The sequence below is a fragment of the Saccopteryx bilineata genome, chromosome 1 (genome assembly GCF_036850765.1).
Source record: "Saccopteryx bilineata isolate mSacBil1 chromosome 1, mSacBil1_pri_phased_curated, whole genome shotgun sequence".
In the NCBI taxonomy this organism is placed as follows: domain Eukaryota; kingdom Metazoa; phylum Chordata; class Mammalia; order Chiroptera; family Emballonuridae; genus Saccopteryx; species Saccopteryx bilineata.
The window spans coordinates 88,294,458-88,364,969 of record NC_089490.1 but is presented as its reverse complement, the minus strand read 5'-3'; the positions used below and the strand labels follow the sequence as shown (position 1 = coordinate 88,364,969).

The 70,512-nt window shown below is 47.7% G+C and overlaps 3 protein-coding genes across 3 annotated transcripts in view; all 3 read left to right on the top strand.

Moving 5' to 3' along the window:
- Positions 1 to 13,668: 13,668 nt before the first annotated feature.
- On the top strand, positions 13,669 to 17,448 carry LOC136319257 (DNA dC->dU-editing enzyme APOBEC-3A-like). The gene is made up of 5 exons (XM_066252593.1): positions 13,669 to 13,697; positions 14,835 to 14,976; positions 15,577 to 15,841; positions 16,654 to 16,769; positions 17,048 to 17,448. The coding sequence occupies exons 1-5, from the start codon at positions 13,669 to 13,671 to the stop codon at positions 17,060 to 17,062; spliced, it is 567 nt and encodes a 188-aa protein (XP_066108690.1). The 3' UTR covers positions 17,063 to 17,448.
- Positions 17,449 to 34,434: 16,986 nt separating this feature from the next.
- Positions 34,435 to 37,690, top strand: LOC136319942 (DNA dC->dU-editing enzyme APOBEC-3A-like). Its single transcript, XM_066253080.1, has 5 exons — positions 34,435 to 34,516; positions 35,655 to 35,796; positions 36,399 to 36,675; positions 37,101 to 37,216; positions 37,495 to 37,690. The coding sequence occupies exons 1-5, from the start codon at positions 34,488 to 34,490 to the stop codon at positions 37,507 to 37,509; spliced, it is 579 nt and encodes a 192-aa protein (XP_066109177.1). The 5' UTR covers positions 34,435 to 34,487; the 3' UTR covers positions 37,510 to 37,690.
- Positions 37,691 to 64,334: 26,644 nt separating this feature from the next.
- Positions 64,335 to 70,512, top strand: part of LOC136319256 (DNA dC->dU-editing enzyme APOBEC-3C-like) — an 8,188-nt gene continuing 2,010 nt past the window's right edge. Inside the window, exons 1-3 of the mRNA XM_066252592.1 lie at positions 64,335 to 64,404; positions 65,107 to 65,135; positions 69,846 to 69,959. Coding sequence (XP_066108689.1) covers positions 64,335 to 64,404; positions 65,107 to 65,135; positions 69,846 to 69,959 — 213 coding nt within the window. The remainder of the gene's footprint in view (positions 64,405 to 65,106; positions 65,136 to 69,845; positions 69,960 to 70,512) is intronic.

The window sequence follows — 70,512 nt, the reverse complement described above, 5'->3', positions numbered from 1 at the left end:
ATATTCATTGCTACGATTATATGAGAGAAGAGGCCTGAGTTTTGTGTCCCTGACCTACTCCAGGCCCCAGAATTGTAGGCCACATGTGTGGACACCTAATTCATACCATGGCATGTGCTGATTGGCAGCTGTGTGCACCCTCCCACAGCCAGGAGGCACGGGTGTGGCTGCACCCGGTGCTGCGGGCAGACTGCCGGGCTCCCTGTCTGCTGCGGACGTGCACACAGCTTCCTTGTGTTATTGCCTTTGCCTTGTCTCCTTGTGAAATAAGTGCATTAGGCTATGAAAGTGCAGATAGCAGTGAGAGGAAATCTAGTGGGTGGGAAAATGAAATGCAGTTCAGATGGACCTGGGGTTCACAAAGCAGGAGGAAAGGCACAGCTGTGGGTCCCTGTGTTGGAAGACGTGTTCTCACTGATGAAGAAAACAATGGTTTAAAATAAGTATTAAGTGCTAAAACCCAATAGCCAACAATTGAGTCTAAAAGGAAAGCTAGAATTAGAGATTTTGAGAAATAGTTTAGTTCTCCGGGAATGGAATCCTCCTGATGATGTAGAAGCTTATAGTTCCTTTGGAGTTTCTTCAGTGACCTCTTGAGGACTATTTTATTTTCAAACTCTGATCACTTTTTATATTATTAGAAATTCATTAAATGGGTCGTTTTGATGACAAAGTTATACTACTGTGAATGTTGCTAACATAGGCTGCACTTATAATAGAAATAATCAGTTAGTAGGAATTAAGGGTCAGAAAATGTTCTTTTCACAATTGACGGTGTTCTCACAACCTGTCTAGGTTACCTGTCTTTTTGGTCATCAGATCTGAAATAAGGATATTGTCTCTGCATGTTCTGTGAACTTTTAAATTCATTTTGACGTAGTTTCAGTTGATATTGTGAAAGATTAGCACGCCCAAAGCATTGTCTACTAACTGCTTACAGAATGAGCAGGTGAGCATACTTCTCTAGCAGGAAATACAGAAGGCCCAGGAGTTTTTGCAAAGGTAGGAATAACAGGTTTGGCAACACATGCAGGAAAGAACCGGGTGTGATGCACAAAGCCCAGGTAGGGAGCCTGGAGGGCCCAGGCTGGAGAAGCCTGTCAGGATCAGTGCCTGGGGGGAGGGATGCCAGAGCACCTGAGTGACTAGGGCTGAGCTGGAGAAGACCCAGGGAGAGGGAAGGCAGAGAAGAGGAGCCCTTGGGGGAAGGACCTGACTTCACCAGCACGAAAGCCCCTGGCAGCAGAGGAAAGATGACATTGCTAGGCTGCTGTGGCGTTTGCGGGGCCTGATGAGCCTCGTCACCCTTAGTTTCTGTCTCTGGCCCTGATTCTGGATTCCGTGTCTTTCTGTTTCCATCCCCTCTTCATTTGCATTCTCTGTTTCCAGAGAGCACACTCATTCTCTGAGTTGCCACATATCTGCAGATAGAGTCTGTGCTAACACATGGTGAGCCCACCCATCCCAGACCTGGTTGCATAACCTGCTCGGCCCACAAACACACGTGTGCGTACGCAAACACACACACACACACACACACACACACACACACACACACAGACACACACACGCTGTCCTATAAGGGACCGGCTTGCAAAGCATCCAGGACTCACCTGTTGCCGCGGCTCTGACCGGCCCAAAGTCACAGCCCCAGTGCTCGCTCTGTTGCAGGTCCTGTTTGCCCACCCTTGGCCATTCCCGGAAGCCAGTGGCCTAGCATTTTGCCAGGAGCTTTGAGGAACAGATATGATCAATTTGGGTGGCAGCTACCAAATTCAGGAGGAAAGGGGCAGGTCTGCAGTGGGTGAGCAACCAGGTGCCCTTTCCCTGGTGCTCTGGAGGGCAGGAGAGTTCAGCCTGATCAATGTAACCTGCAGGGTCCTGGAGCAGGGCTTCCCAAAATGAGGGTACACCGAGTGGAATCGCTTCACTGGTCTGGGAATCTGATCTCCGGCTCTCATCCCTGGCTCTAGGAGAGAAGAGAAGGAACAGTGTTTGAGTTCTACCACCGCCAGTCTGTGCACAGCTACTCCATGTAATCATTGAAGTAATCATGAATGGGACGTAGTTTTATTACCACAGAGGAAACAGCAGCACTGAAGGTGAAACAATGATATCCCCATGGTCACCCAGAAGGTGAAAGCCAGAGTGGGTGTGACAGAAAGATCCAGAAAGCTGGACAGCCTATGCTAGGTCATACCACCATGGTGCCCCTTGGATGTACACAGGACTCAAACTCGAACTGCAGGCCCCTTTCTGGTGTTGTCCAGGGCCCTGTGGATACACAGCCAGGCCTGCGCAGGCCCCTCTCCTGGGACCAGTCCACAGTACATGATTCCCTTCCTCATTTCCAACACTCACCAAGACAAGCTTTGCCTTTGCCACATCCCTTTACATAGGCCCCTTTTTCTCTTCTTTGCAACCTCCTGCTCTTTGCCTCTCTTCACACAGGGGACAGGCCACTGCGGTGCCCAGCTTGGACATGCTAATGTGGAAAGGTTCTCTGGAGGCCAGAATGAAATCCGAGTTTTACTGAAGACCCTTGGTTAGGATGACTGATGAACCCTGACTCATCATCTTTTGGGGTTCAGTTTTCATGGGATCGGCTCTTATTACCTGAACTGATTCCTTTCCATGTGCTGTTTCGTTTCTCCATAATCCTAGAATAAAATCGTGAGAGTGAGTTTATTCTATCTCACTGAGTAAAGCAACAAGGGCTCTGACCATGGGCTCTAGAGCAGAATTTCTTTTCCTAGCAATGTAGTCACAGGTGGTGTTTGATGCCCAGGTGGACTTTAGCTCTGGCAGCCTGAACTTGTCTCTCTCTGGCTTTGTCAGCCTAGAAACCTCTTCTTCTGCTGTGACTTTATTAACATTGCATGATTCAAGACCTGTTTACTCAATAAAACAAGTATAATAGTAAGAGATACGTCCTGGGAAAGTTTATAGTTTCAGTCTCACCATCAAGCCTGCCCTACCCTTCCCTAATCTCTCTTCTGCAGAGAAAGAAGCACTTTCTGTTTAAGTTTTCCATCACTTTATTAATGTGTTTATTTTTTGACTAATATTAATTGTCTGCTGTGTGGTTGGTTGCTCTATGACACCGGGGTACAGATCTGACATGAGTGCAGGGGGCTCCACACCTCAAGGGGATTACGTCATGGTGGAGGGAGGCAGAGAGGAAATAAGAAAACATGGGTGTTTGTGAGGTTATTTCACCGCAAGGTAATTACTGGAAGGAAATACAACAGGATGCCCTCATGGAGATGGATGGGCGGAGCTATTTCAAACAGGGTGCTCAGAGCAAGTGGCTTCTGCACTGAGACAAGAAAGATAAGAGAGGGTAAGCCCTGGGAGGACACTGGACAGAGACAGCCCAAGTTCAAAGGCCCTGAGGCGGGAGGGAAGCAGAGAGAAGTATGCCTGGAAAGCATATGGGAGCAGGAAGTTGTAGAGACTTGGTCATGGGGAGGAGCTTAGATTTTAAAGTAAGGGCAAGGCTCTACGTGCACATTGAATGAAGGGAAAAGAGTGGAAGCTGGAAGGTTTTCCCATCATATCAGTGAGAGTGGTGGTGGAGAGTGTGATGATGGAGAGTAGTGGGTGGATGGGGTTGGATTAGAAATAACAGTGATTGGTTATGGATTGAAAAAGAGGAATCAAGATGGGTCTTCGGGTTTGACTCAAGCTCACTGTTCATGGGTAAATAAACATTCTTTACGCAGTTGGGAACATCTGAGAAAAATAAGTTTTGGGAAAAAAATCCCACAAGGCATTCTATTTGAGAAGGTGAAGTTAGCGGTGCTCATCACTCATCCGAGGGCAGATGTCTAGTAGGAAGCTGGTATCCAAGTGTTGAACTCAGGGAGCAGGACAACGAGAGATACAGGGTCCTGTGCCTTGGGTGGAGGGGTGGGCAGGGCAGACGGAGTCTCCAAGGAGATGGTGTGAGACACAAAGGGAGAACCAGATCTAAGAAAGGAGGAGGAGCTAGGGAGTGAGCAGAGCAGAGGAAACCCATGCGACGAGGCTGTCACCAACAATGAGAGAGGAGAACATCCTAATAAGGAGGCTGTGTTCAGTTATGTCACTTGCTGCAGGGTGGAGGGACACGATGAGGACTGAGAAATATCCCTTTCTTTGGCAACATGGGATCATTGGTGACCTTGTCAAGAGTAATTTCCTGGGAGTGATGAGGACAGGAGCCTAATGGTTGTGAGATGAAAGATAATGGGTGACAGGAAACCAGGGACAGAACATGTAGACAGTGATTTGACTTTTTATTTCTATGAAGTGATGTTTTACTTTTCTAGGAAGAGAATGGTCAGAGATGTTACTCAAAGGGGAATTTTTATTTGGGAACGTTGGAGATGCCTGAGCACATGGCTTGCTGATGGAAAGGGTTACTCTATGACCGTGACAATGCAGAAATCTACAGAAGAGTTTCCCGTAGAAGAGAGAGGAGCTGTGTTCGAGAACCCAGACTGAACGTTGCACTTTGTACGAACAGATAGCCTATGGCAGACCAAGGAGTCAGGAATTTTGCCTCTTTTGTTCAATGTATATCCAGCTCCTAGAATAACACCCAGCACATAGGTGCTCAGTGAAATGCATGTTGAATAAATGAATGTGGGCATGAATGGAAACAGGTTTCTAGATGCTGAGGTGACAGTGAAGGGGGTCACTTCTGCTTCTTTTGGCTCCGGGAAGGCTGAGAGAGTCAGAGGGAGTGGTGGTGAAGGAGAGGGTCAGTGTTGCTTCCCCAGGAAAATGTTGACAACGTCTCGTCCAGTTGACAATGTCAACAGAATTGATGCTCACTAGGTTCCCAAATATGCTTGTATGCATTTTCAATCCCTGGCTCGTACCAGTCTCTTCTGAGGACAGCAGCTGGTTACCTTCTCTGGTGTTTGTATGTTGCAAGGACCGCTCCACTTCCTCATTTCCTTTTCATAACTTCACTTTCAACCATGTTTTTTTGGACTGAAATATTTTTTTTTCTCCTTGTAGTAAACAAAAGGCAAAGATGAGATCAATCATGGTGAATTTGATTGTACAAATATTTGATTTGATTTTCATCTGTGAATTCATTTAGGTATTATACTTCATGTCCTTTAGAAAAACTTTTTCCTTATTTAAGATATAAGCTTTGTGATTTTTTTTTAAATTGGTGTATAACTTAGAATTAAGTTCAAGTCTTAGGCTTCCAGGGAGTTTAACCAGTATAACCACTGCCTGGACTGTGGCGGGGCTATTTCTAGAATCCCTAATGGGGAGTCCCTCATGTCCCCTCCCAGCTGGTGCCTCTCTAGAGGGAACCCATGTTAACGCTTTTATTATCATAGATTGATAGATTGATTTTAGATCGGGTTTGAACTTCATATGAATGGAATCAGACACTAGGAATTATTTTATTTTATTCTTTTTAAAATTTTTATTAATTTTAATTTATTGTGTTAACATTGATTCAAGTGTCCCACTCAGTATAACTCTCTTACCCCACCGCCTTTCCCCCATTATCATCTCTTTGTCCCCCTCCCCCTAGCTCCCTCCCCTCTTCCCTTTGGGATTTGCTGTCCTGTTATCTGTATCTATGTGTTATATATATATGTATATAATTTCACTAATCCCTACACCTCTCTGATCCCACCTCCCTCTGACAGCTGTCCCTCCAGATAGCAGGAATTATTTTAGATTTGACCTCTTTCATTCAATATTATATTTTGGAGTTCATCCAGTGCTCCCTGGAGCCTGAAGCTGCAGTGAGAAGTAAAAAACACCTCCAACAACCTGTCCGTCCTCAGCCGTCCACCCATGAGGACAGTTGTCACCAGCTGGCAGCCACCCCTCCTTAGATCTGCACATGGCTGATGGGTCTTCATCAAACCCTTGTTTCAGGTTTAAATTGAGGCTCATCTACACGCTTTTCCAAATGGTGCTGTGAAATTCAAATCGTCTTGGAACTCACAGTCAGTGCTTGTGTACTGTTTATAATGACAGGGGAAATGCCAAGACTTTCTGTTGAATTATATAGATATTATATCTGTTATGACTGTAGGTTTACAAATTATTCTATATATTAGCACTGATAAGGTCAAATATCTGATCATGTACATTTTCTGCAATGACAAAAGAGTCTGTTTAAAATCAGTTTTATTAGCTACACTTAGCGGGAATGAATTTGTGATGCCCACCTCATCCCACTGCCGTGTGACACCAGGTCTCAGGACTCACTCTGGGCACGTGGCCTCCAGTGCTCTCAGTCAAAGGAAAAGAGCATGTCTGTTCCACTGATTAAATGACACCCACTATGTGTTATCTTGTGTGACCAGAGATCTCAAGCGTGGGGGAGATTTGAATGCAGAAATAGGTGTGAATGGAGGAATGAATGCAGGTGCACAGAGTCTGCCCCATACGGGCACGGACTGGCGCTGCGGGTTTCTACCTCCTCTCTGTCCAGTTCCTCAGCCCTCCTCCCGTCCTCCTGCCACACAAACCAGCCTCACTCCCTTGCCCTCGGACAGGAGAGAAAATGGGTAAATGCTTTGCCTTTATGTCCCTCTGGTTGAGGACAGTCAGGCCAGTCATGTCCCCAATGCATTCACTAGGGTCTCCAAATTAATCCCCAATAGAAATAGTGAATTCCTGGGTTTCCCACCAGTCACCCTACACACAGGTAACAGCAAATATGCATTGAAAGGATATGCAGGCTGAGAAGCTCTGGGGTTGGACCTGTCCTCTATCTCATGTTCCCTACCTCAGGATGAGATCTGGAGGTGAGCAGCCACCTGGGAGTCCTGAGGGGACCAGCAGAAGACAAGCATGAGGGCTGAGACTGGGGGAGCATGGGCAGCAGACAGTGCCCTGACACAGGGGTCCTGTTTCCCTGAACAGAAGAGGGAAGCTGGTATCGCCCCCCTCCCCCACAGGCCTGTCTTCTAGAGGCAATTTGACTTTCAGCCCCTCCAGGTGAGGAGGGAGCCTGTCCTGAGAGGCAGCAGACGGCTTCATCTCTGTCTTGGAAGGGAATGGGGGGACAAACATGTGCTGAGTTTTCCTTCGAAGTCCACCATGATCGGTTGAGAAACTGGACACGAGGCATTTTTACCCCCATTACACAGAGAGAAAAGGAAGGCTCTGGAGGGACAGGGCTTTGCCCGGGTCCAGCCCCGGGGGGGATCCAGGGGTCCCACAGGAGGAGACGGCGTCGGCGAAAATCGAGTGAGAGAGCCGGATTCTTTTCTTTCTCTTTATTCTCTGGTTAGCATTTACTGCCAGGCATCTCTGCTAAATGCTAATATAGCTCCCTTTTTATACACACATACTGAGTTACAATTACATGGTGTTAATCATTGCTTCTGTTTCACTATGTTTACAAGTTTCCGGATAACAGTTAATTTATATCTATAAATTACAAACCAGGTAGCAAATCATTCAAAGTACAAAATAACTTGAATAGTGATAACAACATTGGTAAAAGCTTTTAAAGTATTAGTACTAATAGTTAACTAACTTTACTGCTGTTGTGAGTCAAGGGGCAGAGAGAGATTAGCAGACGAAATCATTAAGGACTAACAAATGGACCACCGCTTGCTCAGGTAAATGGCTTTGAGTTTATGCAGTGTCCTACTTTTTCTCACAAGATTCTAAAAGGCTTGCCTATAAAGAAATTGACATAACATTAAGAATAGCTTTCACCCAAAGATATACAGAGTGCACTTGCAAGATAGCCTAGTAGCAACATAAGACATTAACTGTTATTACTTCTATGGATTCCCCTACATTTCTCTCATTATCAAAGAATTTTAGAAAGTATATAAATCTCATGAGAACATCTCATTGAGAAAGCCTAGCAATTGCCTTTAGTCAAAAGACAATTCTCTTAGTAAAACATTCTTTTCTTGCTGACTGCGCTCTCATCCTAGGCCACACAATGGGCCATTCTACTATACCTTATCTAAGATACTATTGTCTAGTCAAATATTACTTATTTATTATATTTAAACACTAGTTAAGTTCTAACTCTATTCTTCTCAGAGTGTACCACTATCTGCAGATCAAATAAGCAAGAAGAAAGGAATGTTTCTCTACTCTATCACATGAAAAGGCTAGGGAGGAAAAATGTTGAATTAAGTGAAGGCCGAGAGGTGCTCTGTGCACAGCCACTGCCTCCTACCCATTCACAAGTCACAATCTATTCTTTCTAACATGATTAAGAAGGAATTCTCCTACAAACTTAACCCTTTACGAGGGATATCATAGCCAGCCTCTTATGTCTATGAGCCCAGTTCAAGGGGCTTACAGGCTTTTCTGTGGAACTCACACCCTATGTCTCATTTCCAAAGAAATTACTACGAATCTACAGGGAAAGCACGGTACTATTATCCCTGTGCCATAAATAATAGCACACACCCAGAAAAGGGGGGATATAAGGCCAGATTAATTCATAAAGTCAAAGGGGGAAGTATCGTTGTGTCTCTCCTTTGGGTGACTTCGTCAACCCGCAGCCATTGGTCTTCTAGGCTGTGACTTTGTCAATCAGCAGTTTTTGATCTTCTTCTGCTGTGACCTTGTCAGCCAGCAGTTGTGGGTCTTCTTCTGCTGTGACCTTGTCAGCCAGCAGTTGTGGGTCGGCTCCCGACAGGGCTTGGCCAGGACGGCACCAGGAACTGAAGGACGCAGGATGTGCACTGTCTCGGGAAGGGGTCCTGCACTCTTTCTCTCCACCTCCAGGTCATGATGGACGTGGAGGACTTTCTTTCCTGGTTCATTTGTGACTCCGAGCTCCAGCTAGCCATGTTTGATCCCGATGGGGCTGCCCCTCGTCCCACTGACTGTCCATCCTGGCTTCTCTTAAACCACCCTGTGCTGACCCAGCACTCCCTCCCAGTAGACTCCGGTAGAGCTGGGACAGTGTCACTGAGTCCCACCCTGGTCCCTGTGCTGAGGGACACTAGCAGAACACACTAAACACCTAGATGGTGTCACCCGGGAACCACCTCAGCCATCAGCCAGGGGAACACTGTCTGATTTATGGGGAGCCAAGGTCGAGAGGACAGAGGAGACAGGCAGGGTCTCAGTGCAGAAAACACCTGTTTGTGTATCTGGAGGGGAGCCCACCTGAAAATAAGGGACATTGTGTTAAGGTTTTGCCTGAAGAATGTGATGAGCCAGCCTTAAGGGCAAGCAGCCCGCTTCTCAGTATAGAGGGTTGTATCTGGAACATTAAGTAAATCTGTAAAAAAAATTTCTCCATCTTGCTGGAGTCTTCCACCAAAGTGCACAATGGTTCGAGAAGAGAGGAAGGAACCAGGTCACCCCATGGGAGAGGGTGGGTGTATAGGGGGCAGGACCCCTGAACAGGCACAGGCTGTGCTGGGATTAGTCCCGTTCCCCCGTCAGGAAACTGGAAACAGAGCAGGATGCCCTGGGGAATCCTAGACTGGGGTCCAAGACCCTGGGCTCACTCTGTTCTCATCCCTCTGGGCCTGGGATGAATGATCTCTATGTGTCCAGAGTCCGGGCTAGGCTGCTGAGTGTCATGTCCCAGGCTTGCCTTCCTGTGGGTGGCCTCCCTGCCCTACAGCTCAGCCCAGGGTCTCAGCCATGTTCCCAGGCTGTGTCACATCCCTTGCCCAGAACCCATGTCATGGGCAAAGCTCTGAGACTGGGGTCCTCGTGAGATGTGGGACCTGATACTGGGACAGAGGGCAACACAGAGTGGGGGAGCTCTTCACCCAAAGTAAGACCACCTGTCCTGTATTCGAGTAGCCCTCTTTACCCAGAGACACTGTAACGTATACATTTTTTTTGTCACTGTCCCAGAGATGGAGATGCGGTTTCTGTCGCAGCCCAGAAATCAAAAGCAAAGGAGCAGATTCGAGGTTGAGGGTCTTCTGGTAAACCACGCTTAGGAAGTGTTGACATCCTCTGTTTTGGTCAGAGGAGAGGCAGGCATCTGGGTGTGTCTGGGGAAACCTGAGGGAGCCTGTGTTCTTTGTGTCTGCACCAAGGGATTGGCTGGGCCTATATGGTGTGTGTGAAGCCTGTTTTTTGTTTCTTTTTATATCTGTTTTTAAAGTCCTGAGGCTATCTAGAAGAGGAGCTTGCTGATGGGATCCACCCCAAAGGGTCACCGCCTGAAGATGGAGGCAAGATATTGAGCCTCACCACAGCCCAGCAGGAAAGGGTGCCAGCTGCACCTTCTCCCTGCTCAGAACCCTCCCGCTTCTGCTCCTGGCTACCAGCCAGCCCCAGGCCTCCCCCGCTGCTGGGTTTGAATCCTGACTCTGCCACATGCCAGTGAGGTAACCCTCAGCACAGAATAAACACTCCACATTGACTCCTATTGTTCATATTATTCACTTTCCCAGTGTACATCGGATCCAGAGAGACGCAGACAGATAGGGAGAGAGAACCTGCAATCCATCCAACATAACCCTTTTGGATTTTCTCCCAAGACAAGACTGAACCACCTTGGGCCTCTCGTGCCCACCTGAGACCCCTGAGGAAAGAGACTGGAGGCCCTCTCTGTCCTTTAGGTTCTGACAACTTGATTTTGTTCCACAAACCCGTGGTTGTCACCTGTCATTGAGTTCTGGGCCAGTGAGGGTGTGGCTCTGCTCTCAGACAGTCCCACCTCCTGGGGGTGAGACAGAGGTCTCAGGTCTGTTAGTTCCTGGATCCATTTCTGATCCATATCAGCTACCTCTGTGGTGTACAGTAGGAGCTCCGTAATGTGTCTCTGTGTGTGTGTGTGTGTGCAAATTCAATGACTTCCAAAGACTGGGAGTGACGGAAGGACTTTGGGGAAGCAGGAGTCCAGCTTCCATCCAGGCTCTCAGGAGAGGATGCAGCTCACTGTGATAGCTAAAGTGTCCCGGGCATTAGCCATTGGGCTGAAGTTTCCTCACATGCTCTTAGTTTTTTTTGTTTGTTTGTTTTTAATCTCTGGGGTCTTCTGCTGCACAGAAAATCCCATTTTATAAAGTTGGAGGTGCTCTCAGGGCTCAGCTCTGGACAATTATCTTCTCTGACTTGTGTCTTCAGTCTCCAAGATGGCTGCTCACCTCTGAGCATTGGGTCTCATCTCAGGGAAAAAGAAGAGGACAGGGCAAAGTCCAGACCTTCTAGTGTGTACGCCCTGTGATGACGGGTGTTGTTGTTGACCGTGAGGGTGACAGAGGACAAACCCATAAAATTTCAGTTTCTATTGGTGGTTTCAGCTGAGCCCTGATGTCCTGCTGCTCTCCATCTGGACACCCCCAGCCCTGTCCCCCATCATCTCCTCTATCCAAGCCCTTCTCTCTGGGTCTGGTTCTGCCCCTTTCCCTCTCAGGTCCCATCCAGACTCCTCATCCCTGTTTCCTGGTGGACCCCCCTTCCCACAGCCCCTCTTTCTGCTCCTCCTGCTTCCCCAGTGTCTGAGCAGGTGCATTCATATTTCCTGTGACAAGTCTCCACAGCGATGCTTTAGTCAGCAGACATGGACTTGACTCTGGGCCCAGCCTCTTCCATTCTGGAGGAACCTGGACCTGACTTCCCCTCCAGGCCTCAGGCCCTTCCTTTAAAACACTGAGGTAACGACAGTGACCGACCATGGGGCTGCAGAGACAATTGAATGACAATGAGAATGTCAAGTGCTTAGGACCTTGTCTGAGATAGTTATTCCCCAAGAAATGATGATTTTTCTTTTAAAAAGAGAATAAATCCCTTGTTTGATAAATCACTCCACACACAAAGAATTGAATTCTGCTCACACCACGCGCAACCAGGCCCCAGGGAGGCCTCAGTGGAGCATTGGTGGCTGAGACCCAGGACAGGGCCAGTTCCTGGGGATGGGTGGGCATCTAGGGATGTATTCGAACATTGGTGCAGAGGGAGAGGAGTCAAGGAGGGGAGGTTAGCCATTGGGGCACAGGCTCAGGAGCACACAGAGCACAGTGCCTGGGCCACGGAGGGGTCAGAGTCATGGCTTTCGCTCTGTGTCTGTCCCTGGGCATCGTCCTGCACTGCACTGGCATGTGGCTATGACTAATCTGTTTGATTGCTTGATTACAGTCGTGATCTCACCTCAAGATGTCCAGTGGGACCTCAGGTGCCACATACAGCACAAGAATCAAGCTTGTCACACAGCTGTGTCTGGGCAATGGGCCAAGTGCTACTCTGACTCACATACACACGCACACATGTGTATATACATAACAAAAAGGAAACTCCTGTGGTTCCCCAGACATACCCAGAAGCCTCTCCCTGCACAACAGAAACTCAGAGGATTACGCCATTTCCCAAGGCTCGTTTGCAAGAAGACCTTTGTCTTCAAATCGGCTTCTTTGTTTTCTATTTCTGCACTCTGTTTAAAACCCCTCCTCTGCTCCTGGAAGGAAATGACCAAGATGCACGCACTCAGGGAACAGCGGACAGCCCGGGTAGAAGTCACATGGTCATACATTAGGAGAAGGGTCCCCACACTCTGATGTCAGAGTGCACATTCCAGGCAGATCTGACCCCTTACAGTCCAAGGCCTACCTCCCCAGGAACCCTGTCACAGAGCTTTGCCCATGACACAAGGGCCCTGAGATCCTGAAGAGAGCATGTGACAGAGCCTGAGAACACTGTGGAGACCCAGGGCTGGGCATGATCAGCCTGCCTCCCATCCTGCCTCTAAGGTGGAAAGGCAACTTGCTGGAACCTCATCTAGAACAGCTACTTCCCAAGTTGGGCACATCCCCTGGGAGGGAGTGCTGGGCCAGCACAGTGTGGTCTAAGGAGAGCCAGAGTGGACAGTCAGTGGGACAGAGGGCCTTGTCAGGAACAGACATGGCCAGCTGGAGCTCGGGGTCATACATGAGCCTGGAATACAAAGTATTCTAAGTCCATCATGCCCTGGAGGTGGAGAAAAAAGCACAGCGCCCCTTCCCGAGAAGGTGCACATCCTGTGTCCTTCAGTTCCCAGTGCTGTCCTGGCTGAGCCCTGTCCTTCCGGATATTTTTTCTCTCCATGTAATGGGGGTAAAAATGCCTCGTGTTCATTTTCTCAACCAATTATGGTGGCTCTGAAGGAGAGCTCAGCACATGTTTGTCCCCCCTTCCCTTCCTAGACGGAGACGAAGCCGTCTGCTGCCTCTCAGGCAGGCTCCCTCCTTGCTCACAGCCCCCAGGTCCCTCTATCCAGCAGGCCCCGGGGAGTCTGGATCAGACGGTGCCCTGCACTGACTGCTGTGGGCCCGGCCTCTACGGGCTCTGTGTTCTGTGCCAGGGCCTTCGTAAGAGTATGAACACCTGTCCTCTCACCTGCCCTCTCACCTCCTGTCTCGCTGTGCCATGCTGCCCAGAGTGACCATAACCTCCAGAGACCTCATTGGCCCAACGTCAATCCTCATCACATCCAGGTAGAGCCGTTGAAAGAACAGACAATTCAAAACCTAACTGGTCCTTGAGGGCATAGGATATGACATTTAGGAAGAGAAGTTCCTTCTTCCATGACTCCTTGTGAGTGGCATGAGTGGCCAGAGTTCAAGAAAAGGGTGGGGACCAGTATTGCCAATTCAGCAGTTTCCGGGTATATAAGCCATCTGGTCCCTGAAAACATCCCAGACGGAGGACACAGGCTGTGAGCAGGCAGAGAAGCAAAGGTCGTAGTGCCAGGGACAGTGACGGAACTGAGACATGGAGGCCGGCCCAGCACCTGAGGACAGGTACCACTCATGCCTTAAAGCACCCTGCTCTGAGCCCCTCCTCCATTCTCCCCGATGGGACTCACTTCTCCCCTGGGGACTCCTCTGCTTCTCCACCTCCATCTTGATAGTCCATCTATGTCCAGCCAGGAGCCTCAGTTGATGCCCTGCTTGCTTGTCCTAACCACTTCCCATAGGCCCTGGGCTTCTCCTGGATGGTCCAAGTTCTTCATCTTCCTCTAATCCCTTGTGAAAATTTTTCTTTCTACTCTGAAGTATACTTAGGAAGTCATGTTTTGATTTATGTTTTTTTTTATAAAGGGCATTATTGCTTTCATAATTAGAAGGAAAATATCACCTGGCCAGGCGATGGCACAGTGGATAGAGCGTTGGACGGGGATGTGAGGACCTAGGTTTGAGACCCCGATGTCGCCAGCGTGAGTGCGGGCTCATCTGGTTTGGGCAAAGCTCATCAGCTTGGGCCCAAGGTTGCTGGCTTGAGCAAGAGGTCACTTGGTCTTCTGTAGCCCCCCAGTCAAGGCACATATGAGAAATAAATCAGTGAACAAATAAGAAACTGCAACAAAGAATTGATATTTCTCCTCTCTTTCCCTCCCTGTCTGTCTGTCCCTATTTGTCCCTCTCTCTGGCTCTCTCTGTCTCTGCCACAAAAAAGAACAATGTCATTGAGTTATATGAGAAAAATAGTTGGGCATTCCCTTTTCTCCTCTGGTTCCACTGAGGAATGTGCTTAGCCAATGCACTGTGTGGCTCAGGTGAAACCGGAGACATGAGGAAATAGCACCATTGGGCCCACATCAAGCAGGGAGGTGTGTCAGCAGGACCAGGGCACGATGGTCATGCCAAGAATGGTGACCCAGCCTACTCTGGGCAGAGCAGGAGGCCCTCTCAGCGTTCTGAGCACCCCACACTGCTTCTGGGGGGAAATCCTGACAAAAAGACTGGGCTTCTGTCCCCAGGATCCCTAGAAAGGGTCAGAGAGATGTTAGGTGGCTCCAGCTCAGTGAGTGGATGTCCATCCTCTGTGGGCCTAGCTGGAATATGGGGTCCAGGGAGGAGCTCAATGGAAAGGGGAAGAGAGCTGGGTGATCCCAGGGGAAGCCCCATGCCTTTGTTTCCTCCCTCCTGTGTCCGCAGTCCCCGGATGAATAGAAACACCTTCAATGAGAACTTCAGAGAGGATATGGAGAAGAAAACATACCTGTGTTACGAGGTGGAGGTCTTTGAGGGCGACAACCCGAGCCCTGTGACAATGTTGAAGAGATACCTGAAAAATGAGGTGACCGACCACAGTGGGCAGGGTCTTCCGTCGGGGATATTCAGGGAGACGGTTTTCAGTGCACATGGTGGTGCCGTCTCCACGGCATCAGGCCTTGACCTTGGAGCTCACCTGCCTCCTCCCTCTGTCCTCAACTGTTCCTCTCCTGCCTGCAGAGCCCGGCTCAGTGAGGCTCCTGAAGACACAGACTGAGTGAAAAGTAGAGGCGCTCCAGAAACTCAGTAATCAAGATAAATCGTTTTTAATGCAACATTTTAAAAATAAAAATTAATGCAAATTTCATGATGAAAAAAATATGAGTAATTTAAATGAAGGCTGCGATTACAGTGCCATGTTATGCCATACTTTGTTGATGTAAAATAACAAGTTATCACTGCTGAGCTGCCCTTTATCAAATGCTGACATCATGGGTATCATGAGTTTTGCCTTATATTTGACCATGTAAATCCTGCATTGAAATATTATTCATCTTGAATCAGAGCTGTGCTCTGCCCTTTAATTCTGTGCTGGGGGCCTGTGCCTTACCAGCCTCACCCTGCTCCTGCTGTACCCCTGTTCACAGTAAGTGACAGAACACTTTACTCTCTCTTCTGTGCTCAGCCAGGTTGCCATGCTGAGATTTGCTTCCTGAATCGGATCTCTTCTTCGGGACTGGACAGGGAGAAGCGCTACGTGGTGACCTTGTACATCTCCTGGAGCCCCTGCTATAATTGTGCCCAGAAACTGGTGGAGTTCTTGGGCAGGAACCAAAATGTGACCCTGCGCATTTTCGCGGTCCGCATCTATGACATCTATGTGGAATATGAAGAAGGACTGCGTAGCCTGGATAGGGCGGGGGCCCAAATATCCATCATGACTTCCGAGGGTCAGCATGGGACTCCCAGGTGTGGAAGGGGGCAGGGACAAGCCTGGGAGAAGTTTCCAGAGAGACGTGTGCGGGGTGAGAATCCCTGGTGGAGAAGCTTATTTGCGGGGCGGTGCTGGACCTGGAGGGACTGGGGGATTTCCAGGAAAAGAGAATTGGGAGGAGAAAGGTGGTCCTGGGGAGGGAAGGGAGGAGGTACATGTGCAATAAGGACCCAGGACTTCCTGGAGGAGGGTGATAGGACACCTCAGATTGTGGTTGGAAGAAAGAATTTTTTTTTTTTTTTTTGTATTTTTCTGAAGCTGGAAACGGGGAGAGACAGTCAGACAGACTCCCGCATGCGCCCGACCGGCATCCACCCGGCACGCCCACCGGGGGCGACGCTCTGCCCACAAGGGGGCGATGCTCTGCCCCTCCGGGGCTTCGTTCTGCCGCAACCAGAGCCACTCTAGCGCCTGGGGCAGAGGCCAAGGAGCCATCCCGAGCACCCGGGCCATCTTTGCTCCAATGGAGCCTTGGCTGCGGGAGGGGGAGAGAGAGACAGAGAGGAAGGAGGGGTGGGGGTGGAGAAGCAAATGGGCGCTTCTCCTATGTGCCCTGGCCGGGAATCGAACTCGGGTCCCCCGCACGCCAGGCCGACGCTCTACCGCTGAGCCAACCGGCCGGGTCTGGAAGAAAGAATTTGAAAGATATGCTGAGCACCTTGGGAGGAAATGATGATGGGAGACTGTGTCCTTTAGAGTCAGAGAGCATGTGACCCTCCCTGCTCTCTAGAGCTGGAGTTCACCTTTACTTCCCCGTGTCCTTACCAGAGCTTAAGCACTGCTGGGAAACCTTTGTGGACCACCAGGGACAACCATTCCAGCCCTGGTTTAACATCGATCAAAACTATCAAATTCTAACCCAGAGGCTGAAGAGCATTCTCAATGTGAGGTTCCTCCCTCCCTGCTGCTCCCCTGCCCTCTTCCCTCCTCACTATCTCTCCCTGCCTTCCTTTCCCTCTGCTCAGGGCCTCCTTGGGTTACCTGCTCCCTCCTGGGGCACCAGCTCCATCCCTGCTTTCCCTGCTCACAAGGTCCCTCTGTTGTCTCACTCCCTGTGGCCCTCCTGACTTCTCCATCTTGGTAACTGCCCCAGACTGGTTCTCTGTTCACATCTCCACCTGCCTCGCTCACTGCTTCCTTCAGCTCTGCCTTCTCCATCTAGACCCAGGGAAACTGAAGGATGGACTTCAATCTCTCAAAAGAAGTCAGAAGTCTTCTGGGGAATGACGAATAAAACACTTTCTTCAAGAGATGAAAACTCACCATTTGCCACCAAGTCCAATCTGATCCAAAGAAACCAGCAAAAGACAATGAGCTTATAGAAATTTGTTTTTTAAAAATTCAATTGATCTACTTTTCATTTAAAATATATGATATGTTTCAAATATACACCAGTAAGCGTCTACTCAATACTCTCAGAATCACTTTTGGTTTTTACAGAAATAAGTATTTTCATTGATTATAAATACAAAGCAATAAAATGAAAGGTTAAGAATCTTTCACATAATGTCTTCACCTCTATAAATGTATCATGAAGTCTAAGCAGTTCAATAAATACTTGCAAATGGGCAAATGACTTTCTTTTCTGTAGGTACCATCATGGGAGGGCAGTAGTCAAACTAATTCCTACTGTCAAATAAAAATCAATGTTGAAAGGAACAGAATCTGCAATTCAAAAACCTAAACTGATTAACAAACTATCACAAGTATAGCAGTGCTGTTTTTGAAACAACAGCCCACACAGTAAGAGATGAGAAAGACTGAGTGTAACTCTAGGGAAAAAACATTCAAATTGGCAGTTATAAGGGGGGCTGGGAATCACTCCAGTCCTCAGGCCATTCCTCATCCACTGCCCTGGACAGGAAGCCAGAGGGAGGGGCTCCCCTGCCAGAGGACCACCTCTGGCCTTTACAGAACCTGGGCCCAAGCAGAACCCATCGCAGACACCAAACTTCCCCACCAGGTCTCTGTGGAGCCTGAATCATGCTGAGTGAGCCCCTGGCAGCTGTGCGTCCTGCACAAGGTGTTCTGGGCAGTGGAGGCCCCCAGGTCTCTCCTCACAGACTTCTGCTCACATGTCGGGGTCAACCTGTGTCACAACCTCACACAATAACTGTGAGATGTTGGTGGCTGAAACATTTAGTTTGAGACATTGGAAGGATAGAGAATAAGTCACAATGACTATGGCCAAAGAAGGAGAACAGGCAGCCAGAGGAAATAACTCATAGACAAAGTGGAGAGATGGAAGAAATGGAGAAGAGAAGGCAGGGGAGGGGCAAGGCAGGGCTGAGGGCCAAGGGGCAACAGGAGCCTGAGGAAAGGACACTGAAATAGAAGGATGTTGTCAGGGGACTGAGGCTCCCAGTGACAGAAAGCTGCCTAGATGGGCTGACAGCTTGCTTCACAGAACAGGACCTGTGGGAAGGTGGAAGGCAGTGGGCCTGGCTCAGTTGCTCAGTGATGCTGCCGGGCACCTGGCCACTGCCCTGTCCTCCAGCTCCACTCTTGGGCTTTGTCTCCTCCTGCTGGTCTCCTCCAAGCCTCCGATGGCTGCCCACATCCAGACGTCATGCCTCTTTCCAAGTGTGAAAAAAGAGACAGGGCCAACCCCAGAGCATTCAAGCCCATATATCCTTTTGATGGACAACAGTGACCTTCCATGAGGGGTGGCTAGTTGGATACCCTGGACATCACAACTCCCAATGGTGTTTGCTTTGGAGACGCTTGTTTGCTTCAAGTCGTTCTTTTTTTTAAATTAATTAATTAATTAAAAAAATTAATTTTAATGGGGTGACACTGTTAAATCAGGGTACCTATGTTCAGAGAAAACACCTCCTGGTTATTTTGACATTTGATTATTCTGCATTCCCATCAACCAAAGTCCGATTGTCTTCTGTCTCCTTCTATCTGGTTTTCTTTGTACCCCTCCCCTCCCCCGAGATTTTAATGTTTTGAAGATTCATCATTGCTTTACAACTTGAAGAGCCTCTTTGGGACCATTGATTCAATTTAGTGAACTGGAGATACAATGCAACATAACAGTAACCACGAAAATTCAAAAATAGCAAACATAAACAACGTGCAAGCTATCTCATTCTAATTCTTGTTCCTTCCCAGGTAATAAATCTCTACTAACTGGTAGCTTTTAAGATTTTATTTTTATTTCTGATGTTCTGATGTCTTACAAATGTACTTTTATTTTGAGTGTGTGAGAGAGAGACAGAGAAAGGGAGATAGAGGAGAGGTAGAAGCAGATGAGTAAGAGCAGGCAAGTCTTTAAAAAATATCTCAGGATTGTGAGACTGTTAATACTTAATTCTCTTTCCCTCAGTTCTCAACTTTCTATGGAAGCCTTTTGTTCTTTCATGGGCCAGTAGGTAGGAAAGGGGTGTAAGGAACCCACCAGGCAAGTTCATAATCTGTGCCTATGCTAACTCACACCTGTGCTGAGCTGGGACACTGATGCCAACATCCTTCAGGTAGTGATCCTCTATCTTCTTAAGTGGAGATAGGATAGAAAACTAAGCGAGAAATAATGGCAAATGTGGCCTCTTTCCATCATACCTCTTTCCTTTCCGTTGGTTTACTTATTGGCTTTGACCTTCAGAAAGCAGCACCGTGATTGGATGATGGGGTGGGCATCAGAGCTGCTTGGGAACATTCTGGTGCTCCTTCCTTGAGCCCATGGTGGAGCTCCACTTTCCAACACCTTTGAGATTAGCTTTGGCCAGTAAAATGTGAGAAAAAGTGACACATCACTTCTAAGGAGAAGCTTTAATAGCCATGTGCCTAAATGTGAGAAAAAGTGACACATCACTTCCAGGGAAAAGCTTTTTAGCCATGGGCCAGGTCCCTGTCAAGTGGCTGAGAGAAGTCTAGGTGGAGAGTTGGGGTCAGCTAGTGTCCCTTAGTGAGGACTAAGGGGTAGCGTCCCCTCCACACCCACCATGGGCAGTTAACACAAGCAAGAAAAAGATGTCATTTATTTAAGCCACTGAGATCTTGGGGACTGTTTGTTACGACTAGAACAGGTAGGTGCACATGTAAATAAAGAACATGGATCCCTTTGTTAATTTCACTCCCTGCAGCTTACACGGATCAGCAGCCAGCAGAATCTCATGATGATGTCCCCCATCTTCTAAGGACCTCTTTAATACTGAAAGACACGTATATTTTCAAGCTTTCATTACCCATTCTTTCATTTTTTTTGTTTGCCAATCACACACCGAAAATCAGAAATATTCTCAGCAGACCCTTTATTGGTACTGGTTTTCAACAAAAAAAAATTTCAACAATATTAGAAAAGGAAGCTAATATTGGCTTTAACATCTCCCATGTAATTGAAATATAAGGATCTATGTAAATTTTAGAGATTTCCAGTGCACGGAACTTGCTGTGCGGTCGGCGGAGTCTCCAGCATCGCCACGTGAGGCGCGATCCTCCATCAACCTCTACCGAGTGGCTGTGGGGGTTTCTCCAGGGAAGGGGAGGGCTGCAAAGAGGAGGGCTGCCGGGTGGGAGACGGGTGCAAGGGGCGGGGACTACCTGGCAAGAGGCGAAGAAGCCCACACAGGTACCCGCGCCCCAGGGAACCCCGGGGTGGCTCTCTGCGCGCCGCCCACTGCTCCACTCGCCACCGCCCCCCTCGGGCGGCGGCCGGAGTAGCAGAGAGAGAAGGACCGGCCACCGCATCTAGGCCAGCCCTGCGGTTGGAGAGAGGATGGAGCCTCAGCAAAAGCCAGGCGGTGCTGGGAGGGCAGGTTTACCAAGAGCCTGGAGTCCAGGAAAAATTAGGGAGTTGGCGCAGATTTGAGCAGAGCCAAGACTACAAATTGTTAACTTTTTAAAAACACGATTCCTATTAAGGGCTGTTGCACTTCGGGAAAATTGTTGCCACCGTTTCGAAAACGAGGTCCTGTACCATAAAAGCATTGCAGGTTGTATATTGATGTTCTCACTGTTACTGACACATTAGAAGGCTAAGGAAGCCTTGAGAACACGAACAAATAATGCAAACTCCACTGTCCCTTCCCTCCAGATCACTGAGGACTGCGCAGGCTTCTTCCTGGCTCACACGGACGATGATAGAGAGTTCACCTGACACCCTGAGCAATCAGCCAAGAGAAGATACTGACTCCTTGTAGGGGCTCTTTGTAGAGGGAAGGAGTGGCTCCCAGAGGGTGGGGGCCCTAGTACACCCTGCCTGCCTCTAGTCGCACCCCCTGGGAGGGTCTGCGGAGATATGATGGCTTCCAGAGACCTTTTCTCCCTACTAGCTTCTGTGATTGTAAAGACAACACCCACTCACTGTATGCAATTAGAAAAGCAAAAATTGTGGGACAGCAAATGATCCTTATTGCCTTCTAGAGATTGTGAACGTTCTCACTTTATCTTTAGTTGTTAAATATTTTATTTTGTTTTCAATTTACAGAAAGTTGTCTATGAAGAGCATCTGTACACCCAGAGGCAGATTTAACAGCAGGGCACTGTGCTAGTGCCCTGGGCCCCGACTTCTGAGGGGCCCCACATAACCCAACTTTACACTTTTTCTAATGACACCAAATATTGTTTCATATGTGCAATTTTAACATTAATAGTACATAATAGTTTTTATTTATTTAAAAATATGGTTAACACGTATTTTTATTTTCCTTCTCTTTTTTCTAAGGGGCCCAATATTTTCTTCTGCACTCGGGGTCTCAATGGATCATAATCCACCTCTGCGTACACCTGTTAGCCAAATTCACCTGTTGTGAACGTTTCCCCATTTGCTCGAACATTTTCGTGCTCGCTGCCTTCTGTCGGCTATCTAGTATCAGGATAGCTAGCTATCTCTGTCTGTCTGCCTCTGGTCATTTATTTCATTTAGATCATAAACTTGACATTTTGCTGCATTCAGGTGGACCCCCTCCTTTGTACAATATTCATTGCTACGATTATATGAGAGAAGAGGCCTGAGTTTTGTGTCCCTGACCTACTCCAGGCCCCAGAATTGTAGGCCAGATGTGTGGACACCTAATTCATACCATGGCATGTGCTGATTGGCAGCTGTGTGCACCCTCCCACAGCCAGGAGGCACGGGTGTGGCTGCACCCGGTGCTGCGGGCAGACTGCCGGGCTCCCTGTCTGCTGCGGACATGCACACAGCTTCCTTGTGTTATTGCCTTTGCCTTGTCTCCTTGTGAAATAAGTGCATTAGGCTATGAAAGTGCAGATAGCAGTGAGAGGAAATCTAGTGGGTGGGAAAATGAAATGCAGTTCAGATGGACCTGGGGTTCACAAAGCAGGAGGAAAGGCACAGCTGTGGGTCCCTGTGTTGGGAAGACGTGTTCTCACTGATGAAGAAAACAATGGTTTAAAATAAGTATTAAGTGCTAAAACCCAATAGCCAACAATTGAGTCTAAAAGGAAAGCTAGAATTAGAGATTTTGAGAAATAGTTTAGTTCTCCGGGAATGGAATCCTCCTGATGATGTAGAAGCTTATAGTTCCTTTGGAGTTTCTTCAGTGACCTCTTGAGGACTATTTTATTTTCAAACTCTGATCACTTTTTATATTATTAGAAATTCATTAAATGGGTCGTTTTGATGACAAAGTTATACTACTGTGAATGTTGCTAACATAGGCTGCACTTATAATAGAAATAATCAGTTAGTAGGAATTAAGGGTCAGAAAATGTTCTTTTCACAATTGACGGTGTTCTCACAACCTGTCTAGGTTACCTGTCTTTTTGGTCATCAGATCTGAAATAAGGATATTGTCTCTGCATGTTTTGTGAACTTTTAAATTCATTTTGACGTAGTTTCAGTTGATATTGTGAAAGATTAGCACGCCCAATGCATTGTCTACTAACTGCTTACAGAATGAGCAGGTGAGCATACTTCTCTAGCAGGAAATACAGAAGGCCCAGGAGTTTTTGCAAAGGTAGGAATAACAGGTTTGGCAACACATGCAGGAAAGAACCGGGTGTGATGCACAAAGCCCAGGTAGGGAGCCTGGAGGGCCCAGGCTGGAGAAGCCTGTCAGGATCAGTGCCTGGGGGGAGGGATGCCAGAGCACCTGAGTGACTAGGGCTGAGCTGGAGAAGACCCAGGGAGAGGGAAGGCAGAGAAGAGGAGCCCTTGGGGGAAGGACCTGACTTCACCAGCACGAAAGCCCCTGGCAGCAGAGGAAAGATGACATTGCTAGGCGGCTGTGGCGTTTGCGGGGCCTGATGAGCCTCGTCACCCTTAGTTTCTGTCTCTGGCCCTGATTCTGGATTCCGTGTCTTTCTGTTTCCATCCCTTCTTCATTTGCATTCTCTGTTTCCAGAGAGCACACTCATTCTCTGAGTTGCCACATATCTGCAGATAGAGTCTGTGCTAACACATGGTGAGCCCACCCATCCCAGACCTGGTTGCATAACCTGCTCGGCCCACAAACACACGTGTGCGTACGCAAACACACACACACACACACACACACACACACACACACACACACACGCTGTCCTATAAGGGACCGGCTTGCAAAGCATCCAGGACTCACCTGTTGCCGCGGCTCTGACCGGCCCAAAGTCACAGCCCCAGTGCTCGCTCTGTTGCAGGTCCTGTTTGCCCACCCTTGGCCATTCCCGGAAGCCAGTGGCCTAGCATTTTGCCAGGAGCTTTGAGGAACAGATATGATCAATTTGGGTGGCAGCTACCAAATTCAGGAGGAAAGGGGCAGGTCTGCAGTGGGTGAGCAACCAGGTGCCCTTTCCCTGGTGCTCTGGAGGGCAGGAGAGTTCAGCCTGATCAATGTAACCTGCAGGGCCCTGGAGCAGGGCTTCCCAAAATGGGGGTACACCGAGTGGAGTCGCTTCACTGGTCTGGGAATCAGACCTCCGGCTCTCATCCCTGGCTCTAGGCAGAGAGGAGAAGGAACAGTGTTTGAGTTCTACCACCGCCAGTCTGTGCACAGTTACTCCATGTAATCATTGAAGTAATCACGAATGGGACGTAGTTTTATTACCACAGAGGAAACAGCAGCACTGAAGGTAAAACAATGATATCCCCATGGTCACCCAGAAGGTGAAAGCCAGAGTGGGTGTGACAGAAAGATCCAGAAAGCTGGACAGCCTATGCTAGGTCATACCACCATGGTGCCCCTTGGATGTACACAGGACTCAAACTCAGACTGCAGGCCCCTTTCTGGTGTTGTCCAGGGCCCTGTGGATACACAGCCAGGCCTGTGCAGGCCCTTCTCCTGGGACCAGTCCACAGTACATGATTCCCTTCATCATTTCCAACACTCACCAAGACAAGCTTTGCCTTTGCCACATCCCTTTACATAGGCCCCTTTTTCTCTTCTTTGCAACCTCCTGCTCTTTGCCTCTCTTCACACAGGGGACAGGCCACTGCGGTGCCCAGCTTGGACATGCTAATGTGGAAAGGTTCTCTGGAGGCCAGAATGAAATCCGAGTTTTACTGAAGACCCTTGGTTAGGATGACTGATGAACCCTGACTCATCATCTTTTGGGGTTCAGTTTTCATGGGATCGGCTCTTATTACCTGGACTGATTCCTTTCCATGTGCTGTTTCGTTTCTCCATAATCCTAGAATAAAATCGTGAGAGTGAGTTTATTCTATCTCACTGAGTGAGCAACATAGGGCTCTGACCATGGGCTCTAGAGCAGAATTTCTTTTCCTAGCAATGTAGTCACAGGTGGTGTTTGATGCCCAGGTGGACTTTAGCTCTGGCAGCCTGAACTTGTCTCTCTCTGGCTTTGTCAGCCTAGAAACCTCTTCTTCTGCTGTGACTTTATTAATATTGCATGATTCAAGACCTGTTTACTCAATAAAACAAGTATAATAGTAAGAGATACCTCCTGGGAAAGTTTATAGTTTCAGTCTCACCACCAAGCCTGCCCAAGTCTCACCACCAAGCCTTCCCTAATCTCTCTTCTGCAGAGAAAGAAGCACTTTCTGTTTAAGTTTTCCATCACTTTATTAATGTGTTTATTTTTTGACTAATATTAATTGAGTGTCTGCTGGGTGGTTGGTTGCTCTATGACACCGGGGTACAGATCTGACATGAGTGCAGGGGGCTCCACACCTCAAGGGGATTACGTCATGGTGGAGGGAGGCAGAGAGGAAATAAGAAAACATGGGCGTTTGTGAGGTTATTTCACCGCAAAGTAATTACTGGAAGGAAATACACGGGATGCCCTCATGGAGACGGATGGGCGGAGCTATTTCAAACAGGGTGTTCAGAGCAGGTGGCTTCTGCACTGAGACAGGAAAGATAAGAGAGGGTAAGCCCTGGGAGGACACTGGACAGAGACAGCCCAAGTCAAAGGCCCTGAGGCAGGAGGGAAGCAGAGAGAAGTATGCCTGGAAAGCATATGGGAGCAGGAAGTTGTGGAGACTTGGTCATGGGGAGGAGCTTAGATTTTAAAGTAAGTGCAAGGCTCTACGTGCACATTGAATGAAGGGAAAAGAGTGGAAGCTGGAAGGTTTTCCCATCATATCAGTGAGAGTGGTGGTGGAGAGTGTGATGATGGAGAGTAGTGGGTGGATGGGGTTGGATTAGAAATAACAGTGATTGGTTATGGATTGAACATTAAGAAAAAGAGGAATCAAGATGGGTCTTCGGGTTTGACTCAAGCTCACTGTTCATGGGTAAATAAACATTCTTTACGCAGTTGGGAACATCTGAGAAAAATAAGTTTTGGGAAAAAAATCCCACAAGGCATTCTATTTGAGAAGGTGAAGTTAGCGGTGCTCATCATACATCTGAGGGCAAATGTCTAGTAGGAAGCTGGTATCCAAGTGTTGAGCTCAGGGAGCAGGACAACGAGAGATACAGGGCCGTGTGCCTTGGGTGGAGGGGTGGGCAGGGCAGATGGAGTCTCCAGGGAGATGGTGTGAGACACAAAGGGAGGACCAGATCTAAGAGAGGAGGAGGAGCTAGGGAGTGAGCAGAGCAGAGGAAACCCATGGGACGAGGCTGTCACCAACAATGAGAGAGGAGGACGTCCTAATAAGGAGGCTGTGTTCAGTTATGTCACTTGCTGCAGGGTGGAGGGACATGATGAGGACTGAGAAATATCTCTTTCTTTGGCAACATGGGATCATTGGTGACCTTGTCAAGAGTAGTTTCCTGGGAGTGATGAGGACAGGAGCCTAATGGTTGTGAGATGAAAGATAATGGGTGACAGGAAACCAGGGACAGAACATGTAGACAGTGATTTGACTTTTTATTTCTATGAAGTGATGTTTTACTTTTCTAGGAAGAGAATGGTCAGAGATGTTACTCAAAGGGGAATTTTTATTTGGGAACGTTGGAGATGCCTGAGCACATGGCTTGCTGATGGAAAGGGTTACTCTATGATCGTGACAGTGCAGAAATCTACAGAAGAGAATCCCACAGAAGAGAGAGGAGCTGCGTTCCAGAGCCCAGACTGAACGTTGCACTTTGTATGAACAGATAGCCTATGGCAGACCACGGAGTCAGGAATTTGCCTCTTTTGTTCAATGTATATCCAGCCCCTAGAATAACACCCAGCACATAGGTGCTCAGTGAAATGCATATTGAATAAATGAATGTGGGCATGAATGGAAACAGGTTTCTAGATGCTGAGGTGACAGTGAAGGGGTCACTTCTGCTTCTTTTGGCTCTGGGAAGGCTGAGAGTCAGAAGGAGTGGTGGTGAAGGAGAGGGTCAGTGTTGCTTCCCCAGAAAGATGTTGACAATGTCTCGTCCAGTTGACAATGTCAACAGAATTGATGCTCACTAGGTTTCCAGATATGCTTGTATGCATTTTCAGTCCCTGGCTCGTACCAGTCTCTTCTGAGGACAGCAGCTGGTTACCTTCTCTGGTGTTTGTATGTTGCAAGGAGTGCTCCACTTCCTCATTTCCTTTTCATAACTTCACTTTCAACCATGTTTTTTTGGACTGAAAAATTTTTTTTCTCCTTGTAGTGAACAAAAGGCAAAGATGAGATCAATCATGGTGAATTTGATTGTATAAATATTTGATTTGATTTTCATCTGTGAATTCATTTAGATATTATACTTCATGTCCTTTAGAAAAACTTTTTCCTTATTGAAGATATAAGCTTTGCGACTTTTTCCTTTTTTTAAATTGGTGTATAACTTAGAATTAAGTTCAAGGTCTTAGGCTTCCAGGGAGTTTAACCAGTATAACCACAGCCTGCACTGTGGTGGGGCTATTTCTAGAATCCCTGATGGGGAGTCCCTCATGGCCCCTCCCAGCTGTTGCCTCTCTAGAGGGAACCCATGTTAACGCTTTTATTATCATAGATTGAGAGATTGATTTTAGATCGGGTTTGAACTTCATATGAATGGAATCAGACACTAGGAATTATTTCATTTTATTCTTTTTAAAATTTTTATTAATTTTAATTTATTGTGTTAACATTGATTCAAGTGTCCCACTCAGTATAACTCTCTCACCCCACCCCCTTTTCCCCATTATCATCTCTTTGTCCCCCTCCCCCTAGCTCCCTCCCCTCTTCCCTTTGGGATTTGCTGTCCTGTTATCTGTATCTATGTGATATATATATATATATATATATATGTATATAATTTCACTAATCCCTACACCTCTCTGATCCCACCTCCTTATACTCCTTCCCTCTGACAGCTGTCCGTCCAGATAGCAGGAATTATTTTAGATTTGACCTCTTTCATTCAATATTATATTTTGGAGTTCATCCAGTGCTCCCTGGAGGCTGATGCTGCAGCAAGAAGTAAAAAACACCTCCAACAACATGTCCGTCCTCAGCCGTCCACCCATGAGGACAGTTGCCACCACCTGGCAGCCGCCCCTCCCTAGATCTGCACATGGCTGATGGGTCCTCATCAAACCCTTGTTTCAGGTTTAAATTGAGGCTCATCTACACGCTTTTCCAAATGGTGCTGTGAAATTCAAATTGTCTTGGAGCTCTACAATCAGTGTTTGTGTAGTGTTTATAATGACAGGGGAAATGCCAAGACTTTTTGTTGAATTATATAGATATTATACCTGTTAAGACTATAGGTTTACAAAATTGTTCTATATATTAGCACTGATAACGTCAAATATCTGATCATGTACATTTTCTGCAATGACAAAAGAGTCTGTTTAAAATTTTATTAGCTACACTTACCAGGAATGAATTTGTGATGCCCACCTCATCCCACTGCCATGTGACACCACGTCTCAGGACTCACTCTGGGCACATGGCCTCCAGTGCTCTCAGTCAAAGGAAAAGAGCATGTCTGTGCCACTGATTAAATGACACCCACTATGTATTATCTTGTGTGATCAGAGATCTCAAGCTAGGGGGAGATTTGAATGCAGGAATAGATGTGAATGGAGGAATGAATGCAGGTGCACAGAGTCTGCCCCATGCGGGCACGGACTGGCGCTGCGGGTTTCTACCTTTTTTCTGCCCAGTTCCTCATCCCTCCTTTCCTACTCTTGCCACACAAACCAGCTTCACTGCCTTGTCCTCGGAGAGGAGAGAAAATGGGTAAATGCTTTGCCTTTATATCCCTCTGGTTGAGGACAACCTGTCCAGTCATGTCCCCAATTCATTCACTAGGGTCTCCAAATTAATCACCAATAGAAATAGTGAATTCCTGGGTTTCCCACCAGTCACCCTACACACAGGTAACAGCAAATATGCATTGAAAGGATGTGCAGGCTCAGAAGCTCTGGGGTTGGACCTGTCTTCTTTCTCATGTTCCCTACCTCAGGATGAGATGTGACATCTGGAGGTGAGCAGCCACCTGGGAGTCCTGAGGGAACCAGCAGAAGACAAGCATGAGGGCTGAGACTGGGGGAGCATGGGCAGCAGACAGTGCCCTGACACAGGGGTCCTGTTTCCCTGAACAGAAGAGGGAAGCTGGTATCGCCCCCCTCCCCCACAGGCTTGTCTTCTAGAGGCAATTTGACTTTCAGCCCCTCCAGGCGAGGAGGGAGCCTGTCCTGAGAGGCAGCAGACGGCTTCATCTCCGTCTAGGAAGGGAAGGGGGGTACAAACATGTGCTGAGTTCTGCTTCCAAGTCCACCATGATCGGTTGAGAAACTGGACACGAGGCATTTTTACCCCCATTACACGGAGAGAAAAAAGGCTCTGGAGGCACAGGGCTCGGCCAGGACGGCACCGGGAACTGAAGGACACAGGATATGCACCTTCTCGGGAAGGGGCCCTGCGCTCTTTCTCTCTACCTCCAGATCATGATGGACAAGGAGGACTTTCTTTCCTGGTTCATTTGTGACTCCGAGCTCCAGCTGGCCATGTTTGATCCCGACGGGGCTGCCCCTCTGTCCCACTGACTGTCCATCCTGGCTCCTCTTAAACCACCCTGTGCTGACCCAGCACTCCCTCCCAGGGGTCGTGTTAAACTCCGGTAGAGCTGGGTCAGTGCCACTGAGTCCCACCCTGGTCCCTGTGCTGAGGGACACTAGCAGAACACGCTAAACACCTAGATGGTGTCACCCGGGAACCACCTCAGCCATCAACCAGGGGAACACTGTCTGATTTATGGGGAGCCAAGGTCAAGAGGACAGAGGAGACAGGCAGGGTCTCAGTGCAGAAAACACCTGTTTGTGTATCTGGAGGGGAGCCCACCTGAAAAAAAAGGGGACACTGTGTTAAGGCTTCTTCCTGAAGAATATGAAGAGCCAGCCTTAAGGGTAAGCAGCCCGCTTCTCAGTATAGAGGGTTGTATCTGGAACATTAAGTAAGTCTTTTAAAAAAAATTTCTCCATCTTGCTGGAGTCTTCCACCAAAGTGCACAATGGTTCGAGAAGAGAGGAAGGATCTAGGTCACCGCATGGGAGAGGGTGGGTGTATAGGGGGGAGGACCCCTGAACAGGCACAGGCTGTGCTGGGATTAGTCCCGTTCCCCTGTCAGGAAACTGGAAACAGAGCAGGGTGCCCTGGGGAATCCCAGACTGGGGTCCAAGACCCTGGGCTCACTCTGTTCTCGTCTTTCTGGGCCTGGGATGAATGATCTCTATGTGTCCAGAGTCCGGGCCAGGCTGCTGGGTGTCAGGTCCCAGGCTTGCTTTCCTGTAGGTCAGTGGTCCTCAACCTTTTTTGGTCCACAGACCAGTTTAATGTCAGAAAATATTTTCATGGACTGGCCTGTAGAGTGGGACAGATAAATGCACAAAATAAAGTTATGCGACCGGCGTAAAAACTGTGGTATTTTTTAATATAATTGTTGAACTTACGAGACAAGCATCAAGAGTGAGTCTTAGACGGATGTAACAGGGGGTATCTGGTCATTTTTTAAAAATAATACATTGTTCAGACTTAAATATAAATAAAACAGAAATAATGTAAGTTATTTATTCTTTCTCTGTGGACCGGTACCAAATGGCCCACGGACTGGTACCGGTTTGCGGTCCGGGGGTTTGGGACCACTGCTGTAAGTGGCCTTCCTGCCCTACAGCTCAGCCCAGGGTCTCAGCCATGTTCCTAGGCTGTTTTACATCCCTTGTCCAGAAACTGTTTCATGGGCGAAGCTCTGAGACTGGGGTCCTCGTGAGATGTGGGACCTGAGTCTGGGACAGAGAGCAACAGAGAGTGGGGGAGCCCTTCACCCAAAGTAAGACCACCTGTCCTGTATTCAGGTAGCCCTCTTTACCCAGAGACACTGTAATGTATACATTTCTTTTGTCACTGTCCCAGAGATGGAGATGCGGTTTCTGTCACAGCCCAGAATGAAAACCAAAAGAGCAGATTCAAGGTTGAGGCTCTTCTCGTAAACCACACTTCGGAAGTGGCGACATCCTCTGTTTTGGTCAGAGGGGAGGCAGGCATCTGGGTGTGTCTGGGGAACCCTGAGTGTCGACATCCTCTATTTTGGTCAGAGGGGAGGCAGGCATCTGGGTGTGTGTAGGGAACCCCAAGGGAGTCTGTGTACTTGGTGTCTGCACCAGGGGATTGGCTGGGTTTGTTTGCAGTGTGTGAAGCCTGTTTTTTTTTGGGGGGGGGGAGGGGGGTTGTAATACCTGTGATTTTTAAGGTCCTGAGGCTATCTAGAAGAGGAGCCAGCTGATAGGATACACCCCAAGGGGTCACTGCCTAAAGATGGAGGCAAGATATCGAGCCTCGCGACAGCCCAGCAGGAAAGTGTGCCAGCTGCACCTTCTCCCTGCCCAGAACCCTCCTGCTTCAGCTCCTGGCTACCAGCCAGCCCCAGGCCTCCCCGCTGCCTGGTTTGAATCCTGACTCTGCCACATGCCAGTGAGGTAACCCTCAGCACAGAATAAACACTCCACATTGACTCCTATTGTTCATATTATTCACTTTCCCAATGTACATTGGATCCACAGAGACACAGACAGATAGGGAGAGAGAACCTGTAATCCATCCAACATAACCCTTTTGGCTTTTTTCCCAAGACAAGGCTGAACCACCTCGGGCCTCCCATGCCCACCTGTGACCCCTAAGGAAAGTGACTAGAGGCTCTCTCTGTCCTTCAGGTTCTGACAACCTGACATTCTTCCTTCCGCAACCTGTGGTTGTCACCTGTCACTGAGTTGTGGGCCAGTAAGGATGTGGCTCTGTTCTTAGAGGGTCCCACCTCCTGGGGGTGAGACAGATGTCTCAGGTCTGTGAGCTCCTGGATCCATTTCTGATCCAAATCAGCTCCCTCTGTGGTGTATACAGTAGGTGCTCAGTAATGTGTGTGTGTGCAAATTCAATGACTTTCAGAGACTGGGAGTGATGGAAGGACTTTGGAGAAGCAGGAGTCCAGCTTCCATCCAGGCTCTCAGGAGAGGATGCAGCTCACTGTGATAGCTAAAGCGTCCCGGGCATTTGCCACTGGGCTGAAGTTTTCTCACATGCTCTTTGTTTTTCTTTTATCTCTGGGGTCTTCTGCCGCACAGAAAATCCCATTTTATAAAGTTGGAGGTGCTCTCAGGGCTCAGCTCTGGACAATTATCTTCTCCGACGTGTGTCTTCGGTCTCCCAGATGGCTGCTCACCTCTGAGCATTGGGTCTCATCTCAGGGAAAAAGAAGAGGACAGGGCAAAGCCCAGACCTTCTAGTGTGTACGCCCTGTGATGATGGGTGTTGTTGTCTACCGTGAGGGTGACAGAGGACAAACCCATGAATTTATAGTTTCTATTGGTGGTTTCAGCTGAGCCCCATTGGACTCCTCCCTCTCTGATGTCCTCCTGCTCTCCATCTGGACATCCCCAGCCCTGTCCCCCATCATCTCCTCTATCCAAGCCCTTCTCTCTGGGTCTGGTTCTGCCCCTTTCCCTCTCAGGCCCCATCCGGACTCCTCATCCCTGTTTCCTGGTGGACCCCCCTTCCCACAGCCCCTCTTTCTGCTCCTCCTGCTTCCCCAGTGTCTGAGCAGGTGCATTCATATTTCCTGTGACAAGTCTCCACAGCGATGCTTTAGTCAGAGGACAGGGACTTGACTCTGGGCCCAGCCTCTTCCATTCTCGAGGAAATTGGACCTGACTTCCCTCCAGGTCTCAGGCTCTTCCTTTAAAACACTGAGGTAACGACAGTGACCGACCATGGGGCTGCAGAGACAATTGAATGACAGTGAGAATGTCAAGTGATTAGGACCATGTCTGAGATAGTTATTCCCCAACAAATGATGATTTTTCTTTTAAAAAGAGAAGAAATCCCTTGTTTGATAAATCACTCCACGCACAAAGAATCGACCAATGCTCTGAATATTCTGCTCACACCACGCGCAACCAGGCCCCAGGGAGGCCTCAGTGGAGCATTGGTGGCTGAGACCCAGGACAGGGCCAGTTCCTGGGGATGGGTGGGTGTCCAGAGATGTATTCAGCCAGAGGTGCAGAGGGAGAGGCGTCAAGGAGGGGAGGTTAGCCATTGGGGTACAGGCAAAGGAGCACACAGAGCACAGTACCAGGGCCACGGAGGGGTCAAAGCCGTGGCTTCTGCTCTGTGTCTGTCCCTGGGCATCATCCTGCCCTGCACTGGCATGTGGCAATGACTAATTTGCCTTATTACAGTCATGATCTTACCTTAAGATGTCCAGTGGGAACTCAGTTGCCACATAGCACAAGAATCAAGCTTAGCACACAGCTGTGTCTGGGCAATGGGCCAAGTACTACTCTGACTCACATATAGGCGCACACATGTGTACATACATAACAAAAAGTAAACTCCTGTGGTTCCCTAGACATACCCAGAAGCCTCTCCCTGCACAAAAGAAACTCAGAGGATTACGCCATTTCCCAAGGCTGGTTTGCAAGAAGACCTTCGTCTTCAAATCGGCTTCTTTGTTTTCTATTTCTGCGCTCTGTTGAAAGTCCCTCCTCTATTCCTGGAAGGAAATGACCAAGATGCATGCACTCTGGGAACAGCGGACAGCCCGGGGTAGAAGTCACGTGGTCATACATTAGGAGAAGGGTCCCCACACTCTGATGTCAGAGTGCACATTCCAGGCAGATCTGACCCCTCACAGTCCAAAACCTACCTCCCCAGGAACCCTGTTGCAGAGCTTTGCCCATGACACAAGGGCCCTGAGATCCTGAAGAGAGTATGTGACAGAGCCTGAGAACACTGTGGAGACTCAGGGCTGGGCATGATCAGCCTGCCTTCCATCCTGCCTCTAAGGTGGAAAGGTAACTTACCGGAACCTCATCTAGAACAGCTACTTCCCAAGTTGGGCACATCCCCTGGGAGGGAGTGCTGGGCCAGCATAGGGTGGTCTAAGGAGAGCCAGAGTGGACAGTCAGTAGGACAGAGGGGCAGCCTTGTCAGGAACAAACATGGCCAACTGGAGCTCAGGATCACACATGAGCCTGGAATATGAAGTCCTCCACATCCATCATGACCTGGAGGTGGAGAGAAAGAATGCGGGGCCCCTTCCCGAGACGGTGCACATCCTGTGTCCTTCAGTTCCCAGTGCCGTCTTGGCCGAGCTCTGTCCCTACTGATTTTTTCTTTTCTCTTCGTGTAATGGGGGTAAAAATGCTTCGTGTCCAGTTTCTCAACCGATCATGGTGGCTCTGAAGAAGAGCTCAGCACATGTTTGTCCCCCCTTCCCTTCCTAGACGGAGACGAAGCCGTCTGCTGCCTCTCAGGCAGGCTCCCTCCTTGTTCACAGCCCCCAGGTCCCTCTATCCAGCAGGCCCCGGGGAGTCTGGACCAGACGGTGCCCTGCACTGATTGCTGTGGGTCCGGCCTCTACGGGCTCTGTGTCCTGTGCCAGGGCCTTCATAAGAGTATGAACACCTGTCCTCTCACCTCCTATCTTGCTGTGCCATGCTGCCCATAGTGACCATAACCTCCAGGACCTCATTGGTCCAATGTCAATCCTCATCACATCCAGGTAGGGCCTTTGACAGAACAGACAATTCAAAACCTAACTGGTCCTTGAGGGCATAGGATATGACAGTTAGGCAGAGAAGTTCCTTCTTTCATGACTCCTTGTGGGTGGCATGAGTGACCAGAGTTCAGGAAAAGGGTGGGGCCCAGTATTGCCAATTCAGCAGTTTCCGGGTGCTCTGCTGGTATATAAGCCATCTGGTCCCTGAAAACATCCCAGACGGAGGACACAGGCTGTGAGCAGGCAGAGAAGCAAAGGTCGCAGTGCCAGGGTCAGTGACGAAACTGAGACATGGAGGCCGGCCCAGCACCTGAGGACAGGTACCACTCATGCCTTGAAGCACCCCTGCTCTGAACCCCTCCTCCAGGCTCCCCGATGGGGACTCACCTTCTCCCCTGGGGACTCCTCTGCTTCTCCACCTCCATCTTGATAGCCCGTCTATGTCCAGCCAGGAGCCTCAGTTGATGCCCTGCTTGCTTGTCTTAACCACCTCCCATAGGCCCTGGGCTTCTCCTGGATGGTCCAAGTTCTTCATCTTCCTCTAATCCCTTGTGAAAATTTTACTTTCTACTCTGAACTATAGTTAGGAGGTCATGTTCAGATTTATGTTTTTGTTTTTATAAAGGCATTATTACTTTCATAATTAGAAGGAAAATATCACCTGACCAGGCGGTGGCGCAGTGGATAGAGCGTTTGACAGGGATGTGAGGACCCAGGTTTGAGACCCCGAGGTTGCCAGCTTGAGTGCAGGCTCATCTGGTTTGGGCAAAGCTCACCAGCTTGGGCCCAAGGTCGCTGGCTTGAGCAAGGGGTCACTTGGTCTGCTGTAGCTCCCCAGTCAAGGCACATATGAGAAATCAATCAGTGAACAACTAAGAAACTGCAACAAAGAATTGATATTTCTCATCTCTCTCCCTGCCTGTCTGTCTGTCCCTATTTGTCCCTCTCTCTGACTCTCTATGTCTCTGCCACACAAAAAAAATGTTATTGAGTTATACGAGAATAATAATTGGGCATTCCCTTTTCCCCTCTGGTCCCACTGAGGAATGTGCTTAGCCAATGCACCATGTGGCTCAGGTAAAACCGGAGACAAGAGGAAAAAGCACCATCGCGCCCACATCAAGCAGGGAGGTGTGTCAGCAAGACCAGCACGATGGTCACGCCAGGAGAGGTGTCCCAGCCCACTCTGGGCAGAGTGGGAGGCACTCTCACAGCTCTGAGCACCCCACACTGCTCCTGCAGGGAAATCCTGACAAAAAGACTGGGCTGGTGCCCCCAGGATTCCTGTAAAAGTGTCAAAGAGATGTTAGGTGGCTCCAGCTCAGTGAGTGGATGTCCATCCTCTGTGGGCCTAGCTGGAATATGGGGTCCAGGGTGGAGCTCAGGGGAAAGGGGAGGAGAACTGGGTGATCCCAGGGGGAGTCCCATGCCTCTGTCTCCTCCCGCCTGTGTCCGCAGTCCCCGGATGGATAGAGACACCTTCACTGACAACTTCAGTGACTGTATGAAGAGCAAAACATACCTGTGTTACGAGGTGGAGGTCTTTGAGGGCGACAACCCGAGCGATGTGAGAATGTTCAAGGGATACCTGAAAAATGAGGTGACCGACCACAGTGGGCAGGGTCTTCCGTCGGGGATATTCAGGGAGACGGTTTTCAGTGCACATGGTGGTGCCGTCTCCACGGCATCAGGCCTTGACCTTGGAGCTCACCTGCCTCCTCCCTCTGTCCTCAATTGTTCCTCTCCTGCCTGCAGAGCCCAGCTCAGTGAGGCTCCTGAAGACAAAGACTTTGAGTGAAAAGTAGAGGTGCTCCAGAAACTCAGTAATCAAGATAAATCGTATTTAATACAATATTTTAAAAATCAAAATTAATGCAAATTTCATGATGAACAAAATATCAGTAATTTAAATGAAGGCTGAGATTACAATGTCATGTTAGGCCATACTTTGTTGATGTAAAATAACAAGTTATCACTGCTGAGCTGCCCTTTATCAAATGCTGACATCATGTGTATCATGAGTTTTGCCTTATATTTGACCATGTAAATCCTGCATTGAAATATTATTCACCTTGAATCAGAGCTGTGCTCTGCCCTTTAATTCTGTGCTGGAGGCCTGTGCCTTACCAGTCTCACCCTGCTCCTGCTGTTCCCCTGTTCACAGCAAGTGACAGAACACTTTACTCTCTCTTCTGTGCTCAGAGTATACCCTGGCCAGGTTGCCATGCTGAGATTTGCTTCCTGAATCAGATCTCTTCTTCGGGACTGGACAAGGAGAAGCGCTACGTGGTGACCTTGTACATCTCCTGGAGCCCCTGCTATAATTGTGCCCAGAAACTGGTGGAGTTCTTGGGCAGGAACCAAAATGTGACCCTGCACATTTTCGCGGTCCGCATCTATGACATCTATGTGGGATATGAAGAAGGACTGCGTAGCCTGCATAGGGCAGGGGCCCAAATATCCATCATGACTTCCGAGGGTCAGCATGGGACTCCCAGGGGTGGAAGGGGGGCAGGGAGAAGCCTGGGAGAAGTTTCAAGAGAGAGGTGTGCTGGGTGAGAATCCCTGGTGGAGAAGCTTATTTGCAGGGGTGGTGCTGGACCTGGAGGGACTGGGGGATTTCCAGGAAAAGAGAATTTGGAGGAGAAAGGTGGTCCTGGGGAGGAAAGGGAGGAGGTACATGTGCAATAAGGACCCAGGGACTTCCTGGAGGAGGGTGGCAGGACACCTCAGATTGCAGCTGGAAGAAAGAATTTGAAAGATAAGCTGAGCACCTTGGGAGGAAAGAGAAAGGAGATAATAAAATGATGATGGGGAGACTGTGTCCTTTAGAGTCTGAGAGCATGTGACCCTCCCCGCTCTCTAGAGCTGGAGTTCACCTTTACTTCCCCGTGTCCTTACCAGAGCTTAAGCACTGCTGGGAAACCTTCGTGGACCACCAGGGACAACCATTCCACCCCTGGTTTAACATTGATCACAACTATCAAATTCTAACCCAGAGGCTGGAGAGCATCCTCAATGTGAGGTTCCTCCCTCCCTGCTGCTCCCCTGCCCTCCTCCCTCCTCACTATCTCTCCCTGCCTTCCTTTCCCTCTGCTCAGGGCCTCCTCGGGTGACCTGCTCCCTCCTGGGGCACCAGCTCCATCCCTGCTTTCCCTGCTCACAAGGTCCCTCTGCTGTCTCACTCCCTGTGGCCCTCCTGACTTCCCCATCTTGGTAACTGCCCCAGACCGCTTCTCTGTTCACATCTCCACCTGCCTCGCTCACTGCTTCCTTCAGCTCTGCCTTCTCCATCTAGACCCAGGGAAACTGAAGGATGGACTTCAATCTCTCAAAAGAAGTCAGGAGCCTTCTGGGGAATGACGAATAAAACACTTTCTTCAAGAGATGAAAACTCACCATTTGCCACCAAGTCCAATCAGATCCAAAGAAACCAGCAAAATACAATGAGCTTATAGAAATTTGTTTTTCAAAAATTCAATTGATCTACTTTTCATTTAAAATATATGATATGTTCCAAATATATACCAGTAAGCGTCTACTCAATACTCTCAGAATCACTTTTGGTTTTTACAGAAATAAATATTTTCATTGATTACAAATACAAAACAATAAAATGAAAGGTTAAGAATCTTTCACATAATGTTTTCACCTCTATAAATGTATCATGAAGTCCAAACAGTTCAATAAGTCCATGCAAATGGGCAAATGACTTTCTCTATTGTAGGTACCATCATGGGAGGGCAGTAGTCAAACTAATTCCCACTGGTCAAATAAAAATTATTAATGTTGAAAGGAACAGGATCTGCAATTCAAAAACCTAAACTGATTAACAAACTATCACAAGTATAGCAGTGCTGTTTTTGAAACAACAGCCCACGCAGTAAGAGATGAGAAAGACTGAGTGTAACTCTAGGGAAAAGACATTCAAATTGGCAGTTATAAGGGGGGCTGGGAATCACTCCAGTCCTCAGGCCATTCCTCATCCACTGCCCTGGACAGGAAGCCAGAGGGAGGGGCTCCCCTGCCAGAGGACCACCTCTGGCCTTTACAGAACCTGGGCCCAAGCAGAACCCATCGCAGACACCAAACTTCTGTCCCACCAGGTCTCTGTGGAGCCTGAATCGTGCTGAGTGAGCCCCTGGCAGCTGGGCGTCCTGCACAAGGCGCTCTGGGCAGTGGAGGCCCCCAGGTCTCTCCTCACAGACTTCTGCTCACATGTCAGGGTCAACCTGTGTCACAACCTCTCACAATAACTGTAAGATGTTGGTGGCTGAAACATTTAGTTTGAGACATTGGAAGGATAGAGTATATGTCACAACGACTATGGCCAAAGAGGGAGGACAGGCAGCCAGAGGAAATAACTCATAGACAAAGTGGAGAGATGGAAGAAATGGAGAAGAGAAGGCAGGGGAGGGACAAGGCAGGGCTGAGGGCCAATGGGTACAAGGGGCAATAGGAGCCTGAGGACAGAACACTGGGATAGAGGGATGTTGTCAGGGGACTGTAGCTGCCAGTGACAGAAAGCTGCCTAGATGGGCTGACAGTCAGCTTGCTTCACAGAACAGGACCTGTGGGAAGGGGGAAGGCAGTGGGCCTGGTTCAGTTGCTCAGTGATGCTTCCGGGCACCTGGTCACTGCCCTGCCCCCCAGCTCCACTCTTGGGCTTTGTCTCCTCCTGCTGGTCTCCTCCAAGCCTCCGATGGCTGCCCACCTCCAGACGTCATGCCTCTTTCCAAGGGGGAGGAAAGAGACAGGGCCAACCCCAGAGCATTCAAGCCCATATATCCTTTTGATGGACAACAGTGACCTTCCATGAGGGGTGGCTGGTGGGATACCCTGGACATCACAAACTCCCAATGGTGTTTGCTTTGGAGACGCTTGATTACTTCAAATAGTTCTTTTTTTAAATTAATTAATTAATTAAAAAATTAATTTTAATGAGGTGACACTGATAAATCAGGGTACATATTTTCAGAGAAAACACCTCTAGATTATTCTGACATTTGATTATTCTGCATTCCCATCAACCAAAGTCCAATTGTCTTCTGTCACCTTCTATCTGGTTTTCTTTGTACCCCTCCCCTTCCCCGAGATTTTAATGTTTTGAAGATTCATCATTACTTTACAACTCGAAGAGCCTCTTTGGGACCATTGATTCAATTTAGTGAACTGGAGATACAATGCAACATAACAGTAACCACAAAAATTCAAAAATAGCAAACATAAACAACGTGCAAGCTATCTCATTCTAATTCTTGTTCCTTCCCAGGTAATAAATCTCTACTAACTGGTAGCTTTTAAGATTTTATTTTTATTTCTGATGTTCTGATGTCTTACAAATGTACTTTTATTTTGAGTGTGTGAGAGAGAGACAGAGAAAGAGAGATGGAGGAGAGGTAGAAGCAGATGAGTAAGAGCAGGCAAGTCTTTAAAAAATATCTCAGGATTGTGAGACTGTTAATACTTAATTCTCTTTCCCTCAGTTCTCAACTTTCTATGGAAGCCTTTTGCTCTTTCATGGGCCAGTAGGTGACTGGTAGGGAAGGTGTGTAAGGAACCCGCCAGGCAAGTGCATAATCTGTGCCTATGCTAACTCACACCTGTGCTGAGCTGGGACACTGATGCCAACATCCTTCAGGTAGTGATCCTCTATCTTCTTAAGTGGACATAGAATAGAAAAATAAGCAAGAAATAATAGCAAATGTGGCCTCTTTCTATCATACCTCTTTCCTTTCCGTTGGTTTACTTATTGGCTCTGACCTTCAGAAAGCAGCACCGTGATTGGATGATGGGGTGGGCATCAGAGCTGCTTGGGAACATTCTGGTGCTCCTTCCTTGAGCCCATAGTGGAGCTCCACTTTTCAACACTTTTGAGATTAGCTTTGGCCAGTGAAATGTGAGTAAAAGTGACACATCACGTCTAAGGAGAAGCTTTAATATCCATGTGCCTAAATGTGAGAAAAAGTGACACATCACTTCTAAGGAGAAGCTTTAATAACCATGTGCCTAAATGTGAGAAAAAGTGACACATCACTGCCAGGGAGAAACTTTAATAGCCATGTGCCATGTCCCTGTCAAGTGGCTGAGAGAAGTCTAGGTGGAGAGTTGGGGTCGGCTAGTGTCCCTTAGTGAGGATTAAGGGGTAGCGTCCCCTCTACACCCACTGTGGGCAGTTAACACAAGCAGAAAAAGATGTCATTTATTTAAGCCACTGAGATCTTGGGGACTGTTTGTTACGACCAGAGCAGGTAGGTGCACATGTAAATAAAGAACATGGATCCCTTTGCTAATTTCACTCCCTGCAGCTTACACGGATCAGCAGCCAGCAGAATCTCATGATGATGTCCCCCATCTCCTAAGGACCTCTTTAACACTGAAAGACACGTATAGTTTCAAGCTTTCATTACCCATTCTTTCTTTTTTTGTTGTTTGCCAATCACTAACCGAAATCAGAAATATTCTCAGCAGACCCTTAATTGGTACTGGTTTTCAACAAAAAAAAAATTCCAACAATATTAGAAAAGGAAGCTAATATTGGCTTTAACATCTCCCATGTAATTGAAATATAAGGATCTATGTAAATTTTAGAGATTTCCAGTGCACAGAGCTTGCAGGGCAGTCGGCTGAGTCTCCAAGCATCGCCACGTGAGGCGCGATCCTCGATCTGCCTCTACCAGAGTGGCTGTGGGGGTTTCTCCAGGGAAGGGGCGGGCTGCAAAGAGAAGGAGGGCTGCCGGGTGGGAGACGGGTGCAAGGGGCGGGGACTACCTGGCAAGGGGGGAAGAAGCCCACACAGGTACCCTCGCCCCAGGGAACCCCGGGGTGGCTCTCTGCGCGCCGCCCACTGCTCCACTCGCCACCGCCCCCCTCGGGCGGCGGCCGGAGCAGCAGAGAGAGAAGGACTGGCCACCGCATCCAGGCCAGCGGTGCGGCTGGAGAGAGGATGGAGCCTCAGCAAAAGCCAGGCGGTGCTGGGAGGGCAGGTTTACCAAGAGCCTGGAGTTCAAGAAAAATTAGGGAGTTGGCGCAGATTTGAGCAGAGCCAAGACTACAAATTGTTAACTCTTTAAAAACACGATTGCTATTAAGGGCTGTTGCACTTCAGGAAAATTGTTGCCACAGTTTCGAAGACGAGGTCCTGTACCATAAAAGCATTGCAGGGTGTATGTTGATGTTCTCACTGTTACTGACACATTAGAAGGCTAAGGCAGTCTTGAGAACATGAACAAACAATGCAAATTCCACTGTCCCTTCCCTCCAGATCACTGAGGACTGCGCAGGCTTCGTACCTGGCTCACACGGACGGTGAGAGACAGTTCACCCGACACCATGAGCAATCAGCCAAGAGAAGATACTGACCCCTTGTAGGGGCGCTTTGTAGGCGAAAGGGTGGCTCCCAGAGGGTGGGGGCCCTAGTAGAGCCTGCCTGCCTCTAGTCGCACCCCCTGGGAGGGTCTGCGGAGATATGATGGCTTCCAGAGACCTTTTCTCCCTGATAGCTTCTGTGATTGTAAAGACAACACCCACACTCTATGCAATTAGAAAAGCAAAAATTGTGGGACAGCAAATGATCCTTATTGCCTTCTAGAGATTGTGAACGTTCTCACTTTATCTTTAGTTGTTAAATATTTTATTTTGTTTTCAATTTACAGAAAGTTGTCTATGAAGAGCATCTGTACACCCAGAGGCAGATTTAACAGCAGGGCACTGTGCTAGTGCCCTGGGCCCCGACTTCTGAGGGGCCCCACATAACCCAACTTTACACTTTTTCTAATGACACCAAATATTGTTTCATATGTGCAATTTTAACATTAATAGTACATAATAGTTTTTATTTATTTAAAAATATGGTTAATACGTATTTTTATTTTCCTTCTCTTTTTTCTAAGGGGCCCAATATTTTCTTCTGCACTCGGGGTCTCAATGGATCATAATCTCTGCGTACACCTGTTAGCCAAATTCACCTGTTGTGAACGTTTCCCCATTTGCTCGAACATTTTCGTGCTCACTGCCTTCTGTCGGCTATCTAGTATCAGGCTAGCTAGCTATCTCTGTCTGTCTGCCTCTGGTCATTTATTTCATTTAGATCATAAACTTGACATTTTGCTGCATTCAGGTGGACCCCCTCCTTTGTACAATATTCATTGCTGCAATTATATGAGAGAAGAGGCCTGGCTTTTGTGTCCCTGCTCTACCCCGGCCCCAGAATTGTAGGCCACACGTGTAGACACCTAATTCATACCATGGCATGTGCTGATTGGCAGCTGTGTGCACCCTCCCACAGCCAGGTGAAGCTCTGACGAGCCAGGTGGCACGGGTGTGGCTGCGCCTGGTGCTACAGACAGTCTGCCTGGCTCCCGGTCTGCCGCGGACGTGCACACAGCTTCCCTGTGTTATTGCCTTTGCCTTGTCACCTTGTGAAATAAGTGCATTAGGCTATGAAAGTGCAGATAGCGGTCAGAGGAAATCTAGTGGGTGGGAAAATGAAATGCAGTTCAGATGGACCTGGGTAATTGCTGGAAGGAAATACACAGGATGTCCTCGTGAGACGGATGGATGGAGCTCTTTCAAACAGGGTGTTCAGAGCAGGTGGTTTCTGCACTGAGACAGGAAAGATAAGAGAGGGTTAGCCCTGGGAGGACTCTGGACAGAGACAGCCCAAGTTCAAAGGCCCTGAGGCAGAGGGAAGCAGAGAGAAATATGCCTGGAAAGTAAAGTATGGGAGCAGGGAGGTTGTGGAGACTTGGTCATAGGGAGGAGCTTAGATTTTAAAGTAAGTGCAAGACTCTATGTGGACACTGAAAGAAGGAAGAAGAGTGGAAGCTGGAAGGTTTTCCCATCATATCAGTGAGAGTGGTGGCGGAGAGTGTGATGGTGGAGAGTAGTGGGTGGGCGGGGTTGGTTTAGAGATAACAGCGAATGGTTATGAATTAGACATTAAGAAAAAGAGGAATCGGCCCTGGCCGGTTGGTTCAGTGGTAGAGCGTCGGCCTGGTGTGCAGAAGTCCCGGGTTCGATTCCCGGCCAGGGCACACAGGAGAAGCACCCATCTGCTTCTCCACCCCTCCCCCTCTCCTTCCTCTCTGTCTCTCTCTTCCCCTCCCGCAGCCAAGGCTCCATTGGAGCAAAGATGGCCCGGGCACTGGGGATGGCTCTGTGGCCTCTGCCTCAGGTGCTAGAGTGGCTCTGGTCACAACATAGCAACGCCCAGGATGGGCAGAGCATCGCCCCCTGGTGGGCGTGCCGGGTGGATCCCAGTCGGGCGCATGCAAGAGTCTGTCTGACTGTCTCTCCCCGTTTCCAGCTTCAGAAAAATGCAAAAAAAAAAAAAAAAAAAGGAATCAAGATGGGTCTTTAGGTTTGAGCTCAAGGTCACTGCTCATGGGTAAATGAACATTCTTTATGCAGTTGGAAAAATAAGTTTTGGGGAAAAAATTTCAGAAGGCATTCTATTTGAGAAGGTGAAGTTAGCGGTGCTCATCACACATCCGAGGGCAGATGTCTAGTAGGAAGCTGGTATCCAAGTGTTGAATTCTGGGAGCAAGAAGATGAGAGATACAGGGCTGTGTGCCTTGGGTGGAGGGAGAGTGGTGGAGCAGGGTAGGCAGAGTCTCCCAGGGAGATGGTGTGAGACACAAGGGGAGGACCAGATCTAAGAGAGGAGGAGGAGCTAGGGAGTGAGCAGAGCAGAGGAAACCCATAGGACGAGGCTGTCACCAACACTGAGAGAGGAGAATGTCCCAACAAGGAGGCTGTGTTCAGTTGTGTCACTTGCTGCAGGGTGGAGGGGCACGTTGAGGACCGAGAAATATCTCTTTCTTCTGGCAACGTGGCATCATTGGTGTCCTTTTCAGGGATAGTTTCTTGGGAACAGTGAGGACAGGAGCCAAGTGGTTGTGAGATGAGAGCTAATGGGTGACAGGAAACCAGGGACAGAACATGTAGGCAGTTTTTTTACTTTTCTTCCTATCAAGTGATGTTTTACTTTTCTAGGAAGAGAATGGACAGAGATGTGCCTCAAAGGAGAATTTTTATTTGGATAGTGGGAGATGCCTGAGCACATGGCTTGCGGGAGTTTAACAAGTATAACCGCTGCCCAGACTCAGGTGGGGCTATTTCTTGAATACAGGATGAGGAGTCCCTCATGTCTCCTTTCAGCTGTTCCCTCTCCAGAGGGCACCCATCTTAACACCTTATTTCATAGATTGATTTTGGAATGCATTTAAACTTTATATAAATGGAGTCAGACTGTATGAATTCTTTTAGACGCGACCTCTTTCATTCAATATTATATTTGTGGAGTTCATCCAATGTTCCCTTGAGGCTGATGCAGCTGTGAGGTGAAAAATACTTCTCGAACAACCTGTTCGTCCTCAGCTGTCCACCCATGAGGACAGTTGTCAGCAGCTAGCATGTCACCCGTCCCCACATCGGCATGTGGCTGACTGGTCCTCATCAAACCCTTGTTTCAAGTTTATATTGAGGGTCATCTACATGGTTTTCCAAATAGTGCTGTGAAATTCAAATTGTCCTTGAACTCTACAGTCAGTGCTTGTGTAGAGTATATAATGACAGGGGTAATGCCCAGACTTTCTGTTAAATTATATATATTTTGTATTTGTTATGGCTATATTTTTATTAATCATGTGACAGACAGGGTGGCAGAGAGACAGACTTCCAAATGTACCCTGACCAGGATCCACCCAGCAACCCCTGTCTGGGGCTGATGCTCTGCCCATTTGGGGCTGCTGAGGTTGCTTGGCAATGGAGTTATTTTAGCGCTTGAGAGGCCATGGGGCCATCCTGAGCGCCTGGGACAAACTTGCTCATTTCAGCCATGGCTTTGGGAGGGGAGCAGCAGGAAGGATGGAAAAGCAAGTGGTCACTTCTCCTGTGTGCCCTGACCTGGAATCAAACCCTAGGTATCCATATGCCAGATCAATGCTCTACCACTGGGCCAACTATAGTTTTTACAAAACAAATATAAATATTAACACTGATAAGGTTGAATCTTTACCTGATCTTGCACATTTTCTACAATGATGGAGTATGTTTAAAAGCACAATTTTATTAGCTACATTTAACAGGAATAAATTTGTGATGCCCACCTTGCCCCACTTCCTGAGACACCAGGTCTCGGGACTCACACTGGGCACGTGGCCTCCAGTGTTCTCAGTCAAAGAAGAGCATGTCTGTGCCACCAATTAAATGACACTCACCATGTATTATCTTGTGTGACCAGAGTCTTCAAGCTAGGGGGCGATTTGAATGCAGGAATAGATGTGAATGGAGGAATGAATGCAGGTGCACAGAGTCTGCCCCATACGGACACGGACTGGCGCTGCGGGTTTCTACCTCCTCTCTGTCCAGTTCCTCAGCCCTCCTCCCCTCCTCCTGCCACACAAACCAGCCTCACTCCCTCACTCTCTACAAGATGAAAAAATGTCTTCATGTCCCTCCAGTTGAGGACAGTCTGTCTAGTCATGTCCCCAGTGTATTCACTAAGAGACCCTTCTCCCAAATTAGTCACCAATAGAATTAGTGGGCTTCCCAACCATCACCTTACACACAGATAACGGCAATTATCCATTGAAAGGATGTACAGGCTCAGAAGCTCTGGGTTCACACTGTCCTCTTTCTCATGTACCCCCACTGCAAGAGGAGGCGTGACATCTGGAGGTGAGCAGCCACCTGGGAGTCCTGAGGGGACCAGCAGAAGACAAGCATGAGGGCTGAGACTGGGGGAGCATGGGCAGCAGACCTGAGCAGAGGAGGGAAGCTGGTATCGCCTCCCCCACAGCCTTGTCTTCTAGAGGCAATCTGACTTGCAGCCCCTGCAGGTGAGCAGGGAGACTGCTATGACAGGCAGCAGACAGCTTCGTCTTGGTCTAGGAAGGGAAGGGAGGGAACAAACATGTGCTGAGCTCTCATTAGGAGCCCACCATGCTCAGATAAGACACTGGACACTATGCGTATACACCTCCATTACACAAGATAAAAGAAAGGCTCCCGGAGGGACAGGGCTCATCAGGACAGCACCGGGAACAGAAGGGCATGGGGGTGTGCACCGCTTCAGGAAGGGGCCCCATGCTCTCTCTCTCAACCTCCAGGTCATGATGAATGTGGAGGACTTTGTATTCCAGGCTCAAGTGTGACCCCGAGTGGCACCTGGCCACGTTTGTCCCAGAAGTGCCCCTCTGTCCTACTGACTGTCCACTCTGGCTCTCCTTAGACCACTCTGTGCTGGCCCAGCACTCCCTCCCAGGGGATGTGCCCAACTTGGGAAGTAGCTGTTCCAGATGAGGTTCCAGTAAGTTGCCTTTCCACCTTAGAGGCAGGATGGAAGGCAGGCTGATCATGCCCAGCCCTGAGTCTCCACAGTGTTCTCAGGCTCTGTCACATACTCTCTGCAGGATCTCAGGGCCCTTGTGTCATGGGCAAAGCTCTGCGACAGAGTTTCTGGGAAGGTAGGTTTTGGACTGTGAGGGGTCAGATCTGCCTGGAATGTGCACTCTGACATCAGAGTGTGGGGACCCTTCTCCTAATGTATGACCACGTGACTTCTACCCCGGGCTGTCCGCTGTTCCCAGAGTGCATGCATCTTGGTCATTTCCTTCCAGGAGCAGAGGAGGGGCTCTCAACAGAGCACAGTAATAAAAACAAAGGAGCCGATTTGATGACTCGGGTGTTCTTGCAAACCAGCCTTGGGAGATGGCGACATCCTCTGAGTTTCTGTTGTGCGGGGAGAGGCTTCTGGGTATGTCTGGGGAACCACAGGAGTTTCCTTTTTGTTATGTATGTACACATGTGTGCGTGTGTATGTGAATCAGAGTAGCAGTTGGCCCGTTGCCTAGATACAACTGTGTGACAAGCTTGATTCTTGTGCTGTATGTGGCACCTGAGGTCCCACCGGACATCTGGAGGTGAGATCACGACTTTAATCAAGCAAATTAGTCATAGCCACATGCCAGTGCAGTGCAGGACGATGCCCAGGGACAGACACAGAGCAGAAGCCACAGCAGAATATTCAGAGCATTGGTTGATTCTTTGTGTGTGGAGTGATTTATCAAACAAGGGACTTCTCCTTTTTTTAAAAGAAAAATCATCATTTGTTGAGGAATAGCTATCTCAGACATGGTCCTAAGCACTTGACAGTCACACTGTCATTCAATTGTCCTGCAGCCCCATGCGGTCACTGTCGTTACCTCAGTGTTTTAAAGGAAGAGCCCGAGGCCTGGAGGGAAAGTCAGGTCCAAGTTCCTCCAGCATGGAGGAGGCTGGGCCCAGAGTCAAGTCCATGCCTGTCTGACTCTAAAGCATCGATGTAGAGACTTGTCACAGGAAATTGAATGCACCTGCTCAGACACTGGGGAAGCAGGAGGAGCAGAAAGAGGGGCTGTGGGAAGGGGGGTCCACCAGGAAACAGGGATGAGGAGTCCGGATGGGGCCTGAGAGGAAAGCGGGCCCACCAGACCGGGAGAGAAAGGCCTGGATAGAGGAGTCAGTGGGGGCTGGGCTCGGGGCTCTCAGACAGGAGGTGGGAGGGCCTCTAAGGGGGAGGAGGACAAATGGGGCCTCAGCTGGAACCACCAATAGAAACTGTAAATTCGTGGGTTTGTCCTCTGTCACCCTCACGGTAGACAACAACACCCGTCATCACAGGGCGTACAGATTAAAAAGGTCTGGGCTTTGTCCTGTCCCCTGAGATGAGACCCAATGCCGAGAGGTGGGCAGCCATCTGGGAGACTGAAGACACCCGTGGGAGAAGATAAGTGTCCAGAGCTGGCCCTGACAGCACCTCTGACTTTATAAAATGGGATTTTCTGTGCGGCAGAAGACCCCAGAGATAAAAGAAAAACAAGGAGCATGTGAGAAAACTTCTGCCCAGCGGCGAATGCCAGGACGGATGCAGCTATCACGGTGAGCTGCATCCTCTCCTGAAAGCCTGGATGGAAGCTGGACTCCTGCTTCCCCAAAGTTCTTCCATCACCTCAAAAGTTTTTGAAAGTCATTGAATTTGCACACACACACATTGTTAAGCACCTACTGTATACACTACAGAGGGAGCTGATTTGGATCAGAAATGGATCCAGGAGCTCACAGACCTGAGACATCTGTCTCACCCCCAGGAGGTGGGACCCTCTAAGAACAGAGCCACATCCTTACTGGCCCACAACTCAGTGACAGATGACAACCACAGGTTGTGGAAGGAAGAATGTCAGGTTGCCAGAACCTGAAGTACAGAGAGAGCCTCTAGTCTCTTTCCTCAGGTGTCTCAGGTGGGCACGGGAGGCCCGAGGTAGTTCAGTTGTCTTGGGAGAAAATCCAAGAGTTATGTTGGACGGATTACTTGTTCTCTCTTCCTATCTGTCTTTGTCTCTCTGGATCTGATGTACATTGGGAAAGTGAATAATATAAAAAATAGGAGTCAATTATGGAGTGTTTATTCTGTGCTGAGGGTTACCTCACTGGCATGTGGCAGAGTCAAGATTCAAACCCAGCAGCGGGGAGGCCTGGGGCTGGCTGGTAGCCAGGAGGAGGAGCAGGAGGGTTCTGAGCAGGGAGAAGGTGCAGCTGGCACCCTTTCCTGCTGGGCTGTGGTGAGGCTCGATATCTTGCCTCCATCTTTAGGCAGTGACCCCTCGGGGTGGATCCCATCAGTCAGCTCCTCTTCTAGATAGCCTCAGGACCTTAAAAGCCACCGATATGAAGAAAAAAAAAAAAAAAGCAACAGATATGGCCAAAAAAAAAAAAAAAAAAAAAAAAAGGTGGTTTCACACATGACAAATAGGCCCAGCCAATTCCCCTGGCCTAGACATGAATTACACAGGCTCCCTCAGGGACCTGAACAAAAGGAACCCCTCAGGATTCCTCAGACACAACCAGATGCCTGCCACCCCTCTGACCAAAACAGAAGATGTCTACACTTCTTACGTGAGGTTTATGGGAAGGACCTCAGCATCGAGTCTGCTCCTTCAGTTTTGATTTCAGGACTGGGACAACAGCTGCATCTCCATTTCTGGGACAATTGAAAAATAATCCACAAGGTGTGATGTCTCCCTGGAAGAGGGCTACCAGAATACAGGACAGGTGGTCTTACTTTGGGTGAAGGGCTCCCCCACTCTGTGCCGCCCTCTGTCCCAGCATCAGGTCCCACATCTCACGAGGACCCCGGTCTCAGAGCTTCGCCCATGACACAGGTTCTGGACAAGGGATGTGACACAGCCTGGGAACACGGCTGAGACCCTGGGCTGAGCTGTAGGGCAGGGAGGCCACCCACAGGAAGGCAAGCCTGGGACCTGACACCCAGCAGTCTGGCCCGGACTCTGGACACATAGAGATCATTCATCCCAGGCCCAGAGGGACAAGAACAGAGTGAGCCCAGGGTCTTGGACCCCAGTCTGGGATTCCCCAGGGCATCCTGCTGTTTCCAGTTTCCTGACAGGGGAACAGGACTAATCCCAGCACAGCCTGTGCCTGTTCAGGGGTCCTCCCCCCTATACACCCACCCTCTCCCATGGGGTGACCTGGTTCCTTCCTCTCTTCTCGAACCATTGTGCACTTTGGTGGAAGACTCCAGCAAGATGGAGATAATTTTTTTTAGTTTTTTTTGTTGTTGTTATTGTTGTTTTTTGTTTTGTTTTTGTTTTTTTACAGAGACAGAGAGTGAGTCAGAGAGAGGGATAGACAGGGACAGACAGACAGGAACAGAGAGAGATGTGAAGCATCAATCATTAGTTTTTCATTGCGTGTTACAACACCTGAGTTGTTCATTGATTGCTTTCTCATATGTGCCTTGACCGCGGGCCTTCAGCAGACCGAGTAGCCGCTTGCTGGGGCCAGCAATCTTGGGTTCAAGCTGGTGGGCTTTTGCTCAAACCAGATGAGCCCGCGCTCAAACTGGCGACCTTGGGGTCTCGAACCTGGGTCCTCTGCATCCCAGTCTGACGCTCTATTCACTGCGCCACTGCCTGGCCAGCCTTTTTTTTTTACAGTTTTTACTCAGTGTTTCAGACACAGATATGAGGGAGGGACTGTCATTCCCCAGAAAAGACAAACTTCCTTTTCTTTCTTCTCATCATCTCCCAGACTGAGGTGAGACGCATGCTCACAGCTCATCATGCCAGTGCTGTCCGGCCCTACTTTAATGCAGAGTTCATCACTGAAATCTACTGACGCCTTTCTGAAACCATGTCCTCCCTGGCTTAAGGAGACCGGAGGAAGGGCACTCATCCCTGAGTCTGTGCTGCGCCCGGGAGCCAGGCCCCAGGGAGAGCCTAGGAAAGGAGGCTGCTGAGTGTGGGGTCTCAGGAAGGAAAAGGGGCCAGAAACAGAGGTGGGGCCCATTCAGGCCTGAGTTGTCAATCCTTATCCTCCTGCCTCTGCTTGATGTGACTCATGCAGGTTACTCAAGACAGGAAACTTTTGGGAGATGGTCCACACATGGTCACATATGGCGTCACCTCTAGTCCTCACAGGACTCTTTTAGCCGCCCATGTACTGGTCACTCACTGCAAAACTGACTTCCCAGATGTGCAGACAAGCTTGGCCAGGCATCAGCAGGGAGCTGATCAGAGTGACTGGCCACGTTGGGACACGCGGAGTGAGGAGGGAGGAGGTCCTGGGGAACATTCAGAAGAGAACACCTCAGAGCTGCTGGCTGAACAGCCAGACGGGTGCTCTCCCTTGGGCCTGGGGAGCAGAGTGCTCTCCTTGCAGTGATGTCCCCTTCGTGGTCTCCTCAGACTCCAGAAGAGCCTTAAAGGACACATTTGCTTGGGAGGGCAAGTGATGGAAGGCTGACCTGGCAGGAAGCTGTCCCTCTGGCTGTAGGAGCTGCCTGGGAGGGAGGGTGTGTGTTGGGGCTCCACCTCTGAGGGTCTCCCAGGGCACAGGGGCTTGTGTACTAGGACCTCACACCCCTCAGATAACCCTCTACCCCCAGCAAGGGTTCAGGCACAGCGACCCACCCTCTGATCTTTGGTGCGGGAAATGAGAAGCACATTGTGGCTTGAGTGACTGGAGGAAACTTTGGTTGTGCGGGAGGAGGGCTGGCCTGGACCAGAACGCCATTCTCCCTTTCTGTAAGGCAAGACCTGGGGACAGTGCTGGGGAAATTCTCAGGGAACTCAGCCCTGGTCTCTCCAGCCCTGGACCTTGTAGAGAGGCCATCTCCAGCTAAGGAGAGCTAGAAACTCCTGCATGTGGAGGGTGTGTTGTGGGTGGAGGTCATGAGCTGGGAAGTTGGAACACTAGCAGAACACACAATGCACTCAGATAGTGTCATCTGGAAACCACCTCAGCCACCAACCAGGGGAACACTGTCTGCTCTGAGGGGAGTAAAGGTCGACAGGACAGAGGAGATGAGGAGAATCTCAGTGCAGAGGGCATCTGTTTGTGCATGTGGAGGGGAGCCCACCCAATTACAAGAGGACACTGTATTAAGACTTCCACCCTAAGGATGTGATTGCCAGCCTGAACGATGAACAGCCTGGTTCTCAGCACAGGGGCCAGGGTGGGACTCAGTGGCACAGGCCCGGATCTACCCGAGTTGGGCACATCCCCTGGGAGGGAGTGCTGGGTCAGCACAGGGTGGTTTAAGAGAAGCCAGTGTGGACAGTCAGTGGGACAGAGGGCCTTGTCAGAAACAAACATGGCCAGCTGGAGCTTGGGGTCACACATAAGCCTAGAATACAAAGTCCTCCACGTCCATCATGACCTGGAGGTGGAGAGAAAGAATGTGGGGCCCCTTCCCGAGACGGTGCACATCCTGTGTCCTTCAGTTCCCAGTGCCGTCCTGGCCGAGCTCTGTCCCTCCGGATCCTTTCTTTTCTCTCTCTGTAATGGGGGTAAAAATGCCTCGTGTCCAGTTTCTCAACCGATCATGGTGGCTCTGAAGGAGAGCTCAGCACATGTTTGTTCCCCCCTTCCCTTCCTAGACGGAGACGAAGCCGTCTGCTGCCTCTCAGGGCAGGCTCCCTCCTTGCTCACAGCCCCCAGGTCCCTCTATCCAGCAGGCCCCGGGGAGTCTGGACCAGACGGTGCCCTGCACTGACTGCTGTGGGCCCGGCCTCTACGGGCTCTGTGTCCTGCGCCAGGTCCTTCATAAGAGTATGAACACCTGTCCTCTCACCTCCTGTCTCGCTGTGCCATGCTGCCCATAGTGACCATAACCTCCAGAGACCTCATTGACCCAACATCAATCCTCATCACATCCAGGTTGGGCCTTTGACAGAACAGACAATTCAAAACCTAACTTGTCCTTGAGGGCATAGGATATGACAGGCAGAGAAATTCCTTCTTCCATGATTCCTTGTGGGTGGCATGAGTGACCAGAGTTCAGGAAAAGGGTGGGGCCCACTATTTCCAATTCAGCAGTTTCCAGGTATATAAGCCATCTGGTCACTGAAAAATCTCAGACAGAGGACAAAGGCTATTAGCAGGCAAGGAAGCAAAGGACACAGAGCCAGGGACAGTGACGGAACTGAGACATGGAGGCCGGCCCAGCACCTGAGGACAGGTACCACTCATGCCTTGAAGCACCCCTGCTCTGAGCCCCTCCTCCAGGCTCCCCGATAGGGACTCACCTTCTCCCCTGGGGACTCCTCTGCTTCTCCACCTCCATCTTGATAGCCCATCTATGTCCAGCCAGGAGCCTCAGTTGATGCCCTGCTTGCTTTTCCTAACCACCTCCCATAGGCCCTGGGCTTCTCCTGGATGGTCCAAGTTCTTCTTCTTCCTCTAATCCCCTGTGAAAATTTTACTTTCTACTTTGAACTATAGTTAGAATGTCATGTTCAGATTTATGTTTTTGTTTTTATAAAGGGCATTATTGCTTTCTTAATTATAAAGAAAATGTCATTGAGTTATTTGAGAACAATAGTTGGGCATTCCCTTTTCCCCTCTGGTCCCACTGAGGAATGTGCTTAGCCAATGCCCCGTGTGACTCAGGTGAAACCGGAGACAAGAGGAAAAAACACCATCAGGCCCACATCAAGCCGGGAGGTGTGTCAGCAGGACCAAGGCAGGATGGTCACGCCAGGAGAGGGGACCCAGCCCACTCTGGGCAGAGTGGGAGGCCCTCTCACAGCTCTGAGCACCCCATACTGCTTCTGGGGGGAAATCCTGATAAAAGGCCTGGGCTGATGTCCCAAGGATCCCCACAGGGGGTCAGAGAAGGAGGTTAGGTGGCTCCAGCTAAGTGAGTAGATGCCTATCCTCTGAGGGTCTAGCAGGAATGTGGGGTCCAGGGGGGAGGTCAGGAGGACGAGAGGAGAACTGGGTGATCCCAGGGGGAGCCCCATGCCTTTGTCTCCTCCCGCCTGTGTCCGCAGTCCCCAGATGGATAGAAACACCTTCACTGACAACTTCAGTGAGTGTATGAAGAACAAAACATACCTGTGCTACAAGGTGAAGGTCTTTGAGGGCGACACCCAGATCCAAGTGGGCATGTTCAAGGGATACCTGAAAAATGAGGTGACCGACCACAGTGGGCAGGGTCTCCCATCCAGGGATATTCATGGAGACAGTTTTCTGTGCACATGGTGGTGCCTGATTGGTCCCCACTACTGCTGGGGCTTTGACTAGAGACAGGGAGGATGAATTCTGAGGTGACTGGCAGCTTTGAAGCATACACAGAAAGCAGTCTTAGTGTCCCAGGGCCGGGAACCACCAGCCCAGTAGAGCCCCAGGCTACAGGACTCAGCCTGTCTTCTTTGGCTATGACTCTGGGGAGGGGTCAGGATAGAGGGAAGGGCATTTGGACAAAGGGTCAGGTTCTTCCCTGACTCATGCCCGGGACAGGCTCTGCCCAGAGCCCGTGATCTCCCTTCTTGCTCCTTCTATTCCAGGGCTCTCAAACTCAACTCAGCATGTGGGCCGCAGAGTAAGATCACAGCCGTTTGGCGGGCCGCACTAGGTCTACAAAAGGCAACTGTTACGCAACACTTTTCTCACTGCAGTTGAAAACAAAAAAAAATCAGTACAACAAGCACAATCGTACATGCAGATTACTCAGTGTCACAAAACGACCAGAAACTGTAGTTCGTATCACAACTGCTGTTAACTAAGCTAATATCTAGCTAGGATGCTAGAGAAATGAAAAATACAAGTAGGCCCCTAGGCTTACTTAATTTTATCCAAAATATTTTGAACTTTGTGGATTAGTCTGCGGGCCGCACAAAATTGTTCGCGGGCCGCGAGTTTGAGACCCCTGCTCTATTCACTACTGAGATCCTGGCAGGGTGCTGGGTCTCACAGCTGCATTGCCCGCTGCACTTAGCCCGGGGATGCCCCCATCAGACCCAGTGCCTAGACACTCCTACCAGGGCTTGGCTCCAACACAGTTGGCCCGACTTGTTTCTCTTCACCAAGATCCTGGTTGAAAATCCTTTCCTCTGCAGTTGGAAAACTCTCTGTAATCCGATGAGTGTCAACGGTGTCATTCATTCCATTTCTCGGGCTCCTCTACCTCAGTGTCCTTCACCACATTCCTCCCTGCACAGTGAGCCCTTTGGGCAGAATTATATCACTCATGGGCTGACCATAGGGTGGGGGGAGCCTAGAGTAGAAGCTTGTAGAAGTGTTGGTGCACAGGAGGGAGGGCGAGGCAGGGGAGTAGATGGAGAGCAGGGTAAACCCCTCCCTGGAGGAAGCTCCCATCTCCAAGGCATCAGGCCTTGACCTTGGAGCTCACCTGCCTCCTCCCTCTGTTCTCAATTGTTCCTCTCCTGCCTGCAGAGCCCGGCTCAGTGAGACTCCTGAAGACACAGACTGTGGGCACAAAGTAGAGGTGCTCCTGAAACTCAGTAATCAAGATGACTCGTATTTAATGCAATAATTCAAAAATCAAAATTAATGCAAATTTCATGATGAACAAAATATCATGAAAGGCTGATAAATGAAGGCTGAGATTACAGTGCCATGTTAGGCCATACTTTGTTGATGTAAAATAACAAGTTATCACTGCTGAGCTGCCCTTTATCAAATGCTGACATCATGTGTATCATGAGTTTTGCCTTATATTTTACCATGTAAATCCTGCATTGAAATATTATTCATCTTGAATCAGAGCTGTACTCTGCCCCTTTAATTCTGTGCTGGAGACCTGTGCCTTACCAGTCTCACCCTGCTCCTGCTGTTCTCCTGTTCACAGCAAGTGACAGAACACTTTACTCTCTCTTCTGTGCTCAGAGTATACCCTGGCCAGGTTGCCATGCTGAGATTTGCTTCCTGAATCCGATCTCTTCTTTGGGACTGGACAAGGAGAAGCGCTTCGTGGTGATCTTGTACATCTCCTGGAGCCCCTGCTCTAAGTGTGCCCAGAAACTGGCACAGTTCCTGGGCAGGAACCCCCATGTGACCCTGCGTATGGCTGCTATCCGCATCTATTATTCCAACACAAAGATGCATAATGAAGGGCTGCACGAACTGGATAGGATTGGGGCCCAAATACCCATCATGTCTTCCAACGGCAGGCATGGGACTCATGGGGGTGGAATGTGGGCAGGGCGAAGCCTGGGAGAAGTTGCTAGAGGTGGGTGGGATAAAAATCCCTGGTGGAGAAGCTTGTTTGCAGAGGTGGAGCTAGAACTGGAGGGGACTGGGGTTTCTCCTGGAGGAGAGAGATCAGGTGGAAGAAGCGGTCCTGGGGAGGGTACATATGCAATGAGGACCCAGCACTTCCTGGAGGAGGGTGATAGGACACCTCAGATTGCAGCTATTCAATAGAAGAAAGAATTTGAAAGATATGCTGAGCAGCTTGGGAGGAAAGAGAAAGGAGACAATAAAATGATGATGGAGAGACTGTGTCCTTTAGAGTCAGAGAGCATGTGACCCTCCCCGCTCTCTAGAGCTGGAGTTCACCTTTACTTCCCCGTGTCCTTACCAGAGCTTAAGCATTGCTGGGAAACCTTCATGGACCACCAGGGACAACCATTCCAGTCCTGGTTTAACATCGATCAAAACTATCAAATTCTAACCCAGAGGCTGGAGAGCATTCTCAATGTGAGGTTCCTCCCTCCCTGCTGCTCCCCTGCCCTCCTCCCTCCTCACTATCTCTCCCTGCCTTCCTTTCCCTCTGCTCAGGGCCTCCTTGGGTTACCTCCTTCCTCCTGGGGCACCAGCTCCATCCCCGTTCCTTCTCACAAGGTCCCTCTGCTGTTTCACTCCCTGTGGCCCTCCTTGCTTCTCCATCTTGGTAACTGCCCCAGACCGCTTCTCTGTTCACATCTCCACCTGCCTCGCTCAATGCTTCCTTCAGTTCTGCCTTCTCCATCTAGACCCAGGGAAACTGAAGGATGCACTTCAAGCTCTTGAAAGAAGCCAGGAGTCTTCTGGTGAATGACAAATAAAACACTTTCTTCAAGAGATAAAAACTTGGCCCTGGCTGGTTGGCTCAGTGGTAGAGCGTCGGCCTAGCGTGAAGAAGTCCTGGGTTCAATTCCCAGCCAGGGCACACAGAAGAAGCGCCCATCTTCTTCTCCACCCCTCCCCCTCTCCTTCCTCTCTGTCTCTCTCTTCCCCTCTCGCAGCTGAGGCTCCATTGGAGCAAAGATGGCCCGGGCGCTGGGGATGGCTCCTTGGCCTCTGCCCCAGGCGCTAGAGTGGCTCTGGTCGCGACAGAGAGACGCCCCGGAGGGGCAGAGCATCGCCCCCTGGTGGGCAGAGTGTCGCCACCTGGTGGGCATGCCGGGTGGATCCCGGTTGGGCGCATGCAGGAGTCTGTCTGACTGTCTCTCCCCGTTTCCAGCTTCGGAAAAATACAAAAAAACAAAAACAAAACAACAACAACAACAAAAAAACTCACCATTGCCACCAAGTCCAATCTGATCCAAAGAAACTAGCAAAAGACAATGATCTTATAGAAATTTGTTTTTTAAAAATTCAATTGATCTACTTCTCATTTAAAATATATGATATGTTCCAAATATACACCAGTAAGATTCTACTCAGTACTATCAGAATCACTTTTGGCTTTTAGAGAAATAAGTTCCTCATGTGAGTGCAGTGGTCACATGAAGCCATGGGTCTAGTAAAAATTAGTAATGTGTAAATGAACAGAATCTGGAATTCAAAAATCTATGCTCATTGAAAAATTATACTGAGCAGTGCTGTTTTTGAAACAACAGTCCACGCAGTAAGAAAAGAGAAATAACGAGTGTAACTCTAGGGAAGAAACAATCAAATTGGCAGTTAGAAGGCAGACTGGGAATCACTCCAGTCCTCAGGCCATTCCTCATCCACTGCCCTGGACAGGAAGCCAGAGGGAGGAGCTCCCCTAACAGAGGACCACCTCTGGCCTTTACAGGACCTGGGCTCACACAGGACCCATCGCAGGCACCAGATGTCTGTCCCACCAGGTCTCTGTGGAGCCTGAATCGTGCTGAGTGAGCCCCTGGCAGTTGGGTGTCCTGCACAAGGCGCTCTGGGCAGCGGAGGCCCCCAGGTCTCTCCTCACAGACTTCTGCTCACATGTTGGGGCCAACCTGTGTCACAACCTCCCATAATGACTGTAAGGTGTTTGTGGCTAAAACATTTAGTTTGAGACATTGGAAGGATAGAGAATAAGTCACAATGTCTATGGCCAAAGTAGGAGGACAGGCAGCCAGAGGAAAGAACTCATAGACAAAGTGACCTGGAGACATGGAAGAAATGGAGAAGAGAGGTCAGGAGAGGGGCAAGGCAGGGCTGAGGGCCAATGGGTACAAGGGGCAACAGGAGCCTGAGGACAGAACACTGGGATAGAGGGATGTTGTCAGGGACTGTAGCTGCCAGTGACAGAAAGCTGCCTAGATGGGCTGACAGTTCTTGCTTCACAGAACAGGACCTGTGGGAAGGTGGAAGGCAGTGGGCCTGGCTCAGTTGCTCAGTGATGCTGCCGGGCACCTGGCCACTGCCTTGTCCCCCAGCTCCATTCTTGGGCTTTGTCTCCTCCTGCTGGTCTCCTCCAAGCCTCCGATGACTGCCCACCTCCAGATGTCATGCCTCTTTCCAAGGGGGAGGAAAGAGACAGGGCCAACCCCAGAGCATTCAAGCCCATATATCCTTTTGATGGACAACAGTGACCTTCCATGAGGGGTGGCTGGTGGGATACCCTGGATATCACAGTTCCCCGTGGTGTTTGCTTTGGAGACCCTTGGGTTCTGTGAGGGATCAGGACTAGCTATTTTGTTCCTACAGGTAACATGTGGAGAGTAACAGTGACTGACCTTGTGGACTGTCATGACAGTTATGTGTCTGGTACTTGGTATAATGGCTGATATAGTTAATCCTCAACAAAGAATTTAGATATTACAAAAAAGAGGGGAAACCTCTGGTTTAATAAATTATTCCAGTTCCACATAATCTCTTAGTCCTCCAACAGGTTCTGCCCATACCACATGCAGCCTGGTGCTGGTAAGATGTGGTAACAGGCAGCATTGGGGGCCTCAGCATGTGATCATGGCTGAGACACAGGACAGGGCCAGTCTCTGCTCCTGAGCTTCTCTTCTAGCTTCCCTGTTGGGAACTTCTCTCCTCCTCTCTGAGGAGTCCTCTGAACCCGGGTGCTCCTCCTGTCTCTCCTCCTGGCTTCTGACCTGGCCTCACCTCTCTCTAGTAGTCCAAGCATGTCTTCTAGGCTGATGCCCTTGTTTCTGTATCTCCTACTGCCCCTGCTGCAGGTGTGCCAAAGCAGACTGCGAGTCCCAGAGGTGAGAGTGCCGTGCCCAGTAAGGGGGGATCACTTGAAAGGGGACTCCATTCACTTGTATTTAAATTAGTCTGTGTTTTGGTGCAGACTTACCTTGTCTTTGGACATGGGCTAAGCTCTTTTCATCTCCAAACTTATTCAGACTTAACAATTCTCAGAGTAGGGAATGATTGCTTCTCACCATATTGCTCTGAGGCAGAGTCTTTTATCCCTTTTCCCAAGGTCATAGGTAGACAAGGTAGAGTCCAGCCTTATACCTTCTCTTTTTCCCCTCTCTCCCCTCCATTCCTTCCTCTCTCTGGGCTGCTTTGCTTCCCTCCATCTGTCCAGAGTAGTTAATCTTCCTTTCAGATACTGTTCTTTTCCCCCATATTCACTTCCCTTCTTTTTACCTTATGGCTGTCTCTTCCCTTCCCCACGGGATTATCAGACTCACTGAGAATGCAAAGGCCTATAGAAATGAAGACATATACCATGTTCATGGATGAAGTGACTCAGTGCCCCAACAATGTCTGTGATTGCAAACATTGATCTACACATGGATAATAAGTTTCTCATAGACCATGAAAATGTTTGTCCATAAATTCATCTTGATTTGTGAAGAGCCAAGACAACTTTAAAGGATAAGAAGATATGGTGGGCCCTGGCCGGTTGGCTCAGCGGTAGAGCATCGGCCTAGCATGCGGAGGACCCGGGTTCGATTCCCGGCCAGGGCACATAGGAGAAGCGCCCGTTTGCTTCTCCACCCCTCCGCCGCGCTTGCCTCTCTGTCTCTCTCTTCCCCTCCCGCAGCCAAGGCTCCATTGGAGCAAAGATGGCCCGGGTGCTGGGCATGGCTCTGTGGCCTCTGCCTCAGGCGCTAGAGTGGCTCTGGTCGCAATATGGCGACGCCCAGGATGGGCAGAGCATCGCCCCCTGGGGGGCAGAGCACCGCCCCTGGTGGGCGTGCAGGGTGGATCCCGGTCGGGCGCATGCGGGAGTCTGTCTGACTGTCTCTCCCTGTTTCCAGCTTCAGAAAAATGAAAAAAAAAAAAAAAAAAAAAAAGAAGATATGGTGGATCTGCATACCAGATATTGGACCTCATCTAAGACATAGCAGAGTAGTAGCCTAGGCATAGACAAATGAGGCAAATGAGTGTGTGGTATCTGTAGGATCAAATGACATGAAGGAAATTTATTAAATATTCTTGCATTGACTATACAATACAAAATTAAAAATTAATTATTTATGTCATATCACATATATATGTATATATATGTACATATTTGTATATATACATAAAAAGGAACACACTTGAAAACATTAAAAATTAAAACACCTACATATGGAAAGATGTCATAAATGGAGAGCCTAGCCACACATGGAAAGAAAGCATTTGCATCTGGCCTGTTGTGATGCAGTGGATAAAGCTTTGACCTGGAATGCTGAGGTCACTGATATGATAAGCAATCAATGAACAACTAAAGTGAAGCAACTATGAGTTGATACTTCTTGTTCCACTCCCCTCTTCTCTCTCTAAAATCATAAATATAATATTTTTCCTTTATTTTATTTTTTATTTAGATATTAAATTTAATGAGGTGACATTGATCAATAAGAGTACATAGGTCTCAGGTGAACATCTCTATAGCATTTTAACTGTTTGCATTGCATGTCAAATCACTTTCTGTCACTATATATTTGTCCCTTTTACTCCCCTTCCCCTGGTAACCACTTTACTCTTTTCTATGCTCATGAGTCTCAATTTTATATCCCACCCATGTGTGAAATCATATAGTTCTTAGCCTTTTCTGATTTACTTATTTCACTTAGTATAATGTTCTTAAGTTCCATCCATGTTGTTGTAAATGGCACTATATATCATTTCTTATGGCTTAGTAGTATTCCATTGTATATATGTACCATATTTTATCCAGTCCTCTAATGAGGGACACTTTGGTTGTTTCCATGTTTTGGCTACTGTGAATAATGCTGAGACAAACATAGGTGTGTATGTACCTTTATATACCAATGTTTTTTAGTTTTTTGGGTAGATACCTAGTAGAAGGATTGCTGGGTCATATAGTAGTTCTATTCTCAATTTTTGAGAAATGATCATAATTTCTTCCATAATGGCTGTGCCAGTTTACATTCCCACCAGTAGTGAATGAAGGTTCCTTTTTCTCCACAGCCTCTCCAACACTTTTACTACCTGTCTTGTTGATAACAGCTAGTCTAGCAGGTGTGGAGTAGAATCTCATTGTAGTTTTGATTTGCATTTTTCTAATAGCTAGCTAAGATGAGCATCTTTTCATGTATCTGTTGGTTTGTATATCTTCTTGGGAGAAGTGTCTGTTCAGGTCTTCACCCCATTTTTTATTTGGATTGTTTGCTTGTTTTTTGCTGAACTTTGTGAGTTCTTTATATGATATATTTTGGATATCAACTCTTTATTAGAGTTGTTGTTTGTAAATATCATCTCCCATTTGGTTGGCTGTCTTTTTGTTTTGCTGTTGGTTACTTTTGCTGTGCAGAAGCTTTTTAGTTCGATATAGTCCCATTCATTTATTTTGCCTTTACTTTCCTTGCCTTTGGGGTCAAATTCATAAATTGTTCTCTACAGCTAAGAACCATAAATTTAGAACCTATGTTTTCTTCTATGTAATTTATTGTTTCAGATCTTATATTTAGGTCTTTAATTCATTTTGAATTAATTTTTGTGCATGGGGACAAACTGTAGTCAAGATTCATTCTTTTGCCTGTGGCTTTCCAATTTCCCCAGCACCATTTATTAAAGAGGCTTTTTTTTTTCCTATTGTGTGTTTTTGGTTCCTTTATCAAAGATTATTTTTCCATATGTATGTGGTTTTATTCCTGGGCTCTTGATTCTGTTCCTTTGTCTGTATGTCTGTTTTTCTGCCAGTACCATGCTGTTTTGATTATTGTGGCTCTATAGTGTAATTTGAAATAAGATAGTGTGATAGCTCCTGCTTTACTCTTTTCTCTCAGGATAGTGATGGCCATTCCAGGTCTTTTATGGTTCCATACAAATCTGCTGATTTTTTGTTCTATTTCTTTTTAAAAAAATGACATTGGTATTCTAATAGGGACTGCATTAAATTTGTATATTGCTTCAGGTAATCGGGCCATTTTAACTATGTTGATTCATCCAAACTATGACCATAGATATGTTTCTATTTCATTGTGTCTTTCTCAATTTCTTTCAATAATGCTTTGTAGTTTTCAGTATATAGGTCCTTCACATCCTTTATTTATTAGTTTATTACTGGGTATTTATTTTTTTGGCTGCAATTGTAAAAGAAACTTTTTTTCAATTCATTCTTTTGAAGTTTCATTGTTGGTGTATAGGAAAGCAGTAGACTTTTGTATATTGATTTTGTAACCTGTGACTTTATTGTATTTGTTTATTGTTTCTAATAGTTTTTCGGTGGAGTCTTTGGGGTTTTCTATAGACAAGATTATGTAATCTATAAAAAGTGTTACCTTCACTTCTTCTTTCTCAATATAGATGCCTTTTATTTCATTGCCTGATTGCTCTGGCTAAGACTTCCAGAACTATGTTGAATAAGAATGGAGAGAGTGGGCATCCTGGTCTTGCTCCTGGTTTTAGGGGAAAAGCTTTCAGTTTTCAACATTTAGTATGAAATTGGCTGATGGTTTGTCATAAATGGTCTTTATTATGTTGAGGTACTTTCTTTCTATACCCATTTTATTGAATGTTTTAAACATAAATGAATATTGTATCTTATCAAATGCCTTTTCTGCATTATTAATAGGATCATATGACTTTTGTCCTTTATTTAGTTGATGTGATGTATTATATTGATTGATTTACATATGTCGAGCCATTTTTGTGCTCCTGGAATAAATCCCACTTGATCATGATATATAATTTTTATAATGTATTGTATTTGATTTGCTAGTATTTTGTTTAGGATTTTTGCATCCATATGCATTAGAGATATTGGTCTGTAATTTTCTTTTTTTGTGTTGCCCTTGCCAGGTTTTGGTTTCAGGGTTATGTTGGCCTCATAAAATGTGTTCGGCAGTATTGCTTCTTCTTCTAGTTTTTGGAAACTTTGAGAAGGATATTCAAATATTCTTTGAATGTTTGGTAGAATTCACTAGTGTAGCCATCTGGTCCCGGACTTTTCTTTTTAGGGAGGTTTTTGATAGTTGTTTCTATTTCCTCTCTGCTTCTGGGTCTATTTAGATTTTCCACTTCTTCGTGACTCAGGCTAGGAAGATTGTACAGTTCTAGGAACTATTCATTTCTTCTAGATTGTTGAATTTCATGGCATATAATCTTTCATAGTACTCTAGTATGATCTTTTATATATCTATGATGTCTTGGTACTTTTTCTTTTTTCATTTAGGATTTTATTTATATGAATCATTTCTCTTATTTCCTTAGTGAATCTAGCCAGGTGTTTGTCAATTTTATTGATTTTTCCCAGACAACTAGCTCTGTTCTATTAATTTTTCTATAGTATTTTTATTTTCTATTTCATTTAGCTCTGCTCTAATTTTTACTCTTTCCTTTTTTCTGTTGACTTTAGGTTGCCTTTTTCTAGTTCTTTAAAATGTGGTGTTAGGTTGTTTACTTGGGATCTCTTTTGTTTCTTGATATAAGCCTGTAATAATATAAACTTCCCTCTTATTACTGCTTTCTCTGCATCCCAGAAATTTTGATATGTTGTGCTGTTATTGTCATTTGTCTGTACATATGTTTTGATCTCTGTCTTTATTTCTTCTTTGACACAGTCATTTATTAGAAGTATGTTTTTTAATTTCCACATTTTTATGGGTTTCTTTTCTTCCTTTCTGTAGTTGAATTCTAATTTCAAAGCCTTATGGTCAGAGAATATGATTGGTATAATTTTAATCTTCTTGAATTTGTTGAGGTTAACTTTGTGACCCAAAATATGGTCTATCCTTGAGAATGATCCATGCACACTGGAAAATAATGGATAAACTGATATTCTACAATAAAATGTTCTCTAAATGTCTATTATATCCATTTGGTCTAGTGTGTCATTTAAGGCTGATACTTCTTTATTGATTTTCTGTTTGGATAAATTATCTAAACTGGTCAATGGTGTGTTGAGATCTCCAAATATGATTGTGGTTTATAGTCTTTCTTTTTTGTTTTGTTAGATTTCTTATATATACTGCTCACAAAAATTAGGGGATATTTCAAAATGAATATGAAGCGATAAAAAAATCATTCAGTGCATATATATTAAGAAGTGTGGTGTCTTCTTGATATAGTATTCCCTTTACCATTATAAAATGTCCATCTTTGTCTCGTTACCTTTGTTGTCTTGAAGTTGGTATTGTCAGATATGAGTATGGCGACACTTGCTATTCTTTGGGTATTATTTGCTTGGAGGATCGTTTTCCAACCCCTCACTTTGAGTCTACTTTTGTCCCTGTAGCTTAGATGTGTCTCCTGAAGGCAGCATATGGTTGGGATTTGCTTATTCAATCTGTTATTCTGTGCTTCTTTACTGGTAAGTTCAGTTCATTTACATTCAGGGTAATTATTGACACATTAGGATTTCCTATAGCTATTTTTTGTTTTGTTTTCTGGTAGCTCTGTGTCTCCTTTGGGTTTTGTGTGTGTGTGTGTGTGTGTGTGTGTGTGTTGTCAGTTATTTTTGTTTGGTGGCATACCATGATTCTTTCATCTATTTCTTCTTTTTTGAAGCTATGTCTTTCAGTTTCGGGTGTTTCATGGGTGGTTACCATTAGGTTATCGAGAATAAAAGTTTCATATATACAAAAGTTCTTTGTCTTATGAGTGCTTCTACACTCCATCCTCCTTTGCTACTTCAGATCTTTATCTCCTCCCATTTTTATGCTTTTGTTGTCTCAGATTATCCTTGTTTATATTATAACCTTACTCGGGCTTTTGTTACAAATTTCTTCTTCACGGTTCAGGCTCACAAAGCAAAAGATACACCAGATGCAAGTAAATGGGCAGAGGGCTGAAACTCTTAGGTGGAATCAGCTCTGAAAAACTGTGCCACTGCATATTTATTGAGTTCCAAAAGCCACAGCTCAGCAGATAAAACTAGAAAGCTACACAAGCCTTTTTTCCCATACATTTCATCCCCAACCCTGCACGTCTATTGTTTCTTTTATGAGCAAGGACACAAGAAGAGTCAGAGTCTTAGAGCTTATCAATCATAAAGGACATCTGGTTCTTGAAGGCATTCCTCCAAGAATCCTGCATACTTGCATTCATGTAACCCAGGCCAGTTTCCTATTATGGCTAATATATTCCAAGATCTCTTGTCTCCAAGTAACCCCTGCTCTGAAGTTAACTGCTGTTTATATTGGTGCAGGGTCATCTCCTACAGGCTTTTACTTATAGTTTTGTGTTGTTTTGTTCTTCAAATCCAGTAGAGTATCCCCCTTGAGTATTTCTTGCAGTGGGGATTTTCTGGTGATAAATTTCTTCAGCTTCTGTATGTCTGCAAAAGTTTTTATTTCTCTTTTATATTTAAAGGATAACTTTGATAGATATCATATTCTTGGCTGCTAATTCCTCTCTTTCTGTACTTTGAGTGTTTGGGTCCACTCTCTTTTGGCTTGTAGAATTTCTGCTGAAAAGTCTGATGATAATCTGATGGGTTTTCCTTTATATGTGATGTTCTTCTTTTCCCTAGTTGCCTTAAAGATTCTTTCTTTGTCATTGATTTTTGATAGTTTTATTACAATGTGCCTTGGAGTAGGTCTGTTTGAGTTGAGGTAACTAGGCATTCTATTTGCTTCTTGTATTTAAGGATCTAACTCTTTATAGGCTTGGGAAGTTCTCATCAATTATTTGTTTGATAGGCTCTCCATTCCCTTCTCCCTCTCTTCTTCTTCTGATATATCCATTATTCCATATTACTCTTTCTGATGAAGTCAGATAATTCTGGTATAGTTCTCTCATTTTTTAAAAATTCTTGAGTCTCTCTCTTTTCTTATCTGTATAATCTCTAGATGTCTGTCTTAGATGTCACTGACTATCTCCTCTATCCGGCCTGTTCTATTAGCTAAACTTGCTAGCTCATTTTTAAATTCATATATTGAGTTTTTCATATCTGTTTTTAAAGTTTCAATCTGCTTGGTGAAGTACTTTTTTTGGTTTCTGAGCTCATTAAGTTGCCTATTAGTATTTTCTTGCATCTCTTTGAGTATTTTCAGAACTTCAATTTTGAATTCTCTGTCATTTAACTCCAAGCTTTCCATGGGATTGAGATTGATTTCTGGAGATTTTTCATGTTCTTTCTGAACTGTATCTCTCTCTCTCTCTCTTTTAATGTGAGAAAAGGGAAGATAGTGAGACAGACTCTTGCATGCACTCCAACAGAGATCCACTCAGCAACCTTTGTCTAGGATTGATGTTCTAATCACACTCAGGCCAACCAAGCTATCCTCAGAGCCTGGGGCTGATGCTCAAACCAATTGAGTTATTGGCGGTGGGGGTGGGGGGAGAAGAGGAGAGAAGCAGATGATCACTTCTTTTGTGTGCCCTGACTGAGAATTGAATGTGGGACAGCCATATGCCAAGCCAATGCTCTATCCACTGAACCAATCGGCCAGGACCTGAACTGCAAGTTTTTCTTGCATAACCATGGTATTCGTTTTCTTTGCCTTGAGGGCATTTGAGAGTGGTATTGATAAGAAATCAAGCAAAAAAACAACAATGAAAAAATAAAAATAAATTAATAAGATAAAACTGAAAATATGATAAAAACAAAAGAGAAAATCCACAAAATAAACAAAGAACAAAAACCAAAAAAATTAAAAAACAAAACAAAAAAAACTAGGAAAAAAGAAAAAATTAGAAGAAAAAATATCCTACCCAAATTCCCAGGCAAAAAGAGGTTTTTTTAATTTTTTCCAATAGGTAGCACTGGACTACAAGTTTTAGCTCTGTGAAATTCTTAGGCTGCCATTCACTGAGAAGCTGCTGTTGGAATGATGGATGGGGCATGTTGTGTGGGCTTTAGGACTTTAACAATGGTGATTTCAGGCCTCTGGGTGCTCTTTCTTGTGTCTCAACAGACCAGGGGACTAGACACAGAGCTCCTCTGTTCCTCAGGGGAAAGAATAGCTTTGGAGAACTAGTTGTGGGTATATATCTGTTATTCTTTGTACCTGGAAGGGGAGGGAGGTGGGATATGGAAGTTTGGGGGACTGCACTTTGTATTTTTGGGTCTCTGTCTTAGTGTGGACTGTCAACAGACCATGAGAACACTGGCAATGACTGCTTGTTCTGCCACCACTTTAGTTTAGTATCTCCCCAAATTTTTACCAATCTCTCTGCTCCTCCCAGCAGAAGGAGACCCAGTCACTCCAGGTTTCTCCCCTTTCCGGAGTCCTGGAAGACAAAAACCCAGATAGTCCGGGTTTCTCTTCTCTCCAAAGCCAACTGAGAGTGCATCTTATCTTCTGCTTTCCTTCTCAACCCTTCCTACTTTTAGTCAATTTGGTGTGCAGATCTTTTAGACAAGCCTGTGAGCCTAGCTGGGGGTTCCTTAATTGAGTTATAGCTGTTTAATTTGTTGGAATTTCAAGGGGAGAAATTAAGATATCTCTCACACAACCATTACTCTGATCTCATCCCTCAATAAATAAAATCTTTCTTTAAAAATAAAGTATTTGCAATGTAACTGACAAAGAATTACTATCCAGAATAGTATGTGTGTGAGAGAGAGACAGGAAAGGAGGATGAGAAGAATCACGTTGTAGTCTCTTTCACTTTAGTTGTGCATTGATTGCTTCTCATTCATGCCTTGACCAGGGTTGAGCCAGTGTCCCCTTAATCAAGTCAGGGACTTTGGTTTTTTCATGCCAGCAACTTTTGGGCTCATGTTGGCAAGTTTTGAGATCATGTGAGCAATTCCCCTGCTCAAGCTAATGACCCCACACTGATGAGCCCAAGCTAAGAATCAGAGAGACCTTGGGGTTTAGAACTGGTGACCTCAGTGTTCCAGGTAGATGCTTTATTGACTGTGCCACCACCACCACTGGTGAGGCTGTCTAAAAACTGTTATAAAGCAAGAGGGACAAGAGCATGAAATCTTTGCTCTCCTCTCCATATGAAAGCCGAGGGACCTATGCAGAGGACCAAGCACAGAACTAGGCAGTCAAAGTACATCTGTCCCTGATCCAAGGTCCACACTTTCTCATTACTTCCATCATTCAACAGGCAGGTGGAGAGCAAGTGCTGGGCACAGACTTGGGTTGGGTGCAGGGGTGCAGTGCAGAGGGCTCCAGCCTGGCCCCCAGGGGAGGGGCCTCTGTCCTACTCTATTTAGCAGGGCCTGTCCCATTCCCTCTCTCTGCCATCATTACTTTCTCTTTCCCTCTGCAATAATGTGAGTCCTGCTGCATAGAGGGGTCTGTCTCCAGCAAAAGTTGAACTCTGTCAAAAGGAAGGGCCCCAGAGAAGGAAAGAAGGTGGATCTGAGCCTGACGAGGCTCCCACCCCAGGGCCCTCTCATCCTTGATGCAAAGCAAGAAGAAGGTGGGGCTCAGCTAAGGAGGCTGGGAGGTCCTTAGACATGGAACTTTCAAAACAGAAGCCCTGTGAACAAAAAGGCAGCCCCAGCACTGGACAGAAATGGCAAGGAAGAAACAAGTCCAGCAAAAAGACTGCATCCCACAGTGCTGGCACAGGCACTGCTGCCCACAAGGTCCCTCTCTGTAGCTCTTTCTACATAGTGAGCCCTGAGGTGTCTGTACTCAGTCTTGTCCTCCCCACTATTTAGCCTGTCTCTGTCCCTCTCTGGCTTCCTTCTCTGCAGGTCTTTCTCCATCAGAGTCTTTGCCATGTTCTGGGGATGCCCCCATTATAGCTTCTGAATGGCTCCTCCTCCTACTCCCCCGCCCCCCAGCCCTGCTGTCCTACTGGTCCACCTCTCTGCCTGCAAGTCCATAGGGCTGGGCTGTCCGCTGCCTGCTCTGTGGTCTTTGCTGTACCCTCTTAACAATTAGAATTGCACTGAAAGATGAGTGAAGCCCTTGGTGAATTTAATTTTAAGCACTTTGATCCATTTTCTACACTATTGACCCCATTATACACACAGTGTGAGAAAAGCTCTCTGGGCAAGAAGATAAATCATCTCTTCCAAGGTATCTCACTGTGAGCAGAAGATAAAGTCAGGCTGTTCCCAGACACATTCCACACTTCACATTTATAAGTGATCCACCATCCCCGACATGGAGAACAATGTCATGGTCAGGAGGAACGCCCACAGTTTGCCATTAGGTAGATAAGAGTGCCTCACCCAGCATGCACGCTAGCTCATGTCGTGTAATGGCTGGACATGGCTTTGTCTGGGCAAGGGACCAGCTCTGTTACTTAGCAGCCCTGTGACTTGGGCAGGCAACAACCTTCTCTGTGTCTTGCTTTCTCCTCTGTAAAATACGGTGGTTCCTCCAGGATTTGGGGAGGAATAGAAAAATTCAGATACAAGGACCTCTTTGAACAGTAGCCAAAGTTGGGAATTTAGGTATTAGACTGATAAACATAAATAGCTGAAAAGTCAGGCACAAATTGAACCTTAACATTAAAATCTATAATTTGCGGGTGGAGGGTGTTTTATTACTCATTTCTATTTTTCAAATGAGTTGGTTATGGGTGGGCAGGAATCAGGGGTGGGGTTGAGTGTGTGCTGTTGGAAGCAGCAGAGCTAGTGTCCCATGGGAGAGGACAAGGGTCGCTGCTGACCCTGTAGCCCCCACCTCTTCCTCTCCCTGGTCTTCCTGCCTGGGAGACAGCAGAAAATGCTGGGAAGAGGTTCAGGGGAGGCACAGTGTGCAGGATTCCAGGGTGCTGTGTTCAGTAGACACCAGATGGAAGAAACTCCAGGGAACACTGAATTTTCTGTTTTCTCTCTTGCACCCAGCAAAACCCAGTGGAGAGGTTATCTCCCAGAACCTCACCTTTCACTTCCGTAACCTGCTTGATGCCCCTGGGCAGAACGCCACCTACCTCTGCTTCCCAGTGGAAAAATGGCAGCGAGGTTTATTTAGGCTCTTTCACAAGGAGATCTTTCCAAACCCGGTATGTGCCCCAGGATACTGTCATCAAAGGCAAGAGCTAAGCCAGGAAAGGATGTGAAAAAATTATAATATTTTAAATGCCAGAGGCTTCTTCTCATAACATTTCCTAAATTTTAGCCCTTATTGTCCCCGCTGACCCCTGAATCCAGTTACACGATGGCGTTTGACTTATCCCTGAGGCCTCTCTTAGGAATCCACTGGCTATCAGTCTCCATCTCAGCCAGCTTGCCCTCTAACAGTCTTGGAGGAAACAGTGTCTTAGAAAAAGTCAAGGCCTGCTGAGCACCGGAGTCCTGTCTTGTCCTAGGAAGTGCTTTGCTGGCTGGACCCTCCCCCAGCCACACCCCTGACTCCTCCAGGCCCAGCATGTGTGATCCCCTAGGGAAGAACCCACACCCACATCCTGCCTGCCCCCAGCCTGCTCTGAGCCATGACCCAGGTCTCCCTGGGTGAGGACTGCAGCTCAGCAGGCAGAGCAAGACCACCACCCAGCACCTGACCACTAACCTCCCTGTGAAATTGAAACTAGAAAAACAAAGCCAGACTTGGGGTTA

What these genes read in the sequence shown, in the direction of transcription:
- LOC136319257 (XM_066252593.1), top strand. Translation starts at nt 13,669, where the DNA reads ATGGAGGCCGGCCCAGCACCTGAGGACAG. An exon ending in AGAGATACCTGAAAAATGAG is followed by an intron (nt 14,977 to 15,576) that starts GTGACCGACCAC and finishes TTCTGTGCTCAG; the next exon opens with CCAGGTTGCCATGCTGAGAT. An exon ending in ATCCATCATGACTTCCGAGG is followed by an intron (nt 15,842 to 16,653) that starts GTCAGCATGGGA and finishes TGTCCTTACCAG; the next exon opens with AGCTTAAGCACTGCTGGGAA.
- LOC136319942 (XM_066253080.1), top strand. Translation starts at nt 34,488, where the DNA reads ATGGAGGCCGGCCCAGCACCTGAGGACAG. An exon ending in GGCCCAGCACCTGAGGACAG is followed by an intron (nt 34,517 to 35,654) that starts GTACCACTCATG and finishes CTGTGTCCGCAG; the next exon opens with TCCCCGGATGGATAGAGACA. An exon ending in AGGGATACCTGAAAAATGAG is followed by an intron (nt 35,797 to 36,398) that starts GTGACCGACCAC and finishes TTCTGTGCTCAG; the next exon opens with AGTATACCCTGGCCAGGTTG.